The following is a 72089-nucleotide window of genomic DNA, read 5'->3' as shown; positions in this document are numbered from 1 at the left end:
TTATAAAAACAGGGAAAGAAAATAGTGGTTTCCAAGATTGGAAATTTTGTGTGGATATCTGTTTTGGGGTGGGGTTGTTGTTTTACACTGCAGAGACAAGATGAAAAATAAGGTTTAATTATGACAGTTGTGATTACTCCTCAATTGCCATGTAACAGTAGACCATGTGTATGCTGCACAGTCATCTTGGCAAAACTGCCGTGTAAGCAAGGCTATATTTATTCAGCTTGCACAAAATACCTTTTCAAGGTTAGAAAAAGAGTTAAGAGAAGTAGCAGAAAAAAATTGTTGTACTTTTATCTGTCTGTCTATCTCCCTCCTGAGCCCACTCCTGCACACTAGCTTAGAAATTTCACATTAATGAATTTCCAATAGATCTCTGATCCCATTTTCTTCCATAAGCATCAGCAATGACCCCTAGATCCCTTTCTTGATTCACGTTCCTGTCTCTGCTAGTCCCTTTACCCAAACAATTCCATAACCAGAAAGGCACATGCAATACCATTTAACTGTAAGTTTATACTAAAACAATGCACTAATAAAAACAACACAACTTTCATGTATTCAGTCTAAGATGAAGAAATTTTATAACTCTCATTTGGACCTGTATACTTTGGCAAATACACTAGCATAACTCATGTGAATTATCTAGCATGAATAAAATTTATTTTATTCTGGAGCAATTACTGTGTTCACAAAACAGAACAAATGTAGGTTTGGTAATAAGATTTCATTTATGGTGGAAAAGTCTGTCCACCTGGTGAAGAGATTTCAGAGCAGTCTGAAGAGAAAATTTCCCCCACAGTCCTCCCCAGTGACTTTATAGGATCCATATTGTTTACTTAGTCCAACAGCTCTGCAGCAAAGTCACAGCCCTACCTGATTTTCTCATCTGGCAGTCCTCCAATAAATTTCACCCTGTGCAGCAGGCTCCCAGCAGCATCTTGATTCTTACTCTCCTATCTTAGAGTCATGAGTTGTTGGAAGAAGGGTTCGCCAGAGTCAAGAAGACGCTCAATATGAGTTATGCATTTTGCTCTACTTTATTAGTTGCTAACACTACTTACATAGAACTGATACACATGCATATTCGTAAAGCAGAAATATAATTGGTTAGTAGTCTCTAAACGCGTGCCGTTCTCACACCCCTAATTATCATGACTAAAATAAGCATTCTATCCATGTAGCTAATCGTGTTGCTGTGCTTCAGCCTTGCAGTTTGTTACTCCCTATTTTCCAATACCGGTCCCTACCTTTCTTGGCCCTGCACCTGCTTTGCCAGCAGCTGTAGCATGTTACAGCCATGGCCTGTTGGCACAACATAATTTCTTGGTCTCAGGATTCAAGAATAGCTCAAGGCTACCTTTCTTGTTACCTTCAGCACAGCAACTTCAGTACAATTCTGATTACAGGCCTATTCTAATACCAGGCCTGGATTGTGCAGATCTTCGGAGATTCTAAGGCCATGCTTCTGCAGCCATTCTTCTGCAATTCCCCCTTTTTTCTTTTGCACAAGCCAGGCCTGATTGGTTATGTTAAAAACTACTCTCTTTAAACAAGAAAAAACAAGAAAAAACTAAAAGCATTACAATAATGATTATAACAAAGCGTATTCCTTCCATCAATAACGTCTTTAACCAACCTGTTATGCCCAATCCTCTCAACCATTCATCAAAGGGATTATCATCAACAAGAATATGTTTCATGTTTCCCTGCAGTTGTGACAACTTCTTGTGGATAGATATGGAATGATCGGAAAGGTTCATACAACACATCCCTTCAAAATCCTCACAACCGTGTCCATGTGCTAATAACAAAAAATCTACTGCAGCTCTATTTTGTAATGTAGCATGCCTAACACTATCTACGTCAAGCGATAACGAACTTAAAATCTGCGATGTAAGATTAAATTGCTTCTCTCCCCAACACCCTAACCTTCGTATATTCTTAGCGTTTAATGCAGTCATTGCTCCTGGCATAAATATGGAGGCTAAGACATTTGTTGTTACAGACTGCATATCGACTCGGTCATTACATGTCTCATCAAAGGTGCGCAGTGCCCTCCGTGATCTATGAAATTGTGGAGTCATTTTCAATAAGCCTTTCATACGTGGAGCAAACAGAGTTAAATGCCCTAAATAACATGGTCCACCGACAGGATTCAAAGGAATCCCTGGCCATGCTCTATCTCCACCTATCAAAAAGACTCCGGGTGGCAACTGATAGCCCCCTGATACATTTACATGTAAGCCTCCAGCTTTCAGTCCACCCCAATTAGGTGAACCAGTTAAATTTTGAAACTTTGTATCAAACTCCCATTCACCTTGTCCTGCTAGCCACAATCGCCACGGTTCACCAAACCAAATTACTCCAGTGCCATTTACTGGTTGAAGTGGTGGTACCGTGTCCTTGCATTCTGGCATTCCCGTTGCAGTCACGTTAGCGTACTTAATGGGCGTAATGCTACCTAATAGGTCTAACTCCTGCAATGGCAAATGATACGGTTGATTCAAATATTCAATAACCATTTTCTGCCACGCTGCATTACGCATAGAAGGCCAAACAAATTGCCCATTCAGACTCAGGCATGTTCCCTTTTCATCGGATGTCAGATTCACTGTATTGACATTCCAAAAACCATCAAAGTCCGCTTCATTCTCCTGCAGGGGAATACCAATTAAGCAAGTTCTAAAGGGGTTGTCTGCTTGCTGCAAACCTAAACAAAGTTTGTTACCCCCGTGATATTTGCCCATGTCACCCATATGTTTGTTCTAGGCAAGATGTCAAAAATACTTTGGTCAATGGGTAACATATTCATCAAGACCATAAACCAAATACACCATTTGAGCATGCTTAATCCTACAGAAACGTTACTTTCTGTGAGCTCTCCTGGCCCACTCATTCTGAGCCTTCCCCCACCTTTTGGCAGGGGCAGCATACTGTCGGGGTATAAAAATACCTTTACCACACTCCCTACTTACAATTATAGTCTAACGTAGCAGCCCGAGGCTGTCCAACTATCTGCAAACCTGCCGCTCCACTGTGCTCAATTCGCGCTTTCAGTAGCTTCAAACAGGGCAAACAGATCTTGAGCAAACTGGTGGTCTCCTCTAATGCCTTTTTGCAATTCCCAAAAAGGATTCCTCTCTCTAATTTTCCATTTACACTGTAAACACCCTAAATCCATTCGCAAGATATATACAGAGACCCACCATACAGGTTTACAGAAGCCACAAAGTAATAGAACCCAGCCACATTCCCTTTGTCCACAGTCACAGGCATGTAAGGAATAGTACAGAGTTCTGTTCTCTAGTTCTGCCTGTAGCTGGTCACATGCATTCCTTGGGGAGGCCTAGATTGTCTTCTTCTGTAACAGCAGTGATGCCTCCAACACCAGAGGCTGTGTGGCTAGATGCCACCGATGTAGCTCCCGCTGGCAAGCTTCCGGTACCAGTTTTATGATTACTGGTATCAGCACGTGTCCATTTACTGGGTACCCATACTGGACCTGTAGGGGTGGAAACACACATATAACCTCGACCATTAAACAAAACAGGGGCAGGACCTTCCCATTCCCCTGACCGCGGATTTCTATGATAAACAGATAATTCAGTTCTTGGGGCTGCAGTATTTACACAAGTAGCATGAATAATAGCTGGGGGGTCTGAATCATCCCCAAACACACACAAGTGATTGAGAACAAACAAGGTTCTGTGTAGATGCTCCTTTGGATCTGTAACGTCCGCAAATTTCTGCAGATAGTCCTTCAATGTCCTGTTTGTTCTCTCGACGATGGCTTGTCCCGTGGGAGAATGAGATATTCCAGTTTTATGCTGTACTGCCCATGTAATAAGAAATTTCCGCAGAACTTGACTGACATAGGCAGGAGCATTGTCCATCTTAATCTGTTCTGGAACTCCCATGACGGCAAAACAGGCTGTTAGATGTTTACACACATGCAAGGCTCTTTCCCCAGGTTGCACAGTTTTTTCAAATTTATTTGAATTTATTTCAAATTTATTTGAATATTGAAAAATTTATTTGAATAGGTGTCTACCGTGACGTGTACATATTTCAATCTGCCAAATTCAGTAACATAAGTGACATCCATCTGCCAGACCTCTAATGCCCTCAGGCCTCCAGGATTGACCCCCATCCCTAGGCCAGGGCCATGGTGGCTGCACTGCGGGCAACTCCTAACAATACCCTGTGCCTCAGCATATGTCAGCCGAAATTGTCTTTTTAATCCCTTAGCATTTTGATGGAACTGAGTGTGGGAGACCCGTGCGGCTTCAAATTGATTGACGGGTGCAGTTCGTGTCAGGCTAACCAATTGATCTGCTCTGTGATTACCTTCTCCTAAGCCTTCCTGCCATTTGTGGCTTCTGATATGAATGATACAGTATGGCGCAGATCTCTGCTTTGAAGCTCGTTGAAGTTGCTGGAATAATTCATTTAGTTGTGGGTTGGTTACTTCTCTCAAAAGTGAATCCTCTAACCTTTGAGCTACTCCTGCCACATATAGTGAATCGGTGACAATGTTCAACGCCACCGTGCGCCAGTTTGCCATAGCCCAACAAACTGCAAGCAGCTCCAATGTCTGTAAATTATCTGCAGGGTGGGCAACAATAATGTGTTGCTGCCAGAGTTCCTTTTCTTTCCAGACCACAGCAGCCCGTCGAGTAGCCTTGCCTGCATCAGTGAACGGTGTAAGACCATCCTGAAGCGGAACAGATGAATGCTTAGGTATTTCCATCCATGAATACGTTCTCAAAAAGTGGATATCTTTCCCCTTTAGCTGTTCTCGTGATATCTGTCCAGAATGTCCTAAGAGTGCCAATTGTAAAGCAACAGAGTTTCGCAAGGCCCATTCTAGGTCTGCTCCCTTCATTGGCAGGTGAATACTAAATGGTTCTTCCCCTGAAATAGTTATCATCCTATCACGACCTTTGCAAATGACTTCGGCTATTGCTTCCATGCGAGTTTGAACCGTTTTCTTAGGTTGAAGGGATAAGAATATCCATTCCAAGACATAGAAGAGGTCATCTCCCCCTTTTTTCTTTTGCCACTGCATGATAACTGCAAAAACAGAGACAGGGTGAGAAACCACCAGTAGTTGAAGGGGGAGGGTAGCGTCTCGTCGAGCTGCCCATCGCGCTGATACTAGGTGCCCAAGATGCTGTATACATTTCTGTTGGTCATTAGTGAGGCGAATGGACTTAGCTGCATCTGTGCCTTGTAAAAGAGGCCGTAGGGGAGCTAGATCTTCATTAGTAATGCCCAGAAGGGGACGTACCCATTGTAAATCCCCCATCAGCGTCCGCACATCAGTAAGGGTTTTAATCTCAGTGGCAATGGTGGTTTTCTGTGGTGTTATCATGCTGTCATTAATCTTCCATCCCAGGTATCGGAACGGAGATTGCTTTTGAATCTTTTCTGGTGCCACTTGTAATCCCACCCATCCAAGCGTTTGCATAAGGTGTTGTAGGTTTTGTTCTATAAAGGGCTGCGGTTGAGCTACTAAAATATCGTCCATATAATGATAAATGAGAGCATGCGGCCACTGTTGATGTAAGGGCTGTAATGCTGCAGCGACGAAAAGTTGACACATGGTAGGACTGCTGCGCATTCCCTGTGGAAGGACCACCCATTCATAACGGTGAGCTGGCTGATCCTTGTTAATCGCTGGCAAGGTGAAGGCGAAGCGCGGTGTACCTGAGGGATGTAGAAGTATGTAAAGAAACAGTCCTTTAGGTCTACAATTAATAAGGCCCAGTCTTTAGGTATCATAGTAGGAGTTGGTAATCTGGGCTGGAGCGCTCCCATGGCTCGCATTTGTTCATTCACCTTGTGTAAGTCATGAAGTAAGCAAAACTTTCCAGACTTATTCGGTATAACAAAGATGGGGGTATTCCAAGGGCTAGTGGATGGCTTAATATGGTGAGCATTCAGTTGTTCTTGTACTAGCTGATGCGCTGTCTGCAGCTTCTCTTGTTGCAGCAGCCACTGCTCCACCCAGACAGGCTCATCTGTAAGCCAGGTGAGTTTTAGAATGGGAGGCTGCCCTGCAGGGGACACTGCCAGAAAACCGGACCAGGGGTAGTTAACACAACTCCCAGCTGAGTCATTACTTCGCGGCCGATGAGGGCAGAGATGCCATCTGGTAAAGGCAAAATCAGTACATATGCTGATGCTATTTTGTCTTCCACTTGAATAATGATTGGCTCCGTGCTAGAATGTGGGAGAGAGATGCCTCCGATGCCGCTGACTCTTTCTGCAGCCAGTCTAGTAGGCCAATGTCTAGGCCATACATGGTGGGTGATGATAGTAACATCAGCTCCTGTGTCAAAAAGTGCAATAAAAGTACAAGCTTCGTTTCCCCTCCGTAACGTGACTCTGGCTTCTGGGCGGCTGTTCATCGGCATAGTGAAGCGTACAAGTCCGTTTGGAGAGCCAAAGTAGTTATTGCCACGATTCGCTAAAGAGTCACAAGGTGGCGCACATACGCTATCAGTGAAACCTCTCATGGGAACTAATTGAGCAATTTTACTGCCGCGCGGTATGTGGAGAGGCGGATACAATGTGTAAGCCACAATAATAATCTGTCTCGTATAATCAGCATCAATAAACCCCGGAATTACAAAGATACCCTTTAGTCCAGCCGAAGATCGGCCTAAGAGGAGAGCTCCAAATCGGTGACACGAGGAGTGTACGGGGCCAAAAGTCGTGGCCGGAATCTTTTGCGGCGTTGTGTCAAACAGAGTGACATCTACTGCTGTTGCCAAATCGAGTGCCAAGCTTCCCCGGGTTGCTGGGAGACCGGGGTCTGCGGTGGCAGGGTCTGCGGTGGCGGAACCACTTTTGTCTGCGCGCGGCCGCCGTTCGCGCTGCGCTTGTAGTTTCCCGGACGCCAGCAGAATTTAGTAGCATGAGAAGCAGTTCGGCAACGTTCACACCATACAGACGCCGAGCAGTTGCGGCGCTGATGACCTCTCCCCCCACAGCGAAAACAAGGTCCCATATAAAACTTTTGCTGAGTTCGCGGTCGCAGAGTAGGTTTAAGTACAGCAGCCAGCGCCTGGGTATGGTTTTGCGTGTCTGTGGATACAGCAGAACTTACAGCGTTAGAGGCGAAGGCAGCTTGCTGGGCAGATGTGCTGTGTACCATCTGCTCCAGCATGTCCTCCACCGTGGCCGTTCGGGGAAGGGAGGACAAAATCGTTTTGGCCCGTGGATTAGCATTTTCAAAAGCTAGCTTCCGGAGCATTTCTGCCTTAAGGTCCTCTGTCATATTGTAGGTTTGGTCTAAGGCTTGCACTAGCCGGTTTACAAAACTATCAAAGGGCTCCGTCACTCCCTGTTTCACCGCCGTAAAGGAAGGGGTCTTACTGTCCGAGGGAACAAGCATCAGGGCATGCCGTGCAGCCAGGGCAGAGGCACTATGCATGTCCATAGAAAACATTAATTGTACCTTAGGTTTGGCATAAATGTCCCGACCTAGCAGCATGTTCTCCTTAACATCGCACAGGGGATGCCCCTGAGCCCTGGGCTGCAGCAAAGTCTTACGCACTTGTTGTTCCCATTCCTTTTCAAAAAGTAAATACTGCTCCGGAGTAAGAAGCAACCTAGCCAGCAAAGCACAGTCACCAGGTGTCATCATTTCCGAGTCAAACAAATGATTCAACAAGTGTTTGACCGGTTCAGATTGCAATCCATATTGTGTAACAGCTTGTCTCAGCTCCTGCATAAATTTCCAATCAAAAGGTTTCCACACAGCGGCCGCTGAACCAGCAGGTAAAGCAGTAGTTCGCACCGGACAAGCAACAGCAGAAGCAGCTTCCCACTCTCCCTCCAATATAGCGTCCCTTACAACCCCAGACCAACGACTGTTGAGAGCGGCAGGGTGGAGGATAACACCTTCCTGGGTCAGGATCTGAGCATCACGACCAGCAGTAGGCAGATGCCATTCAGTCAATTGCTGCTGCAAGCGGTTTAGGCTCTGGTCGGAGGGTTTAGTTTGGGGACGGGGGATCAGGGCAGGGGCAGGTGGGATGGGTTCAGTGTCTTCAGCAGACTCCGCGTTCTCATTCAGAGGCGCACTCAGACCCACCGTAGTACCCTCGTCCTCATCTAACAGGGGGGGCGGCTCTCGGTAGCTGTCAGGGCGGCGCGGAGCACCCGATGCCGCGGCACCCTCCGGAGATGGTGTCGGGTTTAACAGCTCGGTCACAGATTTTTTAATGGGCACAATTGTGCCTTTTGCAGATGGAGCGCCAAGACTAAACAACCAGGAAGACTGCGACTCGGCTTCCTGACCGAGGAGGTCTGAGGCAGCCATAGCCATTTTTTTTTCCGCAACCAGGGATCGTAAATGGTTTATGACCTCCCGGCAGGCAATCCCCAAGTCCTTGGCCGATTTACTGCCGCTAAGGATCGCATCACAAAGGGAATCCCCGACCTCTCGCCACTCAGTCACACTAAACAGCAATTGCGGGTCTTTAAAGTGTCCGTTTTCAGCCGCCCACCTACAGAGCTCATGGAGCTTCTTAGTGCTCACGCTAGCCTCTCGTTTAGCAAGAATATCAGTTAATAGCGTGAGTGCTGCTTCTCTTTCCATCATCGAGATAAAAACGGTCTTACCGGTGCCAGTCTGCGCACGACGTCAATGCCGGATTCAGACGCCTTTACTCATTACGGACATCTTCCTGCTCGAACTCCTCACAGCGACTCCCAACTTTGCAAAGCCCACCTTCGCGATGCAAAGGCAAAGTTTTTCCAGCAATTACCAGCTTTCCCGTCGTTAGGGCGCCAATTGTTGGAAGAAGGGTTCGCCAGAGTCAAGAAGACGCTCAATAAGAGTTATGCATCTTGCTCTACTTTATTAGTTGCTAACACTACTTACGTAGAACTGATACACATGCATATTCGTAAAGCAGAAATATAATTGGTTAGTAGTCTCTAAACGTGTGCCATTCTCACACCCCTAATTATCATGACTAAAATAAGCATTCTATCCATGTAGCTAATCGTGTTGCTGCGCTTCGGCCTTGTAGTTTGTTACTCCCTATTTTCCAATACCGGTCCCTATCTTTCTTGGCCCTGCACCTGCTTTCCCAGCAGCTGCAGCTTGTTGCAGCCACGGCCTGTTGGCACAACATAATTTCTTGGTCTCAGGATTCAAGAATAGCTCAAGGCTACCTTTCTTGTTACCTTCAGCACAGCAACTTCAGTACAATTCTGATTACAGGCCTATTCTAATACCAGGCCTGGATTGTGCAGATCTTCGGAGATTCTAAGGCCATGCTTCTGCAGCCATTCTTCTGCAATAAGTCATCTTTGTTTTTTCTTCAGAACTTTCTTCATATGCCCTCTGTGTGCCTGTTCTGCCTCCCATGTTTTTCTCCACCACCTCTTTTTCAAAATTTTTCTCCCAAAATGTCCTCAACTTCTGCTCTCTCCTTGCCAAGAAACTCCCTTTTTCAGTTTGTACTCCCATCCCAAAGTTTTCTATCTTTTCTTTGAACCCATTACATTAATAGATTTTGTCAAAAACAAGGTTCTTGCCTGATTCCAAGGAAAGAAGCTAAGTGGCCCCTCATGCTGAAAAACTGTAACAATTGCCTCTCCAGCTAAACATGCTGTCTGAAGCAACTCATGTGTGCTCTGAGCCAGTGGGTTAGAGGATCTGCCTGAACACAAAGCTGTGAAGCCTAGGTGTCCATCAGATCACCTATAAGACAATGCTCCACTTGAACTGCCTCCCCAAAATTCTCACCTGCTAAATCATTACAAAGAACAGTAACACCTCTATGAAAACTCTGAGGGAGAAAAAAACCTACATTTTTTTTTAATACCGAAATCCAGAAAGTCTAGAGAGGAGAAAAGAGAGCAATTTTGTTAAGGCAATGTACGGTGTAATAATTAACTTGGGGACAACATAAAATCATATTCTATTTGCACTGGCCCTGTGCTGAAACTGTGTGCTAAACAAGTGTGTCTTTGGTCATCAGTTACTGAAACTCCCAAACCTTCGGCACAACGTTTAAAAGTAATAAAAAGACTACGTAAGTGAAAAGCCACTGGCAGCATGTCTTCTGGCAATGAAATCTCTTTACTGCTCTCCCTAACTTGAAACATCCCACGTTCAGCCTCCCCAGTGCTGTCCAGACACAGCTCTGCTTTTGCCATCCACCACAGGGTGGGTCTGCAGCCTGAAGCCACAGTGGCACATCCTCAGCGCTTGCAGGGGTCTTGGCATCATGGGGCAGAGTGCACACAGTTCTCATTCAAACTGGAAAGAAAAGGGAAGGAAAGGCAATTGCATGACTGAAACACAAGAAGCAGACACACACATACATGCTGTGCATCACAGGGCTTGTCGCAGGCTGCAGTTTCCTTAGCCCTTCTAATGAATCCAGGCTTGGTGCCATCTCCAGCCAACAGATACAATCCACAGGATCAGCCCGGGAGGAAGTATGTGTGTGCCTTCACTTTGAAAACTCAACTTATAACCCTTCTCACCTCAGTTGGTGATACTAGCCCTTTCAGATGGCGCAATCTTCCCAACATATTTGAAATGCTAAATTTCATTGCTAAAATATGATGAGAAAGGCCAGCAGGAATGACTAGGCATTTGAAATTCCACAGTGTGTTCTCATAAGAACAGGCATGATGGCCACAGTGCACATCAGCAAGTAGATGTTATATGTTGCTACAGTTAAACTTGGAGAGGAACAAGTTAACAGTTTAATTGCTAAATAGACCTCTAAAGAATGAAACAACCTGTTATTTTCACTCTTGTTGTCAATCAAGAGACTTTGCATTGCTTATATCCTTTTATATTTTGTTTCTTGGAACTCTAAATATTATCTAAAAACTTAAAAGTCTAGATACCAAGCAAACTTACTGACTTGGGAATATTGTTCATTCTTTTGGTGGACAGGAGAGAAATTTTCTTAAAAGGAAATATGACTAGGGAATCTCAGACTCTTGGCACTGAAATCAGCCTACACACTGAAGGAATCCAACCCTCCTCTCCTTTCAGCTTGTCATTTACTTAATAGGTAATGCTGCTAGGAGGAGGGCCAGGGGAAAGGGGAGGCTAGGGAACTCATCTGTTTCCACTACACACCTTGAATATTCACCCCACCAGTGGCCCCATTACCTGTTTTGCATCAGAAAATGCACAAAAATGGTATAAATAATTTCTTATTTCTGCAAACACTTTTAATACAATGCAGCTCTAAGAACCAGCAAGTTTCTTCTCATATTCAAATCCATTTGCTTCCTTCTTGCGTCTTTCTCTGTTGCTGCATCATCACTGTCCTGGTTTCGGCTGGGATAGAGTTAATTTTCTTCTTAGTAGTACAGTGCTGTGTTTTGGTTCTGATCTGAGAACAATGTTGACAGCACACGGATGTTTTTAGATGTTGCTGGGTGATGTTTATACTAAATCAAGGACTTTTTAGTTCCTTGGGCCCTGCCAGCGAGAGGGCTGGGGGGGCACGGGAAATGGGGAGGGGACACAGCCAGGGCAGGCGGCCCAAGCTAGCCAAAGGAATATTCCATACCATGGGATGTCATGCTGAGTATATAAACTGGGGAAGAAGAAGGAAGGGGGGGCGGGGGGGGGGCATTATGGCGTTATGGCGTTTGTCTTACCGAGTAACCATTATGTGTGATGGAGCCCGGCTTCCCTGGGGATGGCTGAGCACCTGCCCATGGGGAGTGGTGAATGGATTCCTTGCTCTGCTTTGCTTGTGTGCACGGCTTTTGCTTTACCTGTTAAATTGTTCTTACCTCAACCCTTGAATTTTACATTCCTTTCTGATTCTCCTCCCCATCCCTCTGGGTCGGGGGGAGTGAGCGAGTGGCTGCATGGTGCGTGGTTGCTGGCTGGGGTTAAACCACAACAATCACTCATGCCAACTTTACATGAAAAGTAAAATTAGACCAACCAGCAAATGTCAGAAAAAACACATATATTTTAGGAGCAGTTTAAACCTTTCTGCCTGTCTTTACCTGAAAAAGACCTGTTTTTGCAAAGGCTTGCCCATTTTCATATATATATATATATCAGTTAACCTAATTAATTATTTCACAACTCTGTCACACTTTTATCCCTAGGTTATAAAATAACCTGTTTAGCTCCTTCTGCTTTAACAGCAGCAGCGTTCCTTATCTTTGTTTTCCTTCTGGCTTTCCTTTCAGGCAGCATTCTTTTCAAGCTGCTCTGCAAACTACTGATTTCTTTTCACTCAAGCCTCCTGAATACTTCCCTCATGGGAAACCTAAATGAGATTTAGCAGGAAGCCCTTCATCATACATACTTATAAAATAATGAATTTAAAATAACAACTTCACGCCTGATGCAAAGTCCTGTTAATTTACTACCCTACGACCTTCTCTTCCCACATCCTACTGCCTGGCTTACTATTTTTTTGGTTTCGGCTGGGACAGCTAATTTTCTTCACAGTAGTTCATACAGTGCTGTTTCAGATTTGTGACCAAACCAGTGTTAACAGCACACCCATGTTTCAGCTGTTGCGGAGCAGTGCTTACACAGTGTTAGGTTTTTTTCTTATGCTGCCCCATCAGTGAACAGACTGGGAGTGCAGAAGAAGCTGGTAGGAGACACAGCCAGAACAGCTGTAATTTGTGTTGTGCTAACCCACAATGCTTGGATATGAGTATTTTAGTAAACTGCAATCTAACTTCAACTAAAAAGATAATGTAGTGGCATTTAACTACTTAAATGGGCTATAACAGATTCCTAGGAACTGAAATTCGCAGGGGCAAGAGGGCTCACATATTTAAGCTTTCGCAACCTGTTGCACTGACACTAGGAGGAAAAGGACAAGCACTATTTCTTACCCTGCTACAGATTTCCTGGGTGACTCCAAATCATAAAATGCTCTGGCTGTTCACACCTGCTCTTGTTTTTTTCCTGAAGATCATCTCAGCAATAATACCTCTCTCTGGAGAGCTGCACTTCAGGACTTTTTTGTAGCCTTATACCACCTAGGAGAACTGTAACACCTCATGAGGCTTCCTCAGACAACCAAGTCCTACACTAAAAACTCATGTTACCCTCTGGCAAAAGGCTCTCATATTAACTTTCTCTCTCCTTTGCCTGCACCATGACTCCAGCACGCAGGTCTATATATAAAGGCTTGTCCCTAACCAACATTTGTCTGTCCTTGGGTTTTAAGCAAGAGGGGGAAACCTAAGCCAGCATGCAGATGCCTGTATCAACATATTTCTCTGCAGCAACATATCCTATGTATTTCTAGAGCAATCACATCTTGAATGAGTGCACAACATCTTGCAGAGGGATGGCAGACAGGATATGCCCTGCTGGACTTTGCTGGAGGCATCTGCGATGATACCTATCCTGAAAAGACACAAAAGAATGACGGCCAGCCAGCCCTCCCTGGTGAAGCAGATTTTGTATAGAGAATGCAGGCAGGCTAGTCTATGATACACAAGATGCCAGGGTGTCTCAGGCAGGAACAAAGCCATGAGTTCTGCCCTCGGGTGACCCAAATAATTTCTGACATAAACCAGCACCTCACTTAGGAACAGGATGGTTGTTTGAATCATGAAAGATCTTTGCTGTCCTGACACACATCAGCACAAAAGATTGTAAAGACTATTCTGAATGCAGACTCCATTCCAGTTTTGCTTCTTTCTATCCACTTCTGCAGACTGCTTGGTCAAACTTGTGGGCCTTTGGTGGAGAAAAGTTGGGTGCCATTTGCCACGGCTACAGTAAAGGCAGAAGTTTCTTAGATGCACACATGGAGTACTGACCATGCAGGTATCCTACCATATGCATGGGTCATGCAGGTACCACATCTGAAGCTGTGAAATTCAACTTGTGTCCCACAGCAGCTCTGCTGGCTGAGTGCTGAAAATTGTACCAGAAAAGTGTCCACAGATTGGACTGTGAAAACCAAATCAAAACAGGGAGACCATACACTCATTCATCCAAGCAGCCCACAGCCATCATTATAGGCCTGCTTTTAACTCTGCTCTGGTGGTGTGTTTATAGACCTGTTCAGAGAATATCCTGAGGGTGATTTACTTCGCTCCTGGTACAGTCCTGTTGGCTGGCTGGACAGCAGGGCCAGTCCAGAAAGGGGCACCTGGAGCCTGTGTGTGCTGCTGAGTTTCAGAAGAGCCAAACTGGGCAGGAAAGCAGTGGAATATGACACATGTGCCTGTCACTCTGCCTCGTGGGATGGATGACCGATCACCTCAAATGCCTCCAGCCACAGGTATATTCAGTCTGCACAAAGAGGGGACGTCTCAGCCTCTGTTTCCTCCCTGGTCAGACCACACCATCACAGCACTCCTAATGCACCAGAAGGTCAAAACTTGCTCAGACAAGAAATCTGCATGTCATGCTAAGCTGACATTGCAGTGTTTCCACCCATGCAATGGAGGTGATAACATCACCTGAGCTCACTGAGTGTTTCAGGGTAAATTCTGAACACCAAAAATTGCAAGGACAGACCATTCCTTAAATGAAGACTTACAATTTATTATAATTAGAAAAGTAAATAACAAAAGATTTTTGTGTGTGTAAAATTAACAGTTCACTTCTAGTCAGTTTTGGCAGTACTCGGCTGCTCTCCTTGTTCCCAGTAAAATTAGTGCTCTGTGCAGAAGCTGAGAAATGTATCCTGTGCAAAACTTAGGCTTTGTTATTCTTTAACAGTTATAAACAGATTATTTGATTTGTGACATTTTAATTTTCCAGTGCCTTCAGTATTTTATGCCCTGCATATGCTATAATTCAGTACCAAGGAGCTTTATGAGGTAACCCTGAAAACATTAGCAAGTTCACATTTGGTTGTCAGCATAGGTCTATGTAAAATTCATGACTATTTTTAGCATTTATTGGAATGTGCTACTAGAAAGAAAAGGTCAAATGTGTTCACAGGAAGGCAGCATCAATGTGAATTTCTGGCTTGAACCTGTTTCTCCGTTGCAACAAGTGACACTTTCCACCACCTATTCCTGTCAAGTAGAAAAAAATCAGAGCAGCAACATCTGTTTAAGAGTAGTAATTCTGTATATACTTGTAAAGTAAAATATTCCCTTTTCCCAAAATATATTCAAAACTGTGCTTCGCTGTTGAGGGAGGAGAGGGGAGTGTGTTTACACAGTACCTGTACTGTCTGTGCTGTCAATGCTGCAGACAACATTCTCAGCTGATTCTAGCATGAGATACTTCCCTTTAGCAAGAAAATAAAAAAAAAAAGTTTTAAAGCAGTACTCATTGCCCCTGCCCCAGTGGGAAAACTAACTGCTCTGTTTCAAGCCTATTTTTTTTCTGCCCTTTCTCCATTTGTTTAGAAGAATCCATCTTGCAAGAAGGAAGAAAATCACCTATCTGCTCCACGTGGGCCTTCAGACAAAGTCTGGCTTCTGAAAGGAAAATGTTTCCAACACCTCTCCTGTCAATACTTGAGAGGGAGTCTGTGCCCCAGAAAAGTTTGTCTTGTCAGAGACAAAAAAATTACTTGCCAGAACTAGCTGTTGCTCTCAGATGTGATCTTCTCCCCATTACTAAATTTCACAATAAATGTCTCTGAATTTGAAAGGCATAATTCGTAAGAGAGACAGTCAGTCTGGAGAAAGCAATCTGAAGAACTACTGCACCCAAGCCTGAAGCTTGCTTTCTGAGGGCATTTCACCCCGCATCCCTGAATAAAAACAAATGTGGAAAATACTTATCTTGTGGAATAGAGAGACAAATAACCACCTGTGACACAGGGACTTACTTTCCGACAAGAGTAAGAGGATGTGTGGGGAAATGCAGGAAAAATAGATTAGTTAGGACATCCTGAAGGCTGAATTACTAACTTGTATTATTAATGTTACAGTCTCCTTAAAATTATCTCTGTGCATGATTTATCGACTATCAAAAAGTATTACAGATAACACTTGCTACAGTTAAATTGCTATCATCACATGAAAAGGTTTATCCCTAGAGAATTTCGCTAGCAGAGAAACTAAACTGAATAGGAAAGAAAGCCTAATGTAGGAAAAAAACACCAGGTGGTGTCTCAGATACTTAGGCTCAGCTATTGTTTAATAATGTTTCATTTGCAGTTCTAAGAAATGCCCAAAGTTAGGAAATGGCTTTCAGTGATTCATTTACACATGCTGGCACCCTAATAAACATCACTTAAAAAGCAGGCCCTATGAAAGTGGAGTACTGCAAGTGAGTTACCTGGCTTCTTGCAGCTGAAGGATGACTCCTTTTTAACAGCAGCTAGTGCAAAGGACCGATGTTATATATATACATCTATTTACACCCACCCACCCTATATATATGTGAAAGGTTGGGGGGTTTTTACTGTTACAAAAGCATTAAAAAAATCTACATTTATAATCAAGAGCTTAATCCTACAGCTTATTTCCATTTGAAATCCTAAGCAGTAGTTAAAAGGACACTGGTGAAATAGGAGAAAGAATTCAAAAGGCTCAGTATTCTCATGGGGGTGACGAACACAGCAGATCACCATTGTGGAAAACCCCTGAATATCTGCTACACAAGGCAAGCCCTAAAAAGTCAAGAGTGAGAATACCATTTCCATCATTTCTATCAATCAAGTATCCCATCTTCCTCTGGTTTTAGTTTAAGGTCTGGCAGTGTCAAATGACGTGCTAAAAGCATAGTATCTCCCCCGGCAAACTAAAGACATGCCTCTGGCAAAGGGGTGGCAAATAGGTTTAGCTACCCTGAGGAAGCCCACATTGTCACACCATCTGTTTTCTTTTAAGAAAAAGAACACTACCACTCAGCCTTTCTCCACAGTAGCTTTTCTGTGTGAGAGAGAGAATTTTTTTTTCAAAGAAGTGCAATTTTACTGTGAAAATCTGACTAAGCATTTCTTCCCATTCAAGGATTTTCTGAGTAATGAAGCTCTGGCTGTTAGCCACAGCCTTGCATTAAATATTTGCTGGCCAGTCACAGAGAAAGTTCTTGAAAAGTCTGGTATCTGTGGAAGAGCTGTCCAGAGAAGAGTAATTTCCAGCAGAAGCCATGTTGTCAGGTAGAAGAAAGGTAGTAGAAACAATAGTAAAGCAAAACGCAAAGCTAAAAAAAAAAGGAGCTTTAAGATAAATAATGTAATTGTTAAGAGTTAAGATCTAGTTCACTAAAATGAATGAAACCCTGGGTATTGGTGATACGAGGTGAGAAATTAATCTGAAATACATTTAATGTCAAAATGCATCTCAGACACATTTTCTCTAAGGATTTGGAGAAGAGTTTGATTCAAACTCTTCTGTGAGGAATGAAAAATATTTTAACTACATAAGCTTATTGACGTGCGGAATTAGACTCTATAACTCGAAAGTTATAAAGTAGGTATGTTTATTGCGCGCAGATGCACGGGGGATCGCTCCTCCACAAGCGTGCATGCCCGAAGTGACCAACCATCTCACATTTATACAATGAACAAATGAATATTCAATTAACGCCTATACATATTCGTTACCTAAACCCCGCTTCGTATGTTAATTTGGTCTTGCAGGTTTGTAGGTGATTCATGTTCTTGTGACCATCCGATCTTCTTCAGGTGATTGTGACCACCCAATCTTTTCCAGCAAGGAGACTTAGCACTCCCTCCCTCTAGATAGCATTTGAATGTCTCTCATCTTTTCTTATTCTCTTTTAAATAGCCCCTTTGTTAGAGGAAGAAGGGCAGCGTCTCCCCTTTGTTAGAGGAAGAGGGGCAGGCGTCTCCCCGTCTCCCCTTTGTTAGAGGAAGAGGGGCAGGCGTCTCCTCAAAACTGTGGTTGTCACCGCACCCATGACTAGTCACCATACCCACATTCCTTAAGCAGACACATACAATCACAATCCATGTCCATTATCCCCATTTCACATTATTTCTCCATATCATATGAATCTGAAAATGAACCAGAGAAGAAAAAGTGAGACAAAAATAGAAGACTTTGGAGAATTTCTGAAATTGTGAGCTCGTTCATAAATAGCCAGAAGAACTTTCTGGAGGTCAGAGTGATATGGAGAAATAGTGTGAAATAGGGACAATGGACATCGATTGTGATTGTATATGTCTGCCCAGGAATGTGGGTATGGTGACTGGTCATGGGTGCGGTGTCTGGTCACATAGCCACACAGCTTTGAGGAGACCCCTGCCCTTCTTCCTCTAACAAAGGGGCTATTTATAAAAAGGATGAGAACAGGATGAGAGACATTCCCATGTTCTCTAGAGGAAGAGAGTGCTAAGTCTCCTTGCTGGAGAAGATCGGATGGTCACAAGGACATGAATCACCTACAAACCTGCAAGACCACCACATTCCAGGCAAAGGACTGATAAGCTAATTAACATACGAAGCGAGAGTAAGCGGGTTTAGGTGACGAATATGTAGAATATGTATAGGCGTTCATTGAATAGTCATTTGTTTCATTGTCTAAATGTGAGATGGTTGGTCACTTCGGGCATGCACGCTTGTGGAGGAGCGATCCCCCGTGCATCTGCGCGCAATAAACATACCTACTTTATAACTTTCGAGTTATAGAGTCTAATTCCGCCGTCATTTCGGCGAGCCAGGCAGGAGGATTTCTGCTCGGCCGAGGGACCAGCTGCGGAGCGGACGCTCCTAGGCGCGCCCCGGGAGATTTCCTCGGAGGAGCCTCCTCTTCTCAGCTGTTCCCCCGGGAGCAGGAGAGAAACCCCTGGATCCACGGGTAAAACGGTATGTTTAGTAACGGGGCGGCTGGTGAGACGCACGGAGACGTCCGGCGCGCAGCGTAGTCCCCAGGAGGAAAGGTGCCTTGGGAGGGGGTTTGCTGACCGAGGGGTGGCAGCTAGCGATCTTGAGGGCAGATCGAGCAAACCCGAGGTGACTGCCATTCCTAAAAGCCCGGAGGCCTCGCGACGGAAAGCGGGGGGCGGGACGGAATAAGGCGGAATCTCACAGGAACAAGAGGGACCTCACAGCAAAAGTAAAAGGGAAACTTTTGCGTAGGAAAAAAAAAAAAAGAAAAAAAAAAGGGAAAACGTGGGAGTAACAAAATCTTATATAATTCATAAAGATTTGGGAAGCTAAAAACTTCCTTTAGGTTGTCTTAAGATTTGGGGAATTCCTAGCATGTAACAACTGAAATAGCGCTCTGTGTCTTGTTCTATGTGTTGTCTTGTTACATGTTCAAAACTTGGAGTTATGAAATGTATGTTGAAAAAAAAATATTCTGGTAATTCTAGGCAAATAGCCGAAAACTTAACACTCTGCTTAAGACCAGGAAAAATTTGGGGTTTTTGTTTATTGTTTGGTTTTTGGCAATTGTTCATTGAAATGCATACTTTGTGAACTGTCAGTGTTCCTATAGGTTGTACGTAAGTGCACGGTACCGTATAACATACTGCTTGTGTGACTGAGGGCTGCCCCGAGAGTGTGAATGGTGTGATTGAGATGCGCATTTTGATTTTCCGTGTATAGCTTAATTATTTTGCCTAAGTGTGAGTGCAAGAGTGCTTGAGACAGGCGTTTGAGTGCAAAACGAGTAAGGAGCTCCATCCGCGTTTCCGACCTTGGGTGGCTAAGGCGGCCGGAGAAAAACAAAGTAATTAAAACTGCGAAATAGGAAATGGAAGGAGTAAGCCCTGTGAAAAATCGCCCTTGGGCTGTATATTAAAAAATTGGAGGGACATCGTAGGACAGGGTGGCACCGAAAATAGAAGGAAATTGATTAAATATTGTAATCAGTGGTGGCCTTTGTATAAATTGGGGAGTGATGCGAAATGGCCTCAGGAGGGAGGAACGTTAGATTATAACACTCTCCTGCAATTAATGTTGTTTCTGAGAAGAGAAGGAAAATGGGACGAAGTATCATATGCAGACATGTTCTTCGTCCTCCAGGACAAACCTGAGTGGCAAAAGGACTGTGGATTAGTACCCCCTCGGGATCCTATGGTACTAGCACTAGAAAGAGTGCGGGATTAACATCACCTGATCTTTGATTATGGCTCTAGAAAAGGACAGGAAAAAACCTGAGACCTAAACTAGAAAGACGTTCTTGTTGAAATTTTTGTGTTAAAAGCTCAGGTTGCGGTTCCTTCTGTGGAGCAACCAGAATGAAACACGTTGTAAGATATAAAAACTTGTACTGATGTATGTAAAACCTGAGGCGGGGCGGGGGAGGGGGGGTTGGGCGGTGGAGAATCAAAGACCTTGTGGGTGAGTTTGTACAAACCCCCGTACCCCCTCGAAGGTGCGACTGAGTCATGCTGGGATGCATGGCAGGATGTTTGCTATTTGCCTGCGAATATGTAAGAACACAGACTTAAAGCAGCAAGGAGCATATTTACATTCAGGGTAAGAAAGAGTTAAAACAGAAGTGCTGCTGCAGAGGCAGGCTTGTGTAACCTGCAGAGCAGGAAGAGCATCTCCTGCCCCGAACCCTTCTGCTGGGGAGGAGGAGGGGGTTGCTCTTGCTGACAATTGAACAGAAGGACCCGACAATGTCACCCCAATTGCTGCAGCATTTGCAGTACAACAGGACCGGTAACGGCCCCTCTAGGGCAGGCAATGGGTATGAGGTGGAATTTTAGTGAATACAAAACCAACTTATTTGTTACACTTCAGTAAAAAAAAAAATAAAAAAATAATTTTACAGTTGTGGGAGCTGCTGGCCACCAGGAAAACATCCTGAAACCTTTAAAGTACAAACCAAGAAAACAAATAAGAATGCCAAATTCACCAAAATCTTTGTTGGGATGAGATTTATTAGAACATCTAGACGTTTAAAGAAGGAGAAATGAAAAAAGTTAAAAATGATCAAGGAATTGAAATATTGAGCTTATCTTTAATTCAGCAGAAAAGAGGAAAAGAGGACCTCCCTGAAGTAAAAGAAATTTGTAACCAGGTGTATCTGAAAATAAATTCCAGGAAAGGTGAAAAATGCTTTACCTGTTACAGTAAAAATGATAAGGGGGAGGCTTGCCCAGTTCACATAAAAACAATATCCCTGGGTCAGCAAGGCTGTGGGGGATATTGACAGAAAAACTGAAATAAAATGCACTCTGTAGTAGTTCTACTAATGTAAATCTGTGTGTTTTGCCATGACAGTGACTTGTTATGGGATGCGCAGATGAAACTCCGCATTGACAACGAAGTACAAGGAATAAGGTTGGTCAGGTGCCTCCTATTGATGTGGAGAAATATTGTGAAACGGGGACAATGGACATCGATTGTGATTGTGATTGAAGGGATTGTTAAATGAAAGCTTTGTGGTTCCAGCAACAATTTCTTCCAATAGAGACTCACACTTTTGTGCCAAAATAGTACAACAAGTGAGTACAGTATTGGGAATAGATTGGCAATTACATACTCCTTATTACTTCAGTGTTCTGTTTGATGCTGTCGAACAATGATCAGAGAGCACAATGATAGTTTTTAGAACAGGGGGGATTGAATAATGAGCTACGTACAATGAGTGATGAATGGTATGCTACTTTTTTAGAAAATGATGTGCTTATATGTAATTATCCAAAGTTGGGAGGTGTTCAAGGACCCTTATTGTCAACATGATGAATACACCAAGACCCTTAGCGTCAGCACCACAGATGTACTAGAAGCAAGGTCCTTGGATTCGTTATCTTTATAAGGGCCATCTGGTCCTAAGTTTCTGTTGTGTATATAACTACCTAAACAAGGGATTTGAATCACGCTCATTAGTATATTGAGGAACAGAGTCTGCGCAGAAACAAGAAGGTAAAAAAGGTTCACTGGAGGAAGACTCCTGATCTTCATCCTGAAGACCCCCAGACGACCACTCCTCAAGGACATTGCGCAGGAGCAAAACATGTAAATGAATTCCCAGAATTGTAATGAGTATGTAAATGATTTCCTGATGGAAACCATAATTGGTGGAATACTCTCTTTGGCTGGTCACCTTCTGCAACAGGAATTCTTAACGCTATGGTACACCCCATTGTGATCTTCTTGATCAGTTTAGGAATTTCCTTACTACTAACCATTATGTTACATTTGTGGGTTTGGACAATGTTTAAAAGGGTAACACTTACGTATGATGCTTTATATCATTAGGAAGACTGCTTAAGTAAAAGAATTTACTTGGTTTGATAGAAAAGGGGGGACTGATATGGAGAAATAGTGTGAAATGGGGACAATGGACATCGATTGTGACTGTATATGTCTGCCCAGGAATGTGGGTATGGTGACTGGTCATGGGTGCGGTGTCTGGTCACATAGCCACACAGCTTTGAGGAGACCCCTACCCTTCTTCCTCTAACAAAGGGGCTATTTATAAAAAGGATGAGAACAGGATGAGAGACATTCCCATGTTCTCTAGAGGAAGAGAGTGCTAAGTCTCCTTGCTGGAGAAGATCAGATGGTCACAAGGACATGAATCACCTACAAACCTGCAAGACCACCACATTCCAGGCAAAGGACTGATAAGCTAATTAACATACTAAGCGAGAGTAAGCGGGTTTAGGTGACGAATATGTATAGGCGTTCATTGAATAGTCATTTGTTTCATTGTCTAAATGTGAGATGGTTGGTCACTTCGGGCATGCACGCTTGTGGAGGAGCGATCCCCCGTGCATCTGCGCGCAATAAACATACCTACTTTATAACTTTCGAGTTATAGAGTCTAATTCCGCACGTCAGGAGTACCAAGTGTTTCAAAACTTCCTTTGGCAGAAGCACTAAATCTGCACAGGGGAACAATATGGAAAATCTTCAACATCTTTACTTTGAATGTCACGTGTTCTACACATTAAGCAGAAAAACAAAAGTTGGCAAAAGCACGTAAAATTATAACAGATCCAGAGTTGTACTAGCTAAGCTGTCTAACCTGGGAATACTAAATACTTCATGGGGGAAAAAAATGCTGCATGTTTCATTCTCTCAATTTCTTCAGTGGAAATGAAAAAGTGGTAATTTTCTACTTAAACCCCACCTGAAATTTCTTGAAGCTTCAAACTAAGAAAGTTAATTCAGAAGCATAAATAATCAAACTTTTCAAGAGGTATGAAGAGAGTTAATTCTGCTTGTAAAAGCATTTATAAAACAGTGTTACTTGATGATTACTAAATGTAACACAAACAATGTAAATGAACTTTCCTCCCTTCCCCTCCTCCCCCCGGCCCCCTTAAGAAATATATTAAAATTTCTTGGACTGTATCAGATTTTCTACTTCAAAAGTAATTTCTCTTTTTCTATCTCAAATGCTCTCAAAAGGCATCAATGATGTTATTGTGGATCAGAGAATGTGATGTGATTCCAAGTTTATCCTATGGGGTATGTCTCAACATTCAACTCAAAAGGAAAAGAATGTTCTATTTATATCAAATCCAAATTTCTGAAGTAACACAGGACTTCTCAGACTAGTCCTGAAATGTGTTGTCCTTGACATAATGTTATTGTATTTTCATACACAATATTAATGGCACACTTTTTTGGAGAAGAAAACTTTACAGGAATTCTTAAATATCCCAATGATACTTTTATTAATCATTTAAATAGACTTGTACATCACACAGAGTTTAAGAATTATAAAAATCAATCGCTACCCCCTTTATTTTTTTTAAAATCACAGAAGAGTTTAAGAGCTGAACATCTTACACAGAGGTGATAGCACTTGGATTTTCTGAGGTCTTGACAATACTAAGTATCTCATAAATGTAATTCTCAAAGCAGAGGATCACAAATGTCATGAGGCACAGAGGCCCTGCTAAAGTCTCCTCCTCATTTATTCTTCCAGAGTGCCTTTCTTTATCACATTACTTGATACACTCACATTTACAATTCTGAGCTGCGCAATCTACTCAACCCATTCTGTACTTCTCACAACACACAGAGCAATCTGTTTTCCCAAAACAAAGTCAGACCATTAAGGAAAGTCTATCAGATTGTGCGAGTATCTTCTCAATAGCTGTATGTAAACAGAAGTCATCAGATCTTCAGTAAATGCAGTTTCTCCTTCAGAATAATAATGAACAGCTTTTGTGAGAAATGTAGAGCCCGTATGTTCAACACAATACCTCTGTGTAATTCCTTCAGAGATTAAACTACAACATTAATGCTTGCTACAAGAGTATTTATATACATAGTCAATTTGTTCCATGAATAGGAAATAACATGATTTATTGGAAGAATAGGTTTCAGACAAACAGGTATTTAGAAGTCCAGTTGGTTATGATTTTATTTAAAGAAAACTAGAGTTCAATGATTTCATGCAACAATATCTTAGATAACCATGACAAGCAGCAGTAGTAGTTAAGGAATGCACTAATTATAGACCTTAGTGAATATACAAAAAACCTCAGCATTATAGGTTATACAAAGACATCTTAAATACTTTCCCAAAATACTGCAGCAGCCCAGACACAGTGATATGCCTTACAAGGGCATAGGAATGTAATTCAGAAATCACGTGGGGACCATCCATTTCCTTTAATTTCACAAATAAGACAAAAGCAACATTCAATTCCACACACTGATGTTTCAAATTATGTCTATACAGTACCTTGAGTTTTATTCAAATAGTAAAAGTTAGACATGTTGTTCATTCAGTAAACAATTATGCAGTAAATCTGTTATTACATTTCTTCCTTCGTTTTACCTGGAGTAGCCATGTTATTTAAAAGAGGGCAGGTTTGGCACTTTTATACTGATGTCACCAATATTAATATTTCTTGGGATCTCTGGCAGATTCATATTCTTTACAGCTGAAACAGCCCGGGCTGGAGCTCCTGCTAAACCAGCCTGTGTATAAAGTGAGGGAAAATTCAAGTCAGACAAAGCTGGTCACAAGAAGACTCACTAGGAATATACACACACAGTAACTTTTCAAGTATTTCCATGGTTACACAATTAGAAAGACCAGATGGTAATTGTGTTTGGAATGAAATGGGTTATTTGGAAATATAAACCAGATAGAGAAAACAGTTCACACATTCCTTTTTATATGGTAAAACATGTAATGTTGTTACAGATCTGCTAATAAGTTGGAATGAATTAACTTTATTTTATTTTAATAAATAATTTTAATAGAAATATAGTGGAATAAGAAATATATTTTAATGAAACTAGTAGCTGCACAACAAAAGCTGCTATGAAATCCTCTATACAGCCCTGTACCAAGGCCAAAAGAATAGGTCAGAATCACCTAGTAGGAATGATGAGAACTTAGAAAATAGACTTAAGACTCAAGATGACCGAAGATAGCTGGATACAGTATTTACAGGTAGCCTGGGAGAATGCATTGAAATGTCAGAATGTAGAATTAAAGGGAACTGGGGAGAGTCGACAGGAACAACTTAAGAGTTACCTGCCAAGAAATCGTGAACTTTAGTAAAAGGTAATTCTGGCAGGGGGAGATCGCGACCACCGGCTCATATACCACCTACCCAAATTGTACCCCAGACACATCTCTAGACTTTTCTAACCTTTACTGTGCAGAATCAGATTTGGGAGAAGGGTATGTTAATGATTTTTGGGAAATATTATGATTATGCATGAATATTTAATGAATATGTATGAATAAGTTCTATATATGGTGTCTGATTTTGAAGCTTGGTGTGCGTTGATCGTGAGAGGACTCACTCACGCACCTGGCCATCAATAAAGAAGTGTCTGCTTATCTACATCACATTGGTCTCGATAAGTTCTTCATTCTGAGATGTTGGTAACAATGTCAACTTGATGGACAAGTATGCAGGGAGGAACAGCAGGCTTATCCAAGCGTGCATAATGTGTACATCACAGAACAGACAATCTTGAGGTATTTAAAGTCCAATGTGCTGTGTTTGTCTCTTACCTATTCTAAAAATACATACAGTTCACAGTTGACCAACACTGGTTGCAGGTTCAGAATACGTAACCTCGAAGTAACAAGCTACTAAATGTCAGTTGAACTATATTGCTTATCTAAATGAATACATATATATTTTTATTTATATATAAGTCATTTCAAGGTGGCTTAGCCTAAAATAAAAGGATAAACACCTTGCATTTGCTGGTGATAAAAGACCACGCAGAGAGATCATTTCTATAGACCAAGAGGAGTAATCTGATGTCCCGCATATCTGCATCCCCCAGGGCACACTGGAACGTTACATAATAATGTGGTTATGCCAAATCAAACATTGACGTACTTATTCTGTATTAAAGTCCTCTACCGTGTGTAGTTTCCCTTCATTTAAAGCCAGAGCCTTTCTGTATGAACACATTAAGTTTTACCATACAGAGGTAAGTTCATTACTGACTTCCATTCAGTTCTTCCTTTTAGGTAAATCAACTGCCAAGTTTACACACTAGGGTGTATTACTGAAATGCTAATAAAGGTGATAGACAGCTCAGAGGTCTGAAGACATACAGAACACCATCCTTCCCTATTGCTTCTGAAGAACACCTCTTCAAAACGTTATTTTAAGGACTATCAAAAAAATACTAATAATTAAGTTGTTACTGTATTTGATGCTGCATAGAAAAGGTACAATTCATTTTAAGTATGGAGATGTTTCTCCTAAAAGCTGAGATTCTCTATGTGTATTTAGAATTAGCTGTGTGGTTTTACTTCAGGCTTGCCACAAAACCGCACAAATAATTTGTGTTCTTGCTGGGGAAAAAAATAAAAGGCTTGGAAGATTTTAAAAAAGCTCTTATTTGCAGAAAAAGACATTAATATTCCAAATTCTATTGAATTTGTACAAAAATCAACTTTTATTTTGATGTTTTAAAAGCAGGATTAAAAATACTCAAAAAGAATAAAAACCATGAAGTGATTTTCAGAACTACTGTGGTTTTCGAGTGTGGCATCTTGCAGGCCCAGTAAAAAGGAAGAATCCACAAGAAACAAAGTACCATGCTAAGAACTGGTTAAACAAAAGTCTAAACCTGTAGAAATGGAAGGACATTATGAGTGTCAAAGACTGAAGAAACCAGTGCATTTCCAGATAAAAGAATTCTGAGCAAGAAATACAGCAAAACAAAATAAGAACTTCTGGAAAAGTTTGTGTCATATTTGATTATTAAACAATGCTGATAGGTGACTACTGCCCAAACTATAGTCTTTTCAGATCCTTGCTCTCCACTGAAACTCTTTGCAACTACAAGGTGTAATCACTGAGTAGTACACCTGACTTCCATGGTGTCCACCTTGCACTACCGCAGAAAAGGATCCAGACACCTCATATACGTCTCAAACAACAACTCTTACTTTCTGAAGGCTGTCCAAAAAATGCTTTCTCCCTTTTACTACTCTCTTATAAATGTAAGGTCAAGTCAATGTAGGATTTCCCCTTAAAATCCTACCTACTGTTCTCCTCCCTTCAAAACCATAACCATTAGTCAAAAATAAAACTAAATAAAGTTTCTGATTTTGAACTAAGCTTTTTATATCATGTATGAAGATGTTAGCCACAGGAGGATTCCCAGTACCAGGAACTAGAACCAGAAAGCCATGAAGTCATTTGTTGTAACAACGCCCCTGCCAAACACTCATATATGAGACATGCCAAAGTTGGGAAAGGCATGTGGGGGTAGAGGAGAAAGCTTGGAAAAATCTCAAATCTCTAATGCAATCAATTAATTTGCTCTCACTTTGGCCTGACATAATCCAAATTACCAGTTCTCAGAAGTACAGATTAAGTAAAACTAAAAAGGTACAAAAAAGCATTTTCAAAGCCTCTTTTTCCTTGGTTTCCCTTAACATCACCGAATCTATCAGGTCATTCACTTCAGAGGCTGTTTCAATTGCAATACCTTCATGAAGGGGAAAACCTGGACCTAACACTAAAAGTATTCAGAAATGCAAGTATCCAAAATCTGCATCCCTGGATCTGCAGTATCTTAAAGGAGCAGCGTTAGACACTGCCACTTCTTGCTATTTATTAAAAAAACGGTATAGAAAATAGGAAGGTGCTCAACACTGTCCTTTTTATATTTGAGAATTTGAAATCAAGAGGTAAGTACCAGTGAAGTTTTATCACATAAAACAAAAAATGCATTTCCTTTTTATTTTGTTCTTTTAAATTCTATATTCAGTAACTGGAGAAAAATTCTTTACGCAAAACCAAAAGTGGGGCAATGTAAACTGTTTTCCATAGAGAAGATGAAAATACTAATAAAGTAGTAACAAAAGCAATGAATTATACAATTTGTAACTGAAACAATGAGAAACCAGAAAAATATTGGAAGTGACGGACATGGTCCACACAAACAGGCATGGCTGGTAATTCAAAAGAGAGATGCCTTCTAGGTGACTAGGATGGAGATTCCTTACCCTAAATTAATGAAAGTTAATTATTCTTAATGGACAAATAAAAGTTTTAGTATAACTGGTCATTATTTTTACCTACCTGCAGCTATCCTCTTTACACAGACTTACAGTCCCTGCCTCCCGCCCCAATGGCATAGGATTCAATGGAGACACAATTGAGAATTATTTCAAATACCACAATTGACATGACCATTGCCCTTCCACCCCCCCTATACAGTCATGACTTCCAACAGTCTCATTTCACGAGGACCATTCTGGATCAGGATCAGCAAAGATCCCTGACAAAAGCACTACAAATTTCAGATTACCTCTTTTTTTTGCCAGCAAGATTGTCTTCCACTATCATATGCTGGAGTAGAGATTTTCAAACTATTACATTATCTTCTCCTGTAATTCTCTATATTAAGTGGGCTTATAATTCAATGTATACATATTATGCATAATAGAATGCCATTTATCACAATTAATGTCAACCCTATCAAGCACAATACAGACAATACAGTATTTCTAAGGGAGAGCAAACAGTTCACAAAAGATGTCTGATGGATAAAATGACTAAAAAATATTTAAACTCCCAAACTGGGTAACTAATACATTATTTCAAATGCTATTCTATCTGAATGCTTTAGCATTCCTTTTTAGCAGGTGAAACAGTGAACTAGTATGTAGTCCTTCCATTTATTTATCTTTTCTTCTACAGAAAGTGAAAACTGTATTTAGAAACATAAAGGTACTACAAGAAGTACTTCCAGACCACGGTGCTTTTAAGGAGTTTTATAGAGGTACCTGATTAAAAGAGCCATCATTGTAACATTAAACTGGACAAGTTTCAACTGCCTTTTCTATCAAGTAATTCAGCAGGTAAGTTGGTGAGGTGCAAAGAAAAAACTGTTTCACTTGGAAAAAAACCCAAAACACGTAGCAAGCTTTAAACATGCAGTGAATGATGGAACTGTCTCGTCACAGCAAGCAAATGACTTAAACAAGTGAAAATGAAACTTCTGAAGACATACTAATGAAATTTCAGAAATACAGTACGAATTGCATACAGCTGGTATTACAACAAGCCAATACACCACATTTTTGCCACAGCTGCTTTGTATTCTCAATTTCATTCATTACTGAAAGTTGTGCTTTAATATTGAAATGCTGTAGCAGTTACTACAAAAAATGCTTGTAAACATGTTCATATACTTTTAGAGTGAAAGAGCAATGCCACATATGCAAAACAATAATGCTATTTAAAAGACTGAAATAGACATATTTAATAACAGAACTTCTATTCTACTGGTCCTAATCTATCAAGTGAGAAATATGACCTATTGTTCATTTACTTAGGTCATTATTTATCACTATAGGAATCAATTTTCTTATCATCATGCTTTCTCAGAATGCCCCACTGGTAACTTCACATGAAAGTGATCCCAGCAATGTTTTACTCTTTAGAAAGAAATCCAAATCATCTGGAGAAGTATTGTGCACGTATTTAATATGCAGATACAAATAGGAAAGAAAAAAAAAAAAAAAAGATTCAATCCACCACACCAAACAACTTTACACCGAGCTAGCGATCACTAAAATAAGCATATAAAAATATACAGCCTACTGGAAAACAAAATAATGAAGGCTAACACTTTGCAAAATAAGCCACCCTTTTGCAGATATTTTGGAGGTACTAGGACCTCTCTGCTGCTGGTGTTTCATACCAATGCTTCTTTCCAGAACAAGTATGACTTCAAAGCAGCAGGGTTATGAAATCATGAAAGGATGCAATACATAATATAAAGGAATGATCATGTCCCCTGCTTATGAAGTTAAAGAAATGAACATAATTAGAGAAAAAACAAAATGAAGTCTGCAAGTATATCAAAATGAGGCCAAACAGATAAGACTTAAGACATACTCTTAGAGATTTTAAGCACTTGAATCACAAAGAGAGTAATGGATGGGAATGATTCATTATTTGTTTGTTTATTTTTCATTGCCAGACCCAAAAATAAAAACAGAGTATGTGTAAGCAGAACAGAGAAAAAGAAAAGTAGCTTTGCACAAATAAAAAAAACCCAACAAACCAAAAAACCAAACCAAATCAGAAATTAAGTTTCCTACTGTTCAAATGAAATACAGATTATGTTACAAGTGTTGAGATATTAGGCAGAGGAAGGTCATCTGCTTAATTTTCTTCATGTGCTATAGCATAATTCAAATTTAGGTAAAATGTTTCATACTACCCAAAAATATTCTTAGCGAATACTTTATAGCTTTGTGCTACTAAATCCAATTACAGAATTATATTTGTTAAATATTACAGGTATTACATTATCCTAGAAAGATAATGCAAAAAGAGCAAGCTATTAATAAATTAAATAAACTTCATCTGCTTAAGGTTCCAGCTACTTAAAATACCTATGGTTTGAATACACAGATACTTAAAATGAGTGGAAATGAATTTTGAGTACTGCAATTAACACTGATGGACATTCAAACTGTTGAGCTGAACTAAATGTATCAAACAGCAAATGACAGGGGACAATGACCATAAACTGAACTTCAAATATACATTTTCCTCATCCTTTTCCAGTTCCTTGTTAATACTCATGTTCAGTGATTGCAGTTACCAAGATATCTTAAAGCAAAATCCAGGGATTCAGATTGCAAGGGCAGCAAATGTACATCTGAAGTTAAGTACATACTGAAAGCCCTTCTCATTTCATTTTATGCTTGATATACTTATGGTTGAAAGATCAACTTTGGTATTTCTACATAACCTTTACAAATTGCACTGGTAATTTTATTCTGTATGTATAAAACTATTTGAGTTTGTTGGTTTGCATGTTGGGGTGTTTTTTTTCCCCTATGTTTTGTTCACCTGATGCTTACTCTGAAGCTTCTCTTTGCAAGCAAGTAAAGGTTTTTTGTCTTCATTTGGAAATACTAAATACTGAAGCAAAGGAGTTCATATTACCTATTTTAGATTACCAGGTATAAAATTTTCCCAATAAGGAAGCTATTTCTATTATGTCATCACATCGTATTTTGTTATCTGTGTGTTCAGTTTTTATTCAGATTAGTTTTGCAGGGTTTTTTGTAATATTCATAGAAGTTCATATTCCTTTGTTTCTTAAACAATGATACAAAGAAAAGTTAAGTTATAAAATGCTGGAAGAGAAATAAAATAAAAAATATGACGTCAATGGAAAGCTAGTAAAATACACTATAGCCAATAAAAAGATGAGGGAACTACAAGAAGAAACTAGCACAAAAAGTAGGCTACAAGGACTAGTATGGGTATTTTTACACATAATTTTTGAGTCTGGCCTACATAATTTATTGCCTTTGACATCATTTTGCTTTCCCTTTTTGTTAAAAGTACATTTTTTCTAAAAGTCAGCAATACCTTTGTCTACCTGTCCTGTCTGGGAGACTGAAAGATAAAGGTCTGTAAGAGAGAAGAATGGAAAGAGCTAGAAAAGATCAGGAGGTTCGGAAAAATGAGGTCCAACTTAAAAGTCTAAATCACACGCAGTTGAACACTCCAAATAGAGCAGAGGTAGCCCAGGTTTACCTACAATACTTCCACAGGCTTCAGATAAAATCCCAATGACCCCTCTCCCAAAAATTCCCTCCCTTAATCACAATGATCTTTTTCTTTAGAAGGATTGACCAGAAATCCATTTGCAGATAAACACTAAACTAAAAGGTAGGGAAATGCATTTATGACAACATTTCTCAGGGTAGAAATAGAATTTCCTGTGTAGCCCATCCAAGCAATGTAAAAGCTGAATCAGAAATCAAAGCTAGGGACTCCCTCATAGTGGTTTAAATAATTAATGCTTTAAACAGAGATTAACAGATTCTTTGAGTTGTTAAGTTTGCTCAAATATTTGTGTATTTAATAAATGCATTCAATGTTCTTCACTAAACTCTAACTGAAAGCCTGTTTAGAAACCTAACACATCACTAAACAAATACCTGATGTCAAAAGGCTAAATTTTTATATTAAGGGAAGCCAGGTGGACACAATACAAAATTTAAAACACTTCTGAAAACGTAGCTCAGTTACAACTTTATTAGCTTCATCATTTCAACTATAAAAAAGGCAATTTAAACTTAAAGCAGCTACTTTATGAACGCAAGAATTGTGAGAGGTCTAACAAGCCAAACAGACTAAAGCTAGATTGCTGTGGCATAGGCGGCAGTCCTATGAACTACAGACTATATCAATAGTAATTTCTAAATTTTAAATATAATTTTCTTTTAAATTAAAGAAAACTAATAAGATCCACTAGTTTTGATTTCTTACTGACCAGCATTCAAAAATATCAAGTTGTTACTGATTTGATTTACATGTACTGGATTTGCTTGTATCTTGAAAATACATGTTTAGGAAAGACATGTTGAAAAATTTACGAACTTGATCAAAAAGACAAAAGGATAAAAGAAATAGCAATCAGGAAATTTCTGTGACTATAAATGAAACAAATGATTAATGAACTGAGGAGGTAGTTACCAGGTATTCTGAAGTATCTCAGCATTACAGTAACTGTTAAATTTGAAAAGAAACAGTCACTGAGCTAACAAAAACAAAAAAAATTCATTTGTGGTGAGCAGACTGAAATGTTCTACTCCATCCCAGTCACCAAGTGTTTTACCACTGCTACTTCTTTACCTTCTATAATTCATTGCTGAACGTAAAGGAACAGGTTCCTATTTGCCTTGCATATGGTCTGCGCTCTACTTGTTTTTTTATATCTTCTACCACCTATTTTTATACCAAGAGCATGTTAAAAGAATGACTTACTGATGAATAATGGAACACAGCAAGTATTGCAACAGGCTGCACTGAATCGATGAGTTTCAGTTGACTAGTCAGAGACTGGTCTACAGTTGATTTGGTAACAGAATTCACACAACTAAGAATAAATACCTTAAGTAAAAGCTTTCAGGTAAAACTGATATGCACATAATACAGGGTAGAAAATAGTTGTTCAGTAGGTTCAGCTTTTGGGAGACTATGTTATTTTCCATCAAATAAAGAAGAACATATATATACAGAAGTTGTTCAAATATAGTAAAAAATTATGAGAATAATTCCAAATATTAATCTTTGTGATCAATGGCTCATTCTGGGTTTGAGAAAAATGTTAAAATTAACATTTTGGACACCTACATTATCTACAATACTGTCCTTCTGGATGTACATTGCTAGGCACTGTATCTTATCATATCTAGCTTCTTCCTGTTTTTCATACAGTGTTGTCCTGTTCTTGGATACAGTTTGGAAGTTGTGCAAAACAGACAATTAAATGCATTAAAAGACTTGAGGTGGTGCAGAATTAGGAGAACAGTATACATTGTACCACAAAAAACCTGAAGCATTCATTTCTCTCTGTTGCACTTAAGTGAAGACTAGGAAGTTCTCTTGGTCTTCTCCTAAAAATGTCAATTTACTTCATCTTTATGCCACCTGCAATATTTCAATCCACTCAGCCAACTTCAACTTTAGAGAAAGTCTCCAATTCAAGCAAAGGTTTGTTTCGAAATTTGAGTATTATGCTTCAAAAATCAGATGATGCATTCTTCTATGGAAATACTCTCATCAGTAAGAATCAATCACAGACTTAGCTAAGATGTGCTAGTAGTATTCTGGCTTACAAGACATGTGGTTATGTTAAAGGAACCGTAATATTCTGTGTGATAGCTAAAGCAGTTCTAAAATCCTTTTTAGTCTAAGTTTCTTTCCTAAACACAGATTCAACGATTGTTGAATTCAAAAAGGACTCCCACAACTTAGGTGAGTATCCCTCACCCAGATTGTTACGGGCATATACAGAATATCACTTTCTCACTTGAATCTACTCAACTGAAGACCAAATGTTCAGATTATCAAAATGGCAGAATTCTTTTTTACTTGAAATTACTAAAACTAGGCTTTAAATTTTAGCTAGTCCATTCCAGATCAGTTTATTACTTTGTGTTGCAGTATTAGACACTAAATATGCTGCTGTTTTATTTTAGCTGCCAGAAACATGCTTGCAGACAGATATATGTCGTCTTTGTATACACCCTTTGGTTTAGATCTGATTTCATTTAAGTGTTATAGTCAGTAGTCCAGCATAATAAATACACTACAAATAACATGCCTTCTGCAAGAGAAGCTTAAACTGCGGAAGTATCTCAATAGCAACAGTGCACAGTGCTATTAGATACAAATTGCAAAAACTAATCAGCAGCAACTCTAAGCGATTATTACTTATGATGAAAGGTACGACATCCTAAGCTGACAATAATTGTCAATTTTTCGCATTATAAACAAGCAGTTGTATATAGTATGCTACTGAAGGACAAACAATATCATGTAGCATGCATGTACTACAACTATGTTTTAGTTTAGAAACTACACAGCATGTCACTCTTACCTCAGATTTCTCCAGTTTATTTTGAGCATCTATCTGAGTGACAATTTCATTCATGTTGGTCTCCAAAACCATTCCACCCATGACCATTTCAGCCAATATATTATGGACCTAAAAGAGACCAAAAGAAATTTTTTAAATGTAAAGTGTCCTACATGCACCTTGACAGATGATATATAGATTCCTCCATACAGGAACGCCTGCTTTCTGTAAGTGACTTAATTAATGTCAGCAATTTATTTAAACCCATTTGGGAACAAAGCTTGTAACTTGACGTTCATTTCTCCAGTATCTTCTTCACTTATCAATGCTAGAAGAAACTTTCACATTCATCTTTATTTAAGTACCTGCTTTCTATCCAAGGACTGGAACAAGAATTCTAGTTAGTATCAATAGCGGTAATACCTCTCAGGAGCAGGTTCTACAAGATAAAACAAACTGCTCACAAATATATGTGTAAAAACTACTTTGGGCTACACCTATGAAGGAAGAGAGAAGCAGTGATGCTCACCCGCCATGGGTACAAAGACTAGGCTCAGAAGTAGAATTAACATGCCTGAGCTGACCCATACTTGAGTATGTACTTTTTACGATAAACAGGGAGTCTTCAGCATCCGAGACTAGACTGACAGCTAGGACTAACTGAAAGACTACATAAGCCAGCTGCAGACATGAATGAAATGGGTGTGTCTAAATATCCCTCTTCCCTGCCACCTTGATCTGGGGATGCAAAGCTCACATTCATGGATCTCTGCTTCGGAGTCTGTATTTGCACTAAAGACTTTTTAAAAAAAGCATGCTTCCACATACTTTCTAGGAAAAATCCAGAGTTTATATGTAATGTATAATATTTTAATCCCATTATAATTCTGAAAGAACATTTTATTACTTTTCTGATATAAACACATTGCACAATCTGAGACTTCAAAGCAAAATTGTGCTACTATTTTGGATATTACTACAATTTCTCTGTCGATCAAGGATAGAAATAAATGCCTGAATCAAACAATGCCAAAGGCAAGTTGCAGGTAATATATCAAAACCCACTACACTTCTCAATTCTGTGCCATCTCAAAAATGAGATTGAAGACTTGTTCCCCTGAGAAATCATTAGTATATTTCTGTAGAAACTTACAATGAATGTGTTTAGAGGCTGAAAATAGCTCTTCCTCTCTGCCTACTGCTGCTCAATATAGCTTTAAGAATCAAATACTTATGAGAAAGACCAACAATCCTTAGTGAGCCATTCTTATTCCTGGCATATATATGTCCCTCATAACATACCAAGATAAAAAGCATAATTTCAAAGTGGTGCCAATAATTCTCCTGATTTGTTACTAAGTGGATTGAAAAGCTTTTAACATCACAATCAGCTAAAAGCTAAAGACATGGTAATCTAACATTAATTTACTCCACACTGACAATCCAAATACACTGAAAGACATCACCACTATTTACTGCTACTTGTTCATAGCATAAGGAAACAGCTTATAGCTGTACACAAATAGGAGTTAGCAAATACAGTGTATAGGCTACCTGAAATACTAAAATAAAATAAAATAAAAATTTACATTTGCATTTGGTCACAAATTGGTGAAGAATCACATGAAAAATATTGATTTTCCAGGCAGTTCTCAATTTTACTCATACAGAAGACTTGATAATATAAGCTGATGATGTAAGAAGTTAACTTAAAGTGTTGTTAGTATCAAAAAGAAAATATCAAATATTTTAATATGGAAGCTACTATAAAAAAAATTAAGAGACACAAAAATGGTTTTTTATTTTTCCTTAACTAGAAGGTTAACAACAACCACTAACAGCACTTAGAGGACAACAAATCTCTGCCACTGGCGATGGTTATAAAGTATGCAACTTTAAAGAGGCCTGTCTAAAGATGTTATAGAATCACAGTTTATTAATCAACACAGTATTAGATTTGATAATTCCTTAGGGAGTAGAAGTAGACAGATTTGCAGCTTCAGTCACAATCACACTCCATTCCAAGATCAGTGATGTTTTTAAGCTTCCGCACACGTTTAGCAAGCTTTCTTGACTACTCCACAACTTGTAAGCCATGTGGCATTCTCCTCAGAATATAGGAAGACTAGCTAATACAATATGCATGGCCACCAAAAACAAAACATAAAACCTACAGAGATCTTCATAATACATTTATTTATAACAATACATAAATTTATCTGATGATTTTGGTTATATTTTATCAATAATTTACTAAAGAAGTATTTTTCACATGCTATGAAATTTTGGGATTTTTCTGGTTTCTGAATGGGCATTATACAGACTTACAGGACTAACAAACAGTTCATTTCTCCCTACAGAAGTGGAAAATTTTCTGGCTAGTCTTATCTAATCTGAGAATTTACTATGACATGGTTCTTTTCCATCTTTCAATAAAAATGCAGTGTAACAATGCAAACACCATCACTTGCTGCTGCAGATTAATAGATTTGAATTTTATGCAATGCATAAATGCACCTGGCTCCAAAACAGCAACCACAGTCATCACGTCCAGATTTTAGAGGAGTATTTCTCATTTTGCTCTTTTTGGCAGAGCTGGTGATGTCAAGGAAGAAATTCCAGCTTAACTTTAGCCTGAACTGGTAGCCCCAAAATTCAGAAACTATTCACTTCAAAGTCAAAAAAATATTTCCATTGTTGAAGAATATGTTTTAATTTGTGGAGGATACCTGAAACTGCACTGAGAAGTCGTAAGAGTCTAAATTCCAGCCTACATCCTGGAGAAGCAAAGGAATTTAATTCAATTTCCACTTAACATTCTTGAAAACTTTAGTATAGAACTTGGCCCTTTCATTTAAAGCACAGGAATAATTCACATGTATTTCTGACTGAAGTGGCAAGAAGTGACACCTCCATACGTTCCTGATTAGTCCGACTTGCTGAGCAGAGAACTTCATGGAACAGGCTGTGGAAGTCTAGTAGGACAGAACAAAAGAATGAAGAAGAGCAATCTTGATCTTTACAGGTTATTAATTTGTTTTAAAATAAAACAAAAAATAATGAGTTATGTTTTTACGAACAACAAAAAAAAAGAGACTTCTTGTCCTGGTTTCAGCTGGGATGGACTTAATTATCTTCTCAGGAGCTAGTGCAGTGCTGTGTTTTGGCTTTGATGTGAGACTTTTCAGCTCGTTGGGCCTTGCCAACAAAAAGGCTGGAGGAGCACAAGGGACTGGGAGGGGACACCGTCAGGTCAGCCAACCCGAACTAGCCAAAGAGGTATTCCATATCATGGGACGGCATGCCTGGTATGGATACCATACCTGGCGGGTTGGCTGGGATGGGACGGGCAGGTCGCTGCTCAGGGACTGGTTGGCCAGTTGTGAGCAGGTGCATTGAGCACCGCATGTTCCTTTCCTCTTTTCCCTCTGTTTTTTATTCTCTCCCTTCCACTTTTCATTGCAACTGTTATCATCGTTATTATTGTTCTTTCATTTTTATTCTATTCCAATTATTAAATTGTTCTTATCTCAACCCTTAAGTTTTACATTCCTTTCAACTCTCCTCCCCATCCCTCAGGGTGAAAGAGTGAGCAAGCAGCTGCGTGGTACTTAATTACCGGCCAGGGTTAAACCAAGACACCGCTTTTCTCAGGTAATCTCTTTCTAAAACAGCTTACTGATAAACTGAGGCATCACTCATGATGTGATGATACACATGATACTCTGAAACACTGAGAGCTGAAGCTCTAAAATAACAGGCTGAACTCTATACGAAACCTATAACAAAATAAGAGATTGAGCATTTGATTAAGTTTTCACAAGTGCTCTGGCTTCTCTGAAATAGATTGCAAGGTGCCCTTAAAAAGAAATGTAATGAAATTATGCCAGTTTTAGTGACTATTTCCCTCCACAATAGGTAAAGGTAAGCATTTACAGTCCTGTCAACACTACTCATAACAGATGTAATTTTTTCCTCTAGAGGGCTACTGACATGGTAAATATATAATGTATTATTAGACTACATCTAGAACAACACTGTGTCCAGTCTAGGGCCTACAAGTGGACGGAAGACATCAATAAATGGAGTGAGTCCAGCAGAGAGCCACTAAAATTGTTGGGACTAGTGAGTTTGTCCTGCGCAGAGAGGTTGGAGCAGCAGGGTTGGATCAGCTTGGACAAGGTGGCGCCTGGGGTACCTAACAGCAGCCACCAGTGCCTACAAGGGACTGTCAGTGAGTGGGACCTTCTCAGCAGGGCATGGGAGAAAGGCAAGGGACAGGAGAGACTAAGACTCACTTCTCCAGGAGGACAGGCAGGCAAGGCGGTAGCACAGGCTGCCCAGGGGCTGTGCAGGCTCCCTCCCTCCCTGAGCAGCCCGGTCTGACCCCCATGGCTGACCCTGCTGGGAGCAACGCCTTGTACCAGGCACCTCCCTAGGTCTATAATAGAATTCTCTTAGAATTTTATGGTAAAAACGTGGTACTTCATGATGTGGAGAAAGTTTCACTGGTAAAAACAAATGCTTCAGAGCAGAACCTTGCTCTATCCATTATAGGCAGGAAATCCAAATTTTCAGGAAAAGCTATACAGAAAGAATTAGAGACTATGTAAGTGTAATGCATATGTCAGCAATATTAATTGTACTAAAAATGTCTGTGTATATATATATGAATAGGAAATTAAAAAAAAAACACGTGTGTGTATATATATTTGAAATTAGGAAAGACCAATTCATTGCATTTCTAGATACAATGGTCTTGCATCAGCCAACCTCATAAAAAAACAGATTATGAGATTATAAAACTGCTCAGGAGCATACTAACACTTACTACTTCTCAAGTGTAGCATAGTTACACTCACGCATGCTTAAAAGGCTTTATTAAATCAGAAAGCAAAATCCACCTAGTTCATTATCTGGTTTCAAAAATTCACCAGTTGACACTCAAAAAAATTATGCAAGAAATCTTTAGAGTATGATCTATCCTGACATAAACTGTCTGTTTCCAAATATCCCCATTTTAAGGACTCCTGAAACACAGTTTATTTGCTGTCTCTTGCTATATTATTGTATTTTATAACCCCTGCCAGATTTTCCTTTGGTTAACACATCTTATTACTTTTTAACCTATTTATAATATTCTTGGTATCTATGATAAAATTGGACATTCTGTAATTTAATTATCAATCACAAAAAACGCATTTTATTTATTTCAAATGTACTTCCTGAAATGTCATCTAATATCCTGCTGCTCTCTATTCCTGAGAAACAAGAGTTGTTATTTTCTTCGGACCCTTTAACACTTTTTCAATACACTTCTTACTTCCCTGCCTCTAGTATCTTGAATATTTAACAACTTCTTCCATGCAAACTGTTCCAACCTTGGATCGTGTTTAACTATTTTTTTTCCCTGCTTTTAGTATGTAATATGGAAGTCTAACAAGCAGTATTTAGAAATCTTTATAAAGCATGAACTGACACAGTAGCTAACCATTTTTTTGTCTTGCCTCATTTTTCTTCTAAAGGGACGATTTTCCAAATAACAATACAATTAATTTTACTCACTAATCTGTAATGAAAGGAAATCACAACTATGACTAATAATATTATGTAAACATTGTAATCGATTTACTCCCTTCTCTTAAATACACTATAAGAATAAAACAGTACTAGCAAGTTTGCCCAGACATAAGCAGTAGCAAGACACACATTTTTAATACTATTTTTTATTTTTCATTACAAATACATATTAACTTATCAAAACCATTTTATTTTCTCTACTTTTTCTAACTAAAAAAATCACTAATTATTTTCCTAAATAAACAAAAAAATTTCTGAATTAAAAAGCATTAAGTGGCAATGAAGTGCAAAATACACTTCAACAGTGTATTCAAAATAGTGTCTAAGAAAAACTGAAGACACATGGAGTACACCTCTTACATTTATATTCTAAAAGAGATCAGACTGTTGAGACCATCACCTTTTCAAAATCTGAAATTTCCATTGTAGTAAGAATTCTGAGGTGCTTTTACAAAAATCAAGAGTTCTACTTCTGTTCCATGAGCTGTCTAAAAGCAAGAATGTGTGCTTTCATAAATGTGAAGAAGGAATGCATCAAGAAAAAACTCTCCCAGGAAAATCTGGCAAATATGTTTTCTTGTCTTTAAGCTGCAATCTGATTCTGGAGGGTTCACTGTTCTGGTCAGACAAACTCTTGGAAGAGATCATGATACTCCCAGAGATATTTCACTACGTGCCAAAATCTTGTGGAAAAATAGAAGTATTTCCTTACATCCCTAACTGAACATATTCTAATATTTTAGTTGTAAAAGATGTTTACAGTAGCTTTCCGTGACATCTTTTCCATCAGAAAGTGTTACACCCCTGGACTCAGTGTAGGAATCAGTACAGGACTGAAATAAAGCTCCTTCTCTTCAAACGTTTTGCTCCAGCTATAGCAAGTTTGTTTTTAATACAGCTCATCTGTAAAAATGCTCAGTTCTCTCCTGTACAAATTACACTTCCCAGCACCCTGCTACAGCACACAAAAAACACTATTTAATTCCCACCTATATACCTCTCTCCAAATCAATTTCTAGTACTATACCAATAGTCTTCTTGAATAAGCATCTCTCTTGGCTCCAGGTTACTATAAGCCATCACTGGGTCCTGTATAATGATGGCTGCCTGATGAAGGTAAATGTTTCCTTATAGAAATGCCACATAAAATGCTACTGAAGAGGCAACAGCTGTTGAGATTACACAGTTTTAACTCTCTTAAATGCTACATAATTTTTTTACAAGAAAGGTCTTTCTTGTTTTTTAGGCCATTCTAGCAAGAGGGTTGAAATAAAGTTACCTTCCACAACTACATCAAGAACTGAAGACACAGATCAACTCTCATCCAAATAGATTAGTCACATCCTCACTCTTCTCAACACCAGGCCGCTCAAAATGCAAATATTTGAAATGTTTTGCTCCAGACACATCCCACATGTAAGTATCCACTATAACTAAGACTCTGTTTAGACAAAACATCCAGCAGCAGTTGCTGGTTTTCCCTGTTGCACACTTGAAATTTATTAACAAGCCAGGCCACGAATATCTGACAAGAGAAAGTCATTGTGTTATAACTCAGAAGACTCAGTTAATTTTGCTGCTTGACAAAGTGAACTTCCCAGCAGTTTAGAGAGAATTTAATGCTGCAGTTTCATTCTCACAGATACATCTTCCTGGGTTTTTTTCTTACAGATCTACAAGAATACTAATGAACTTAAACTGTACTGAATCAAATGTTTTCATCCTATGTTGTGGTATAAAGTAAGCCTTACAAACCAATTACACTGGAAGAAAAAAAAAAGCAGAATGGAGATGGCATGAGATTAGTCATAACTGCACAACTAATGCTACAGTACTGCTGGTAGTAACCTTGCGCTACTGTGTAAGTTCAGGTTTCTGTTTTGTATTCTTTTGCTGACTTACACTCAAGTTAAAAATTACTGCAGTGGTTAGCACCATGCTAAAATTTTTTTTCACTCAAGGTTTTGCTGACCTTATATTTTGGAAATGGGTTACATTTTCTGAAATATTTAATTAGTATTTAGGGTTCACATTTTCCTCAGAGTTTGAAAATCATAGCTTCAAGATTTAATGGGATTCTCATGCAGTTTCTTGGTAAATCAAATAAAACACTTAAATCTTAGCTTCCACTTGACAAATAGTTTTCAAGAAGAAAATATCATCTATATCTGATACAAAATAAAATATTCTTCAAAAAATTCAACATTCTGAAGCATGTAAGTTCTCTACAATTTATTGGAAAGATGTTTCTCCTATAAAGTGTAAAAGACTACTTATGTTAAGGAATGCTACTGAATGAAACATGCTACAGAGCAACAGCTTGGACTGCGTAGCAGCTGAAGTATTCCACAGCTAAAGGTAAAGATCAAACTTCTTACCACAAAATGATGGCAGTATTTGGGTTCTTTAAGCTCAGAAGCCAATATCTAAACAACTCATAAATTCTTTTGTATTTTAACCTGCCATTTTAGAAAAAGCTAACATGTTCCAGCCAGGCTAGAAATCGTAATGGCTTTTCATGAGCACAGTATCAGTTCAAAATACCTACTCAAGGTAATTTGCATTTCACTGCCTGGTCAAGGTACAGGTGTTTTTTCCAAAATAACTTCCCAATTTTGAAACAAACTCAGCCAGTTTCAAATGGTTATTTATCCAATTATCCAAATGGATATTTGTTGCTATTTTTACTTCACTTTAGTGTTTTTTGTCTTATTTTGTTTTTGTGTCTTTTGCTGTTGATGCGAAAAGATGTTCACAGATGGGGAAAGGTGACTGCACAGAAAGCAAGAGTAGGCACAAAATGCAACTGAAGAAATAAATTCTGTATAGTCAATTCTTAGCATTTTAGGTATATCCTTTTAAATGAAACGTTACTACAGTAATAGCATTTCTGAAAACTGGGTTAATAAACAAAATACTTGTTCCTGATAGCTGGGAATATTCAAACAAGATTGTTTCTAAATGTTTGAAAAAAGATGTGATGTCTGTTTCTGATTTAGAAGAAAAAGATCCACACAGTATTTAAATTACACAATCATAGCATTTGAAAGGCAACTGCCAGCCATAATTGGAAAAACCCCATAACTTCAGTTGAGTAATATAACACCTAACCATAAACAAAACAGAACAAATTATTTCTTGAAACTAAGTCCTACTCTGGGAATATTCAGATGTCTCCAATCTGACAATTATATATGCAGTAACACTACAAAGAGCTCTTGCATTATTTTATTTTTCCTCAGAAATACATGTTCCACCATAGCAGCTTTTAAGTCTTAAAAACAGTATGTTGGTAGAAATTGTCTAGATTTCACTGACAATAAAAGAATCACTGCAGAGTTTAATATCAAGTGCCATTTGAACCTAACATTTTACTTGACAAGAAGTATTATGACAGCTCACCACAGTACCTTGTCTACATGGAAAATTAAATCCAGTTCACAGACATTTTCAAAGCATTTGTCTAATGTTTCCACAAATACCTGAAAAGAGAAAAAAAAAGCCTGAGGTCAAGCTTTAACAGAAACTCAATAGCTCCATCAGGTGTGAGGTTTAACAAAAGCAAATGCAGAAAGTAAACACTGGGCAGATTTTAAGGCATTAAAAGCATCTATAGAAATTATGTAGTTAACATTGTTATGTCAACAGTATGTTATCTGTAGAGGGCAAAACCATTAAGCACAAGTCAGTTTATGTTATAACTCTGCTAAAAGTCACAGTTTTAAATAATAGTTACATCTTGAAAAAACAGCAATATCATATATGCTTCAATTTTCTCAGCTGTGATTCAGTGTTCCTTTCCATTTCATTAGAGCCCAATTATTAAGCAACAATCAGCTAGGGTTTTTTTTCAGTATTATTATTATTTTTAACCATTACTATACTGCAGGCATCTCCTGGTCATCCAGACTACTGTTAACTTTGCCACACATAGGCACATGTGTAATGCAAACAAACTGTCAGCATCATGCAAGTGTCAGCATTACAACTTCCAGCAACAGTACAGCAGCTTTCACCTGATTTAGACCTCCTGAATCCAGGATGGACCAAGGAAAAAGGTAGCTGTCTTAATGTCACACCTGCTGATCCTATCAGGCATAACACCACATAAATTTAGAGAAGTCCAGCAGTTTGTACCCAGTCAAATAACCTCTCCCTGAATCTAGAATGTGAGTGCACAAAGCAGAAAAAAACCATAGCACCTGCTGAAGTCCAGCCACTGATCTCTGCCAGATATGGACTGCACATTACCCCGCTCTGGGTGCTTCTGTAACAGATTCCTTGGTACTCATGTTAGCCACTTTTGGCACATCAAGAGCATCCCAGGCCCCAATTAGGCCAGACAATGAAAAGATGACTGTACTTACACTCCTAATGCTCCCAAATGCAAATCACCATGTGCTTGTGGTGAGTGCTGACAAAAGATTCCAGTCCTAGGGAAGTATAAGCACAAGTTCCTTTATGCAACAGAGAACACCTACTGACTTAGATGAGGTGTGTCATGACCTCCAAGTTAAACATATACTTGAGTTTGAGAGCTTCGGATCCTCAAAATTAAGAAGATTTTCTGTAAGAATTTACAGATCATTTATTAATGACCAGTAAATAGGCTGCAATTTATGTGATATTTTAATCTTAGTTTTAGATGGTTTAAGGCCATTTTGTCACAATATGCATTGATACTATTTATTAATCACTAAATGTATTTTGGGGGGGTTTGCAACTCTAAACTGAAACCCTGAAGCAGCAATATGGAAGGAGTTAAACATCTGATTTTTATTCTCTCTCCTTTCAACATGGTTTGTTAATCATGAAATACTTTAGGTTAGAAAGGCCTTTAAGATCACTGAATCCAACCATTAACCTAAAACTGCCAAGTCCATCTCTAAACCACACATCTACACATCTTTTAAACACGTCCAGGGGTGGTGACTCAACCACCTCCCTGGGCAGCCTGTTCCAGTGCTTCACCACACTTTCAGTGAAGGAAGCTTTCCTAATCTCTAATCTAAACCTCCCCTGGCGCAACTTGAAAGCTGTTTGCTCTTCTCCTGTTGCTTGTTATCTGGGAGAAGAGACCAACCCCCACCCGCCCACAGCCTCCTGTCAGGCAGCTGTAGAGAGCAGCAAGGTCCCCCCTGAGCCTCCAGACTAAACACCCCCAGCCCCCTCAGCGGCTCCCCACAAGACCTGTGCCCCAGCCCCTTCCCAGCCCCGCTGCCCGTCTCTGGACACGCTGCAGCCCCTCTACGTCCCTCTTGCAGAGAGGGGCCCAGACCTGAACACAGGGTTCGAGGGGCGGCCTCAGCAGTGCCCAGTGCAGGGGGACGGTCACTGCCCTGGTCCTGCTGGCCACACTGCTGGGGACACCAGCCAGGGTGCTGCTGGCCGCCTGGGCCCCCTGGGCACACTGCTGGCTCCTGCCCAGCCGGCCGTCACCCAGCACCCCCAGGCCCTTTCCCACCAGGCCCTTTCCAGCCGCTCTGCCCCAGCCTGTAGCGCTGCGTGGGGCTGGTGTGACCCAAGGGCAGGACCCGGCACTGAGCCCTGCTGAACCTCACACAACTGGCCTGGGCCCATCGCTCCAGCCTGCCCAGGTCCCCCTGCAGAGCCTCCTGCCCTCAGGCAGGTCAACACTCCCCCCAGCTTGGTGTCATCTGCAAACTGACTGAGGGTGCACTCGATCCCCTCGTCCAGTTCATCATAAACAGAACTGGCTCCAGTACTGAGCCCTGGGAAACACCACTTGTGACCAGCCACCGAGTTTAACTCCATTCACCACAACTCTTTGTGGGTAAAAAGCCTGCTTCTATAGTTAGGTATTTGTCTACAGACCCAGTAAAACATGTCTACTTGATGTGAGCCATTTCCAGTTGTCTACCTTGCATATCAAGAAAGATTACTTTCACATCTCAATCCCTGGTCTCAGATCCTGCTTACATTATAAAAGAGAAGATGATCATACTCTGCTGTTGCTATTACTACTATTATCAATCTCCATTTTAACGTCAAACTACATCTAACTTATGTTCCATGCATTTAGAACAAGGATTCTTCTTTAATATCAAAATACCAATTCATAACTTAAAGAAGGAATGTAGAGCATTTTCACAGGCAGACTCAAGACAGTAAGGTTCACTGACAACAGTTAACTGGATATGCTTCTGTTAAATTATACTGAAGCTAAGTGAAGCAGATCTTTTTTTTTTTGTCTTAAAGGTTGTTGTTAATTTGTTGTGATAGTAAGTCTTCTACGAAGAAGGTATGCAAGCAAGCAAAAAAAGTCTATGTTAAGCAGAAGAAACTACACAGGTCACAAATATAATGCAGCAAGACAAATGACCAGAGATGTTCTCTTACTTTCCTTGTACCTTAGGAGAATGAGGTTACAAAGACAGTGCTGCTTGGTATTAGCTGCAGGAAGAAGATTGGAAATAAAAGTGTAAATGTAATTTTTATCCAAATATATTAATTAAAAGAGATAACAGTTTGACACTGTTTTTGAAAGAAAATAAAATATTCCTCATATACATCACCAAGTTTGCACATGAACTTGCATACTCTGGTTTTGACATCTATTTAGTTCCTTGAAAAAACAAAGGAACATGCTGAAAACAAATGCAACACGAAAACCCTCCAAAAATCCCCCACAGGTGTGTGTGTTTAGTAGTAGTACGTATGCCCACACATCAACACCACGTAGTCTTACTTTTGTGACCTTTGTCCACTAACTAGGGCTTCTCCTATAAGGTTTGATTCATAGTTACAACGGTTACTTTGAAACCTTTACATGTTACATTGCAACAACACCACACATTGAATGAACTCACAGACTTCTGCTTGCAATGCATGACCAGTAATCCACATCAAACATTTTCTAATCTAAGAGAAATCACATGGCACAAAGTACTCTTCAAAGAAATTTCTAACTGGCTAAGGACTTCTGGTGGAAACTTTGGAAACTTCCTCAATCTTCCATTCACAATGGAGAGTTCACTCACAGTAATGCCAGCACTTATAAGGTATACATCTATTACAAATAACTGGTCTTTAAAAGCATTAGTCTACAAGGTAAACTAGGTTTTTACAGTAATGTTCCTTGACCTATTTTAAGACACTTTCAAACAATTGTTATAGTAAATAAAATTAAAGCCACTTTCATCATCATTGTAGCTGAGAGTCAAATGAATTCCACACCATGGCAACATTGCTAGAATTTAAGTACTTCAGTAATGACTTCAGATGCACCTAGTGATATTACTGGAAAAGAAACATAAATAAGTGACTTAAGTAACAGTAAAATAACTATGCATGCACAACGAATTACTAGCTCCCCCTTGTGCTTCACTTTTGAAATCATAATCTTTTACAGTTCGAAGAAAAACCCATGTACATCTATCTCTATGCAAGGCAACCAGAAAAGAAAACAAACAAACAAAAAACCAACCCAAAAGGAAAACCCACACCTTTCTTTTGTAGTAAATATACTTTAATATTAAAGCCAGATACACACCTGGAGACTAAAGTATATGAATCAAAATAACAAATTGTTATTGGTTATATATAAGCCAGGTGCTTCCTATACTCAGCAATATGACAAAAAGTAAAGCACTACATCTACCATGAAGGATTCATTTTTTCATTAGGTAAACAACAAAACACAGGAATCAAATATACATTAATATTGGGAAGACAACAAGGCTAGCAGAAAAATCAGAACACCAAATCAATTAAATGCATCTGATACTAGATAATGTCAAATACTAACAAAAGCAGGTACCAAAATTAAGTAAAATCAATAGGTGTAACTCATATAAAGAATATCCCATCCTTCTTCCTAGGCTAAATAGCAATGGTAAATCTTAAGATAGAATTCATTCAATCAGCCCGTGGAAAGCCCTGTCCTTCACTGCTTTTGACTGTTCAAATGCTACTTCAGACTCATTTAAAACATAACAGTCTGAATGTGCAACCAGTTTTCCATACGCAAGACTAGTTTCTGTTCTGCTCTAAGAGTGGCCTTTAGTAAGTCATCATTCACATATCGTTGCAAGCACATGAAATCAACTACCAAGCTTTCACAGCATTTCTAATTGGGAAATCCTTGGAGCAGCTGCTGCATTTGTCCACACTTACACTGACATCCCAGTTTTCTTTCAAAAACTTTTTTTTTAAAAAAAACTATTCATAGATTATTCAGAGAATGCCAAGCTTACAGTGTAAGCAAAAGACTGTACAAGTCCTGCTGATTAGTCAAAACAGAAGTGTGGTCTTTGAAGCAGACCTATCAATAGACAAACACATTACTAACAAGACTTTTAAGGTCAACATGGTTTTTTTTACTTTTAATTAATTCCTGCCCTTTACTTTCCACCAAACTCTAAAATAAACTCATAGTGTTAACTGAGAACTAGTTAATGGATTTGTCTGCCAAAACATGTATCCTAGTTGTACGTCTCTCCTTTTTTTATTTAATTCCATAAAAGCATCTCTGGTCAGGATGATTTATCTTTAAGAACTGAGAAAAATATCATTTGTGAACTGCACTGCGTTTCCCCCATGCATCTTACTGAACATTATCTTGCATGGCTATATACAACTTTTCATGGAAGACTGATCTCACTGATTTAACTGCTTACTGCATCAACATGTCTTGGAAGTACAGCAATGGGCTAAAATTCTCAAAAATGCTTAAAGGTGACATAGGCTTTTACGTCCATAACATAGGTACCATCATAACTGTCACTCAACTTTTTCCTCATGGCAGTCTACAGCTAGTTATATCTTGTTATGTACTTTATTTCCATGCGCTATAACCTTACACTTCACAGGCTAAAGCGTCTGAAATAGCTACAACTCATGACATAATTTACACTGAATCCAAAAGACTGGAAAACCTACCTAGCACAGATACTGATCTATCTCCCATCCAATTAATCAAAACCAATAAACAGAACCTTGCTTTTGTATTTAAAAAAAAAGAAACGGAACAAAAATTTACAGTATGAATTTGCCTGAGGTGTTCAAACACATATAGTTTGAACACAGTATAAAATCTGAGGCAGAGTCTATGAATACATACATACAATGTATTCACTAAGGCTGAGCCAAAAACCCCCCTGTGAAACAGCTCTGACCCAATGGTGATACAAGTAACCTTCACAGAAGTATCTTAACTATTACAACAAAAACTTCATGCTGAAAAGAACTGCAGACTGCCATATGTAATCTAATCCACTATAGATTCATTCAGTTTATAAGACAGATTAAAGTGCTAGACTGAGTTCTAGGTTCATTTCACCAGCTCATTTTCATGAAATCATAAACTGGCCCTCTACCTAACTACTTATTCAAACAATTCAGCCTATGTATGATTCATAACAAACCACAGATGGCTTACTCTTACCTGTGCTGTCCCTGAACTACAGTACACAAAGATGTATGAAAATGGTTCAACACTTCTCTACAAAAAACAAAGCTCTTTTTGGTGTATATACTGCCAGTCTGCATTGCACATAGCATTCAGATGCAATAACAAACTTTGAGGGTACTTTTCCAGTGTAAGATACATTTAATTCTGATTGTTATTGCTAAGAGGATTAAACAGATCCTTCTTGTGAGCCAGACTAGAAAAAAAAAATGTTTCATTAATCTTTGTATGCCTTAAAATCAAATGGTTGAAGTAATGATCATGAGAAATGTGAAAACTGAACATCTGCAGGGACTGTGGTGAGACTGTATTTATGAACAAAATTGTATGGGTCAGGAAAAATAGAAACAGGAGTTCTATTTTTTATGCTTCCTTCAAGTAATTATACTGGCAAGTAATCAAACACTGCAGCATAATGCAGAAGATGTGAAATGTAAAGACAGAGAGACTGAAGTCCATCTGAGCACTTCTGGCACAAGAAGCAACACAGTTTAGAGTAAAGTTTAAGATCTCCCTACTTCAGAAAGCTTGAAGGCTATACAAATATAGGTAGTAATAAGCTCGAGTGATTTGCTTCAACACTTTAAAGTACAATTCAGGTTACACTGTGCAACTGGAAATGATGGGGAGGTACTGATACAACATTTTTAATAAACCATAATAAATAAAAAGTTAGTTGAACTTGCATAGTGGCCCTGCAAAACATAACAGGGCAGACTGATTGACCTAGGTAGTCTTTCTTATCCTTATTAAACATAAGATATTTTTAATATCCAGTTTATTTGAAAAACACCCCTGAGTCATATGAAATATTGTTTCTTTTCTCAGTTCATAACTATTTTAGCACTTCCAAGCAAGAAGACACATTATGCAACAAGCAACTAAACAACTCTGTACAACAAACTGTTAATGACATGTAAGGCCACTGTGTATCTCACTCAGTAAGTTGTACTGTTCAGGTATTGCAGAATGTTTCTATAACCAAAGATGATATAAGGATCTCAAAAAACAGCTTCATTCCCTGCTACCCTCAGAAAGACAATTTGGATCTACTGTTCAGAAAAGCCCTCTGTTCTGAATGCTAATAGGTGACTATGAGAAGCTATACAGCTCCAATAAAGGTCTGCATGGAACTGTGAGACCTTCAAGGCTCACCGTGCTTTCTGCAGTGAATAATCAATAGATACAGGCCCACATCTCAGCGTATTGCAGATTTTACTTATGGAATAAATCAATTCTCTTGATGTGCAAGCTTCCAAGACCCATTTTATGTAATGACATGCATCACTTCATGGTGTGAATGTATTTTTTGCCACATCTGACTACACTAACATGCATCACTATAATTGTTTATGTGCAAATTTTAAGTTGAAAAATCACTGGTGTAGTCAACAGTTCTCTTGACATAAGAGTGATCATATCACCAGACATGGGTTTTGTTGCTGAGATGATACAGATCATTTAACAGTGTAAATCATACATACTGTATTGGGAGCCTTGCAGAAGACAAGTATTCAAGGAGTTAGTAATCTTGAACAGGCCATGTCTGCTCTACTGCGCTTGAGAAGCCTGTCCCTTACTAATGTAATCTGTAATTTATAATGTCTTTGGGAAAGGTGAACTGTAGGTGGATCAAGGAGTGGAATATATTGATCCTGACCAAGAAACTGTTGCATGTTTAATACCACTCAACCCGAGCAGGCACAGGCCTGTGCTGTGTGGCACAAATTCTCTGGCTGCACGGTAAACTCAGCCAGCACACTGTAACACAGGAGCCTGCTGGCAGCTCCAACTTAGTACTGGTGCTTACGTCACCTACACGGCCTTGCCCGGTACCCCTAACTGCAGCAACAAGTTCTCATGAGAACATCCTCTAGGAATAGAGTTGCTTTCTTCTGATGAAATCATGTACCAGCTCAAAGGTCCAAAAAAGGGACAGCTTCTCGCCAGGGACAGGATCTGCTCTGCACAGCACACCATGGGAAAATTACCTGGGCTCCACTGTATGCTGCATGAACATGGGATGCCCAGCACCTGAAGGGGTATAAGATTTACTGTCTGCATTCATCTTACTCTGTTTTATTAAACAGTTACGTCATAAAGCCATTTTGTTGCCAAGCCTTTCTTGAGATCCAGGAAGAACCTATACCAGCTTTCTTTCTCACCTCTCCCCACACCCCCAAGGCAGAACACGTGTCTAAAGCAGCATTTGCACTCATTTTCTAAGGTATATCTGACCAAAAGCTCATATGCCACAAGGGAAGTTTCATGCAAAGAGGTTCTGGATGTGTTAACCTATTATATACTTACAATGAGTGAGTGAGACATAAACACCTTTATGTATCAAGGGTCTCACAATCTAAACTTGTCTAGCAAATGTTTGAACAGTACGATTTTCACCTGCAAGCAAAACAAGGCCTTGAAAGTCGCAGCAAAAAATAGCTGCTGATTGTTCAGTAGGTTTTAAATTGCTTCCTTACACCTTTTTCAAAGACATCCAGAAAACTGCAAAAAATTCGGGTCTGTTCACAGTATGAAAGCCCTCTTCACTTCCAAACAGTATAGAAAAAGACAAAGCTAAATATTGAAGTTCTAAAGTATTAAAAGTAAAATTCCACTTGTTAAAAAACAAAGCAGCAAAAAAACCTTACTTGTATGAGGTCTAAAATGCCAAGCTCACTTTCTGAAGAATCCACACAGAAGACAAAATACAAGGTGGCATAGTGTCGGTAAATTAGTTTGTTATCAGATCCACCTATTAATCTAAACAGGAAGAAAACAGGAAAGCTTAGTTAGCATCTCAGGATAAGCTGGGCAAATCCTCACAGTTATTTCAGTTAAAGGAAACCTATTGTTAATGGCTGGCTGCAGATCCCAAATCCAACTATATCACAACTTTCAGTTTGTGATGTAATTACAATGGAAGAATACTAAGTACGAAGACAGCCCAAGCTACATTTACCACAAAAGCACAGTTACTGTTATTAATATGGATAATAATAAAACAACATATGCACTTTTTTATTCAAATCAATTCAAACAGATTACGCAGTTCTATCAAAAAATGGGTATTAAATGTGTTTCCATTACACACTAGTGGACACTGTAGAGAGATTAGTCTGCTTTACAGATCAACAGAGCATATGCCTCTGAACCCTTTCCTGCCCTTCTCAGGGAAGCATCAACAGAAAAAGAAAACTATTCAGACTGGCATTTGAATTACAGAAAAAGCCTTAAATTGGGTTTACAATCTGCTTAATAACCAAGAACATGTTAACACTCTTGTGCTACAAAATGGTTGGCACCTTGAGAAATAAGACTGTACTACAACCAGTGGATTGTGATGCAGTGTTAAAGTCACAGAAGCAATTAAATTTTTATGGACTCATTAATCATCAAACTACTAAACAAAAATAGGTCTGAACGGGCATTTCCTTCCACTATTCTACTGTACCCTTCCCAAAGAAAGTATATAAATCATAAGATGTTTTTGAGATCACCAACATTTGCTTTGAGCAGTAGGAGGCCTGCTCAAATAGAAACAAAAATATTTGTAGCCTCAATCTATATAGCTATGAACATATAATTCTCCCTCAATTCTGTACCAGAACTGAATTTGTTTGGTATATCACCTGTTTGGTATATCATAATTAATCCCTTTAGTTTCTGCCTTTATCATAGGGAGAGAATATGTACCTAAATAGGAAGAACAAGAAATCTTTTAAGTCACTTTTGCTTAAGCACACTGCTTTGCATTAATGCTTGGGGAGAGGGAACCCCTTCTTCCTGAAGAGCAGGAACTATGTTTAAGAAGTTCAAAATATTGCAAAATATTGCATATTAAGAAGAAAAAAATATTATAAACAAATGTGAAAGTGGAAAGAAGTAGCAATTAACATTTCCTATTTTGTGCTTTATTTACCCACATTTTTCAAATACTTCAGTACACAGAGTTAGTATATATAAATTTAGTTACTATATATAAACTGTTGAGGCTTTTGGGTAAACTGCAAAGTATAAAGTGATCCCTGTCCTGAAAAAAACCCAAACGTTGAAATAGTAACTCCAGAATTGAGCAGTAGGAGGAAAGCTAGAATTGTCCCCTTTGTCTTAGTTTCTTTTTGTTGCACAGCTGTGACTTTTTTTAAAAGGCTCCAAATAGCTTCTGTCTTTCACTTACAGAATTCAAGCCAGCATGTTTCCAGCTTGAAATAATCTCCAAGAACCTAATGATAGAATCACCAGTTGGGTAGTTGGAAGAGAATAATTTTAATTAAAAAAAAAATTAAAGAAAATCAGGAATCATCTTTATCAGGAAAAAGACATCACAGCTGACATGGTACAGCTAAGCATTTTAACTGACTCTGCACACAGAAAATTTAGCCATTAGCATAGTAACTTTCAGTAATCAGAAATTTCCACAATTACAGTATTTAACAGGCTATGACAACCTCTATGTTTAGAATGGAGATCATGAGCTTACTCCATCAGTTGTGACACTTTTTCCTAGAAGGTGGCTTTGTAACTATTCTTGACGACTAATACCTCTAAACCACTTTTCCATTTCAGAATTCCTTCTCTTCAACTAAAGCAAGACCACATCAGAATCCCTAGAGGTATTTAAAAGTTGTGTAGATGTGGTGCTTAGGGGCACAGTATAGTGGCGGTCTTGGCATTGTTAAGCTAACGGTTGGACTCAATGTTCTTAAAGGTCTTTTCCAACCTAAAAAATTCCATGATTCTATGAAAAAAACAACCAAGATGATTCAAGAAAGGGTATTTTGTGTGTGTCTTCTAGAGACAGAAGATCTAACTCTAGCTTTTCTCATAGGTTGTTCCACCCACATTAATAAAAAATCTTGGTTGGCACTGCATTAATTAGCACATTCAAAACCTATTTTTTTGTTCCTTTTTAGTTTATATAGAAAGCCTGAACCCTGATAAAAAGGCTGAGGAATCCTACTATGAGAGGCTATTCGCTCAAATTTTAGGAGCTCAAGCCAAAGCACCAGCTACAAAATATTTTAATTTTCGCAATTAGTATGGCAAATGCCAATGCCTCTTCAATTGAGATCAGAAATCTTTAGCTTGAGTATAGGGAAACTGGTTAGGTATCATCTCCTTGTTCCTTCCCCATCTTAAGCCTGAAACAATTATAGCACTAGATATGCCACTGTGTCAGTTACAGCGCTAGAAACACACTAGTTTTATTGCCTAACTCATTTGGATACATATATACATGTATACTTCAGCTAGTAAAGAATATGTATACCTGGTGCACCACAATACCATTCTTTGTGTATTAAAATATCTCAGGTGACATAGCATTTACATTAAAAGTTATATTATAATCAGCAGTAATATTTGCTAGCCAATAAGTATTGGTCATTTATTTCAAACTTGATACTTACAACCCTCCTTCCAGGAAATTACAGACGTTTTCATCACGTTTCGATACTAAATGGAAAGTTTCTCTGATAATTTGTTGCTGCGTATCTTCACTCTATGAAAGAAAACATATTTAGCTATCAAGCTAAAAGGGATTAAAAAATAATAAACAACACACACTTTATGTTCTATTTCATTAGCTGTATCAGCACCCTCAAACTATCTACTTCTGAAGCCTCAACTCTGCCAATTAACAAGCTGCATATCGGTTTTGTCATTTTAACAAAAAAAATTTTTACAACATTAACTGCAGAAGAATACATTATGGAGAAACAACGGTGAAAAAGTGTTTTTAATAAACTTCTGAAAAGCCCTGAAGAATCTAAAAACAGTTTCTTCAAGGAAGGCTTCCCAAGCACTCTGAATTTTTTGTATCTCCATCATAGCCTGAACAACTATGAACTTGCTTTGAAACTACTTTCACCCATGAACAAGGGGGATAACAGTTTCAAAACCTTGAAGGTCATGGGGAAGCTAAAAATCCCAGAATACATAACTCTTTCAGAAATAGCTTACAACACAATGACATCATGAGCAACAGACTCTCCTAAGCCATTAACTCCTTGGCTAGCAGACCAGAAACATCACTTCCAAGTCTGAATTTGCTTGACTCTTCAGCAGTCCCTATTGTGACTCCATCATTCCTGCAAACTTGCTTTTGCTACACTTCTGTAAAAGTGGACTCATTTTTAACAAGTCTGTATTTCCATAGTAAAAAAAAAATTTAGACAGTTCCTGAAATCCTGCATTTGTTTTACAGAACCCTAAAGTTATCAAGCACAGATAGCCCCCATCCCTGCCCAAGCATGTAAGTCATCATTTAAAACCATTATATGAACAAAATCTTCTAAGCAAAACTGGTGCATGTATCATAAAAATTATTTCAGCTAGAACAGTGCAGTACCCTGCACGACTGCTAAGCATACAAAGCCTGGCAATGGTGTGGTTTGCATTCACCACCTTAAATTCATATGTGTTATTTTGCAAACAAGCTCTAGAATCTAAAAAGACATCAGCAAAAAGCTCCAGCAGAATTAAATTGCTCCAGAAAACACAGAACAAGAAAGTGCAGACTCCTCTACTTCTATAGTGTGTGCATTCTTTAAACTATGCCTGCTTTACTCCATTGCAGTTTTCTCAGTTACTTCCCCCACGTTCTCTAGCGTGGCAGGAAAAAGACAATGTGTCTTCTTCCCTCAAGAAACCAAGATATTGACTGTTTTAAACAACTTCTGTTTTCAGAATCTGTCCTTATTCACCAAGTTGTTCAGAAACTTATTTTTGACTTGGAAATTACAGCCACAGGCTTCCATTCTGAAACATAAAACCATGGCACATCTGTCTTCCTATTGAATTGCCATGAAGTATTTATTTTGCAAATTACAATTTGCAAATGTGATTGTAAAATATTATTAACTTCATTTTATGCAGCAGAAACTCTTTTCATTCTCATATATATCAGGGAAAAAAGTTACACACATTTTATAAGTTTTGGTATCATGAAGCAAACAAGTTATCTCTTTCAAAGACCTGGCAAAATTCATCTCTGTAGAAAGCAGGAGATGCTTCTACTTGAGAAAAAAACCCTGAGATTCACCTCCAGTACTGGTTCAATTGATACTCAAGTACGTACAAGTCTCACAAAATCTATAAATAAACCTGTCTTACTGAAGTCACACACGCAAAGATATCCAAGACAATTGCACCTGTTTCTGTGCACCACAAAGCTTTAGGGAAATCACCTAATCACACAATTCCTTAGTTTCTTTTGCTATTCATGTTTTCTAAATTCCAAGGTGTATTGTTTATACAGACATATTACCCTACTTTAAGCACGGAGGATTTGTTCTATTCCAGTTATGAAAGTAGCAGAGCAGAATCAAGTTGACAGGAAAAATCTGGCTTTCTCCTGCCATTCACTCCTCTCCTTCCCCTGCTTCTTCTCCTTCCCAGGACTTCGATTACACAACAGTAAGGGAAGACACAAGAATTTAATTACATTTGAATGGAAAATCAAAATGGAAGTTAATCATTTCACATTAATGCAAGTTTTGTATACATTTCCAAAGTCTTTCATTTACCTACTTAATTGTTACCTCCACAATGACAGGAAAAAAAGAAAATAAAATGGAAACTTCTTTAGTAAGTTACTGTAGCTCTGCAATAGAAGTTACCAAGACCAAGTGGGGATTCCCACAAGGGGAATACTTATCAATATGTGCAGGTGAGAAGATTCCATTTCAATTTTTAAATTAGAAATAGTAAACAAAAGACATCTGCATGATAGCCCAAAACTGAGAAGAAAATCCATTCACAAACACGTTAGAATTTTCAAATACTGCCTTTCTAAGGAGAAGGGATCAAATTCAGTCACCTGTAGGAGTGACCCATATCAGTTACACTCTTGATTAAAAGCCTGACAGTGCAAACTGGAGTGTCACAGTTACCACTTCTGCTCTGAGAGGTAGAATTATAATACATCCCTTCCAACAACAAAGTTAAATATGACTTCGGTAACAGTCAGAATTGCAAGTAAGTGATGACAAATCCAAGTAAGTAATAGCACTACTGAAATAAAGAGTATTTTCTTTATGTAATTCCAGAAAGCATCACTAGTTTTCTTGTTTAATGCCCACAGTAAGCCCAAGCAGAGCTTAGCCTCTTTGCTAGGAAATACAGTGCATGATCAAAACATTACTTTAAAATCTCCTATCCTTGAATTAAATCAATTGTTTCCACATTGGTTCTTAATTCCCTGTGGCCACACTTTCTTTTCATTCAGATCAAGTGCATGTGCTGCACTTTCAGAGCTGCTCTGCCACTTGTCTTCTCCTATGCACTTTTCCATTTAATTAAATTTATTTTTCATGTCAACTGTGTTTTGACAGTGCTCTGAAAGTTTCCAAAGAAAAGGATCTGCTCATTCAACCTCTTCTTCCCCAACTTCAGCACCTCTGCCACAGCATGGAGACACGCAGACGCCGAAAGTCAGGCTAAAAATCGTGGCGGAGTTTGGAGTAGCGCTTGCACAAACAAGCTCAGAGTCGAGTTTGCCGCTGCCCTTCCTTCGCCTTCTGTACTGCTAAAAGGCAATTTCCAATGAAAATAACACTGGCTGGGGAAACAGCCTTCCTGGAAATCCCATTTTCCTTACGGACGGTTCTCCCAAGGTCTCAGCACCTCCCATCTCCCTCCCCGCGCCCTGGGCCCACGCCGCTGCCCTAAGCGCAGAGCCGCGGGCGGCCGGGCCTGCCGCGGGCGCGGGGGCCGGATCGGGCCGGCGGGGCCCCGCGTACCACCCCCGCGGCCGCCCCCCGGCACGGCCGCTCCTAAGGAAACCCGCGGGCTGTACAGCGGAAGCGTCCGTCACCTCAGGATGGCGGCCGGCCGCCCCCCCCTTCCCCGCCCTCCGCCCCGGCAGCCAGCCCCGCGCGGCCCCCGCCTGCCCGTACATAGCGCTGGTAGAACTTGGACAGCCGCGGCTTGCCGTGGTTGTTGAAGATGAGGATGGCTTTGATCATGGTGGGGCGGCGGTGGGGGGCGGCGGCAGCGGGGGGCGGCGGCGGCCGCCGTGCTCACTGCGCTGCGCTGCGCCCGCGCCCCTCCCGCGCCTGCTTCTCCTTCCCGCCCTTCCCCGCCGCTCTCCGGGCGGCGGCAGCGGGTCGCGCGCAACACGGCGCCGGCGATCCTCAGCCGTTAGCGGTGCAACTGCTCTGGCCGCACGCCCTTCCCTGTCAACTGACCGGAAGGCGGTGGCCCGCAAGGGACAAAGCACCTTTAGGAGCGGGCGCGTGTGGCGTCAGTTCCGCCGCCCGCGGAGCAGCATGGCGGAAGCGGAGAAGAAGTCACTTGCCTCGCCTCAGAGCGAGGGCCGAAGCGAGCGCGGGGAGGAGACCCCGGAAGGCGGATCCGCAGCGGCGGCTGCTAACCCGGCCCCGCCTCCGGCCGGCTCGCCGGGCACCGAGGAGCCCGCCGGCGACACGAAGAAGAAAAGTAATGGGGTGCCAGGTTACCGTCGAAGCGGGCGGGCGGGCGGGCGGGCGGGCGGGCTTGTGCGGTGACGGGCGGGTGCTCTGGCCAATCGATGGTGGGAGCAGTTGGTTTCGGCCAATGAGGAGGCGGCGGGCGGTTCCACCGCCCGTGTCTTTAACGCACGCCCCTCCCCCGCAGTTGACATCTTGCTGAAGGCCGTGGGCGACACGCCTATCATGAAGACCAAGAAGTGGGCCGTGGAGCGGACCCGCACCATCCAGGGCCTCGTTGACTTCATCAAGAAGTTCCTCAAGCTGATGACCTCCGAGCAGCTGGTAGGGGCAGGCGCCTGGCCGCTCGGCGCTCACTGCACGTCGCGGGGAGGCCAGGAGCCAGCCGCGGCAGAGGGCTCCGCACCGCCGGGGTCTGGGCGGGCACACCCCGCAGGGGCACCGCTGGAACCCACACCGTGTGGCTTTGGGCAGGAAACCTGCGGTAGGGGCTGCAGTAAAACTGTTCAAAGTAAACTTCACGGTGTGAGGTTGAGATGAGCTGGACCGTAGGGTTTGGATGTGCTCCAGTGGGCTTCTTGCACTGTCTCCATTTCTTCTTCCCTGATGTGAGCATGCGGAGCTGTGCGCATGTTGTGCGGCAATGCATTTCAGTGGAAGGTTCATACGCACAGTGTAGCTAGAAGTCAAGTACACAGGAGGAGTATTTGGGGGAAAAGTGTAAAGTGTTTGGGGTTGGCTTTCAGAATATTGGTGTCTGTTTCCTTTAGAACTTCTCAAACAATTTTAATTACTGTTAATAGGACTGATTTCTCTTTTAAAATTAGTAGCTTGGAAATGTGCACAGTTTGGTAGTGTGTTACTAGTATTGGTTATGTGTTTCTCCCTGTGAAGCCCAAGTGGCCTTCGGATAACACTGGAAGAGCTGAAACAGATTCAGAAATACGATTGTACTGATTTTGCGATTAGCAGTGAGCTATTAACATCCATTGGAAATCATGAAGTGTTTCTTTTTCCAAAAGCTTAACACATCAAAGAACAGTAATAGTTCAGTTATTTACTAGTTGTGGGTGTTCTCAACAATTTAATTCATTAACTGCCATCTCATTGTCTTAAAAAAAAACCACCAAAAACCAGGAGCATGGAATCTTCCAGTGTGGTGAAGCTATAGGCTATACTTCAGTGTCCTGGTTTAGAGTTAATTTTATTAGTAGCTGGTGCAGTGTTGTATTTTGGATGTGGTGTGAGAATAACGCTGATAACATACTGATGGTTTTAGTTGTTGCTGGGTAATGTCTATAGTAAGTCAAGGACTTTTCAGTTCCTCAGGCCCTGCCAGTGAGAGGGCTGGAAGGGGACGCAGTCAGGACAGCTGACCAGACCTAGCCAAAGGGATATTCCATGCCATAGGACATCATGGTCGGTATATAAACTAGGCGGGGTTGGCCAGTGCTTGCGGATCACTGCTGGGGGACTGGCTGGGAGTCAGTCAGCGGGTGGTGAGCAATTGTATTGTGCATCACTTAGGGTTTCTTTCCTCTCCTTCCCTTTGGATTTCATTCCTCTTTTCTTCTTTCTCCTTTTCATTACAATTGTTCTTAATATTGTTTTTATTCTGTTGCAATTATTAAACTGTTCTTATCTCAACCCTTAAGTTTTACATTTTTTCCAGTTCTCCTCCCCATCTTTCCGGGGTAGGGGAGGGTTCAGTGGGCAGCTGCATAGTACTTATAGTTGTCGGCTGGGGTTAGTGTTCAGGAACAAAGCCCCAAGAATTTTTTAACTCTTCTTTGGAAATAGCACGATACCCTGCTATAATTGCCATCTCGTACTGCAGATCCGAAGGCCCTCTTTAACATTATGGACTAAGTACTGTATATATATATACACAATTGGAGGAGGAGGTGAGAAGGCTGACTTTAAAAAGAACAAAATAATTCTGATTTCTATGACTTCTGTTCTAATTGAGCAAATTTGGAGTAGTGGGAATGGTTTGGGTACTAAAAATAAGAGCAAGAACTGAACCAGTGAGTTCACTTCGTGCTTCTGTATGGAAGACTAGTGGGTGAACTTGCAGGAGAAGGAAGTCGGCATGCTTGCTTTGGCTTGGTCTGGTTAGCCGGTCTGAGGTGTCTCCTGGAAGTCATGTTGTCCCTCCACACTGAAGTGAAAATACTAATCTGTGGTATTTTTGTGTGGACCGTAAAGATAATAAAATAAATGGTGAACAGAGGACAGATTTACTCACCTGAGCCTGCAGAATGTTTATTCTTTGCAGTCTACAAGATTTATGGGAGATGTCCTTCTGTTTTCTTTTGTTGCAGTTCATCTATGTAAACCAGTCTTTTGCTCCATCTCCAGACCAAGAAGTTGGGACCCTCTATGAGGTGACTTTCATTTTACATATCCTTTCCAAATGTGCTTAGCAGAATTTGTTAGTACACTTCTGAAAACACTTGAAATCTGTTACTGCCCCTAGCTATGCTGGTAATATCTTGGATTGAATGTAATGTAGTTGATATTCACAGATCTGTATGAGTATGATCTGAAGGGACATGACTGCATGCAGTCTCTGGAAATGCATTCCTTCACAGGCAGCATGTTGTCGTGTCTCCCATTATGATTAAGAGCTTTGTTATCACTTGCAGTATTCCATGACAATTACCTGGTGGGGGGCTTGTTTGTTTCGCTTCATGTATGTGCAAGCTGATGAATAATCTAATGGCTCTGTTTTTGGCTTCTTTTTTTCTTGCAGTGTTTTGGAAGTGATGGCAAGCTTGTACTGCATTACTGCAAAACTCAGGCATGGGGATGAATGACAAGCCGTACAGTTGTTTAGGTGTTGTCTTCAAAAATGGAGAAGGGAATAACTTAAACTCAATCTGTAAACACACAGAAAGAAGGAATTTTGTATTTCTGCTTATGTACATTTATAAAAATTACGCAGATGAATACCATAAAAGAAGAGTTACCTATGCTATCCGATCATGTAGCTTTTTTCTGATGTACATCTGAGATGCAGAAAAAATCTTCATCTGCCATCTACAGAGTGAGCCAGCTGTCTTGCTGCTGAGTTCTCAGTTGCTGTATCTGAAGGGAAACTCTTTCACAGTTGTCTGGAGGACTGACTGGACGGTCCTGTCACTCTGCATGCTGTACTGAAGATAACAGTTACCTTTTAAAGGGGACATTTATTGTACATGTAGCCTGGGATTCATTTAACTTCTGACATGCTGTACATCTGTTATGTGCGTTCTATTATTTGTGAAGTCTTCATCTTGAATATGCACCATCTCATGTCATTGCAAGGCAGTATTTTCATTTTTTTCCTCATAGTTAATATGTAGGTATTGAAGTAATTAGATTATATACCACCCTGTGCCTTCATCATGTCAGTAGTTTAGGTACCTCATTTAAACGGTTCACCATAATGGTAGGCCTCAGAAATACTTTCCTCCCGCCCAAGCTGTGTAGTGATTCGTTGAAGGTTGAGCTAGCAGCTGACAAAGTGTTTCTCTTGTAATAACTAGCATCATTAGTTGAATGATGCAACTACTCATTGCATCTTCAGCTAATGAAGAAGTGGACATGAGGTGCTAAAAAGCTACTGGTATCTGTTCTCCTTGTGGCCCTTGTTATTTTCCAGGTTCACCAGCTGCATGTTCCATCAACAAAATAGAACGCATTTATATCCTTTTGATAAATCATAAATAACATAATGAGAATTTTTCTTTTCTCATCCTGGGAGGACTTGGTATCTGGACTATGGTGCTGACCTTTGCTTTTGTTGGAGGGCTTGGGGGGGTGGGGGTGGTTTTTTGTGAGTTTATTTTAAATGCCTGCTGTACAATCTGTTATGTTTGTTTAAGCTGACTAAATCAAACATTAGTCATTTGCTTGCAGAATGTTCTTATGCTGGATGACAGTTTTGGTCCCTGATGTAATTCTAGAAGCATGCTTGTGTGATAGTCTTGAGCAGTTGGTTGCTCTTCCATGTGTGAGTAGCTCTTGCGTGGTCTCTGCAACTTGTGTCCACCCTTAGAGGATTTCTGGAGAACTAATACTCAGCTTAATCTGCTGTTGTTGCTGCAGTTTGCATGCAGCCTGCCTGTATGGCACAGTAACACAGGCACATGCACTGAATGCCCCCTACCTGAACAGCTTGATACATTTTGTCACTTCTTAACTGGAAAACCTGGATTCATTGGTTTAAGCTAAGAAGTCAGAATTGGCTGTAAACTTAAACTCGTCAAATAAGCCGTACTTTTGCCTGCTCAGAGCCCTGATCCCATGAACCATTATCTGTTGAAGGGAACTGTTGCAGAGGTAAGCGCTCAGATCCGGCCTGCTCGAGGAGGTCGCCGGCCCGGTTACCGTGGGGCCCGCGTAACCTGGCACAGCCGCTAGGGGGCACACGAGGACAAAGGCGTTTGTCTTGTTTTTCCTGGATGTTTTTTTTAATCTTTTTCGTAATATGTCCACTTGTCCGCCTCACAAACATAAGTAGTTTGTTCTCCTGCGTGGCAGTGTGTTTACCTAAGATAAGCTACCAGTCTGGCTCTCTTTAAAGAATGTTCTGTTGGTGCCTTTTACCTCATTTGATCTCAACAAATGAAACTACTGATACACTGCAAATGTGCTCTTCAGAAGTGATGCAAGAAGGTTGGTTTGCGTGTGTGGGGGTGTTTTGGTGTTTTTTTTGGGGGGGTTATGTTGTTCTTTAAAAAAAAAAAAACCAACAACAAATAAAACCCCACTAGGATCTTGAGGTGAAGGAGAACTGTAGGTCATTGTATCTTGCCAGCTAATGGTAGAAGGTTGTCTTTCATGTTGAATCTGTAGGTAATTTTTATCAAGTTGAACAAAAAAAATGTTTGCTTGATCCCTTCAGAGGTAATAGTCCAATAACGTAAAGCCCCCAGTAATGGTCTGTCTGAATTTCTATTATTGATCTTTTTTTGAACTTGGGTAACTTACTCATGCAGATCTTAATTATTCATTTATTTAAGATTCAGCTTGTTCCTTGAACAATACTTGTTTATTTCTGTTTGCTCCAGCATTTTTCTGCTCTTAACTCTTCTCTCCAGCCCCAATTATTCCTCAGCCCCTAGTGTATATATAGTGATGACTCACCTGATCTAACTCTTGCTTTCCCTTTCCCGAATGCTATAAGTGGCTGCCTTTATTTGTTCCTTTCCTTTTAATGACTGCCGGTTCCAGTTCTACTAAATTGCCAGTGTAGCTTCTGTGCCTTCTTTGCAGAGTCCTCCTTTTTGCCACCTTTACCTGTAGTTTTCTACCTTCTCACATCAGGGAGTAGTCAATGCTTGTTTATCTCTTAACTCCTTAACGACCATGGACTCTCTCTGCCAGGAGTCAGGGTATGACTGTTTTAAGTGGCAGAAACTTTGCCTTGTGCGTATTTGTAAATAACAGGCTAGACTGCAAACATGTCAAGTAGATAATATACTGGGTGAACAAATAAATGATTAGCAGCTTGTAGTTGCTTGTAGAATTTCCAAAAGACAAAGGTTGCAAAAGACATTGAAACTCATATTTTAAAAAGTGACAGTTATAGCATCTAAAATCATAATGATCCTGGAATACTTTAAAATATATGCACTTATCTTTTACAAAGAATAATTTGAGTAAATTGGAAATATCAGAAGCTGAAGTAGAACGTGAAGTATGTTCCCTGTTCAGTACCTTGAGAAAAAGTATTGGCTGTATAGTTTAAGTGACTTCAGGTGCTACAGTAGGAGGAAAAAGGATATGAAAGTGAGGGCTGACCTTTTTGTCCATGAGAGCTGTAAAAGACCAGAACAAAACAAAAAAAAGTGCAGATTTGCTTGGAGCATTGTATTCCACCCAAAGATGCTACAGTACTGAGCTACCAATATTTGTAATATAATTTAATTCACTTGCTTTTATGTAACTGAATTAACAGACTAGGCAAACTGGAAAAATTCAGTAAATAAACCAAATTTTAAAGACTTAGAAATAATTGGAAAGGAAAATTATTGTACTGGTTTTGTGCAAGACTTGGTACTTCACAATGTCCTGATACTAAAAAATAGTGCTATGCAAAATTAAGTTACCCTGTCTCCAAGGTAACAATCATGAAGCTCAAACCCTCTAAGCTGGAAAGCATTATTTATATTAATTATTATTCAGATAATAGTTCAGAGACTCGCATTAATTATAATTTTTTAATTTGTAGCTTGAACTAGTCTTAAAAGCATATGGAAAACATGAAGGAACTAAGTGAAACTAACATTAACTTGAGAGTGAAAGGATAAAATACATAGTCATGTAACTTATGTGCGTATTGAGCAAATGTTGTCTTTACTTTTAAGTCTTGAAGAACTACTGCTAAGGTATTAACAGACCATGTGTCTGTGTTAATTACCCCCACAACATAATCTGGAGTGTACTATCTACAGTAAATTCAGGGTGAGCTGGTGGAAATTCACACATCCATTCTGCAAACTCCATCTCAGCTATAAAGCAGCTTCTGTTTATCCAGTGCTGTTGTTCATGCTCATCTTGCAGATAAAATTCTGCGTTTAGTTGCACAAGATTTTGACTTATGCTATTGACTATCCTGAAGTCTTAATTTCTCTTCAGGGATGTTGTACAAAGGTTGCTTAAGGCATTATCATACTACATCTTCATTCTTGGAGAAGGGCCAAAAAAGGGGGGGAAATATGTTTAACTCTGGGCTTGTCATGATGATTGAATCTATCGCAAGCATGTATAGAATTCCACATGCATTTAAAAAACAGAAAGTGTTTTCAGCCTTGTTTTGTATTGGATCATCAAGAGAAGAAAAGCATTTGACAAGCAGGCATGTTAAAGGCGTTTACTCTTATTTGCAGACCGCACTTCAGCAGCATCATACTTAATATACTCCCAAGTATATCCAATATATCCCTAAACATGATAAAATTCTACATATTTTTCTTGCCCCTGCTTTGCACTTGCTTCAGTACCCATAATGCTATGACACAGGTGCATCTCACTGTCTTTTAGTCAAAACTTTTGACTTGATGCCAAAATGTCTAGAGAGACACAAAGTCATTTAGAAGTTGTTTCATCCTATAATAGATGGTTAAGAAAGGTTGATAGAATCACATTATTGACTAAAGAGAGACCAAAATAAGTATGTTAAAAGCTTAATATTAAGCCAGTCACACTACATGTGTCACTAGACTCAGTAGTAGCAGGAAATTTTCTCAGGCACTGTAATTCAGTCATCTGTACAGTTGGTTGGTGCAGCAGTTTCTGGCCCAGATTTTGGCCTGTGCACAATTGAGGAGTTGGCAAGGTACCATTTCTGGTGGGCACTCTGGATGTGACCAGCCTGTTCTGGAGGTTAAAAGGTAGATAATGTGGATGCAAACTGTTCTTTGCAAGCTGGCCTCTGTGCCAGGGGCAGTCCTTGGGATATTTGTTAGTAGATACACTGCTCCAGTTTCAGGTGAGATTTGATCCCTTGTATGTACATTGAGAAGAATTGGGTAAAAAAAAAACATTGTCCCTCTTTGAACTTCAGGAGCAATCTCAGAACTTTTTCTAAATGGTTCTCTGGCTTTCTCTCCATGTAATCATCACGTATATGCTTGCTCTAAATGCCTGCAAGCAGCTAGATTCTGCAGGGTTTTTTTACAGATGCAGATTCTAGATGGTGAGAAAGTACTTCTTGTATGTCTTGATTCACTCTTACCTTTCCTTGTTAGAAGTAGATTATGAACTTTAGTAAGATTTAGGGAAAAGTATAGGAGTCTCAGTGTCATTGCTCTCTATCTTCTCATGAAACAATTCCACATGACAATTATTGAGAAAGAGAGAAAAATACATACCAACTGGACTGAGTGAATATAATGTTAAAAAATAATTGCATGGAGGGCTTAAGCATAAAGAGAAAGAAGACGTTTGAGTTACATTGTCCAATTGCAAAAATAAGTATATGATATTAAAGCAGGCAAAAATGTCTTTCCCTCAACCCCAGTTTGGTACCAGAACTAATAACCTGAGCAATCTTGGGAACTAAAAAAACATGAGTTCTTCAGTTCTGAAACAGTAAACCTCAAAGAAGAGAAGGGTTCCAAACAGAAAACTACACAGTAAATACTGTCCGTGCAGAGAAGACTAGCCAGCATTTTAGCTTTCTTATATAAATACCACAAACTGAAAGAAATGGAAACTTACTTTAATGTGTTTTTCTCAGAGAGAAATGCCAATATTTTACTTATAACACTTGCATTGTTTAGTAACCTTCCACCAAAAGCGGATGGAACCGATTTCTTCCAAGAGTCCTTTTTGTGCTATGTGGTTTAATGCCTCACAGGTCTTCAGTGTGGTTTACTTTTTCATTCAACAGTACACGTGCTGTTTAGTAGTTGTTAGTGTTTTCAGTGTATGGCAGGACTTAATATGTGGTACCCTTGTTTCACTCACTGCATTTTGTCTAATGAAGTTTCACTGTGTGATCTATTTGATATGATTTGTTCTCAGGCAATTTTTTGTGAATTGCTGCAAGCAGCAGGTTCTCATGCAAAATCTGTTGTGTACTGAGGGATCAGGCTTGCTTTCCATGTTATCTGGCTGAGGAACAGCTGCCATGCCATTCCACAGCCCCAGGAGTCATCCAACTTGGAGGTAGGACTCCATAATCATTTAGCATGGTATTCCAGATCAGAGTTTGGGAACTGCTGCTTTAGATGGTGCATTGCTTCTAAATGGCAAACTGAGTGTAACAAACACGTACATTTCCTCCTGATTACAACCTGAAAAGCCTCTTCTATGGAATTGGTATCCGTTCAAGATTTCAAAGACCTGCATGTGAAATAAAAGGGATGCAAATCTAGGCATCGTAGACTGAGGCACCAGGTTTTCAGATGCAGGATGCAGTCCCTAAATCATACAAAGGTTAAAGGAAAAGGCAGCAACCCTTTTGAAATGCTTTGGGACTATGCAACACAATGTTGTGTTTCAGTAAGGTGGATTACCTTGCCACAGGTTATTAATTTTTTACCTGTATTATGATCTGTGACAATTGGGTTTTTTAAGCCTCCTCAGAGGGGTATTGCCATTGAGTCATGTAGCCCCAAAACTTGCACTACAGCTGCAGATCCAGATTTTCTCTTGAAAAAAACCTCTCTACAAATGTAAAGAAACTTGGATAAGCAGAGACTTAATACCATTGGTAAAGGTGTGAAAGTTACAGTCTTTGGAGAACGAGATGGTAGTGCTTATTATTGGGTTGAAGTGCTGTTATCTGTCCAGGCTAACAGACCCCAGAGACACAGAATGGTGTTGTTTGCCACAACACTGAGGATTCAGACACCTTGGATCCAACTTTTGACTTGCTCACAATTTTTGTTTGGAATGACAAGATGCATCATAAAGTCTTCAGTCCCAAGCTACATATGCAGGCCAAATACACTGAATGCACCAAATGGTGCAAAGTGTCTTAACACTGGAATTCATTAATTCCATCAATCTTAATTGAAGGTTTTGCTCAGTAAGTCAGGAGGAAGACCCTGTGAGCTGCACCCCAGCAGGAGATGAGGAGCCTGTATGTGCTTGGGCACTTCAGCTGGCAAATCTCTAGGAGTTATATATCATCCAATGATTGTTTGAAGTGCTTACGCCTGTCTTTTGGATAATAGTTCAGTGGTTGGGCATTTGTAAAGCAAAGCTTCTGCAGTTAAAGGCCAAACTCCCATTTTCCAAGACAAGGTTTTAACTCTCAGGGTATGAGCAAGAATGGTTTGTTCGTCTATTCTCTGCCTGTCAATGAAGTCATGTCATGAAGAATGCAGGAGTGATTCAGTTTCTGTGTGAACCCCCTGAGGTTCTCTGCTTTTCACAAGGGTTACATAATGTGAAATATAGGAAGAGTCTTTAGACATTTATGCTTCTTTCCTGAAGCTAAATGCTTGCTCTCCCTGTAGACCAAAGAATATATATCCACTTCAGGGACTGCAGTATTTGAACATACGAGTATGAAGTACTCATGTGTCATCCAATGGATACCATAGCATCACACATTCAGGAGAACTGAATGTCATTACATACCTCCTCCAAGAAACACCATGGTATGCCATCATTAAGCAAAGCTCAACAGCTCATTTGTCAGAAAAACAGGTTACGAGACCCTGATTACAGGAATTAGAAAATTAATCCTTGCGGAATTATTTGATGAGGAATATATTACTAAGTACCTGCTGATCATGAAAAGCCAAGGACTGAGAGAACTGGTAGTACCCAAAGACCCAAAGGGTGAGAGATCCAGTATGTGATGCATGTTGGTACAGCAGGGTTCTGATCAAAAATTGTTTCTGTGGGTTTCAACCTCATTGATGTGTGACTCTCCATGATACCATTACCAGTGTGCAGTCCAGCTCCTGAGGAGCTGAACACCAGCTGCTGTGTTGCACCCTGCATTGTAAGACACCTGGATGTGAATCCATGTGTCATTTGCCTCAACTTCACTTACTTTTTGCTACAAAATTGAAAGTTACAACATCCCTTATACTTACTGGAAAAAAGCTTCCTACAGACTGAATATTGTTCTGTAATAGCAGGAAAGTTGAGAAATATGTGCAAGAGATAATTTCTACAATGGCATAAATACATGATTTTCAGAAATAAAAAATAAATGTGTGAAATGTTGTACGCTCCTTTGTAAGAAACACAACTGAGAATGTGACAATTCCTAGGTATTCCACAACTAATTTGGATTACAATGCTGTCTTTTACTTTTTTAAAATTTTCAGTGATGGATACCCTCAGTGTCTGAGGCTAGAGTGTGTTAACGACTATATGTGCTCAGACCTTTGTGCCATTTCTGTCAATAGAGTATTAGCAAAAACACAAGCTCAAGAGTCGTAAGTACCCTTCCTAGCGATTTTCATGTAATCAGATAATCAACTCCTCCATAAGTTTTCAGGATCAGCAAGTAATGTTGAACGATTCAAAATTAAAAACTGTGTAAATGCTTTTGAATAGGAGCAAACGGAAGTGTAAGATTTTCTATTTCTACTAGAGAAATTAAAATCTTTGGTAATCAAGGAAAAAACTTTGACAATTTGGTACAGCAATATAGGTGATCTGTAATGAACAACATCAGTTTAAAACTGCAATAGGTAGATCCAGCCTGATTCCTTAGTTGTAAGAGAAGAAAGTATAAAATGTCCTTTTGCTTTTGCTAGCAGTATTTAAAGACATCACTTATGATCCCATCAAATTGTGGCAAAGAGTCCATGTTCTGAAGTTTCTGGATTAACAGCAGAAGCATAATTCAGATTTTTCTGGATTTAAATACCAGAACCTTACCAAGCACATAGGTGTACAGATAAGCAGAGAGATACTGTAACTCCTGGGGAAGAATTTAAATCAGATTCTGGGACTACTGGAATAAAACAAAAAAATGTTTGAAAGCTTCTCTCGTGGTTTGTTTCAGAACCCATTTTGGTGATGGTTACAACAACTTGCTCTTGCAGGATATTTTATTCCTTTGGCCAGTGTTTCTGACAACCTCTAAAGTAATGTGAATTCTGCCTTTGAAATAAATGGCATAAGGTGTTTCACACTAATTCTAACTCTAGTGCAACCTGCAGCAGTTTTAATCATGCCCATATGGGATACGCAAGCAAGTTCTGAAGAAAAGCATTACTTGCCTATACAATCTATTGACACCAACCAATATCTAAAATGGACTTGAGGAAAATTTCATTAAGGAATAAGGTGCTCATTGTTACCCATGAGTTTGATCAAGTTACCAAGGGAGGTGATGTGTTTGCTCATTACCTGCGGTTCTCCCAGGAAGACTGATGTTTTCTTCTTTAACCACACAATGGCTGTTGATATCAGTGCTGGGGTATCCTGGTTGTGTTTCAGAGATTTGGGATTGTTTTGGGTCCTTTCACATCTTAAAAAGCCTGCTTGAAATCATCACAGTTCTTTCACACAAACACAACTTGTAAAAAAAGGAGTGATAAGACCGAGTCTGCTTTCTGAGTGCCAGCAGAGGTTCTGGACTGATGCCTGACAGTGTATGTATTCAGTAACTTTGTTTGTATTTCATTCCAATGCACTAGATCCCAGCCCCACTTAAATTTATGGGAACGTATTCCTGACTGCAGTGGAGCCAGACATTTATCCAGCCTCTTGAGCTGCAGCTACCATATCAATAGTGTGGTTTTTTCCTCACACCCACTTGATGCACAGGTCAGGAGGAGGGAAAAGAAGGCACAGTAGAAAACCCTCAGTGTCACCATCTCCAAGGGAAACCACAAGCTGCTGGTACTGTGAGCACCATCAAGCTCCAGAGCTACAGCAGACCACACCTCTGATCTGGTTTCTTCCAGCCCCACAATCATCAGGCAGGCCTAAATAGCTGGACTTCTTTTTCAGAAAGAAAAGTATGGTTTTTTTGAAAGCACAGTTCTATGACATATAGTGAATTGGCCAGAATTCATGACTAATAGCCATCCTGTTAACAGATGAACTGGAAGTGAAGATGGCTGGCATGGCATCTGCTTGCTCTGCAGCCAGTATATAGGTTTGATAAACAGGAGTGCAAGGATGGTCTGTCGTCTTAGCCTGGCCTGTTTTGTTCTTTGTTCCATTTGTTCCATTTCCAGGTGTCATGCAGAGCAGTAATGGTCACAGCAGCCCTAAGTGCCACTCCGGAGAGCACGGTTTTCAAGGAACATCACTTTCAACAGGCAGCCTGTCCTAATGCAGCTTCCAGCAGCAATTTTCTGTGACCTTAGACACCATGTGTTCTGTGTCGCTTTTAAATAGAGCTTCTAGATGTGTTTTCGTAAGGCCAGGCTCAAAGTAACACCTGCGAGCACACGACAGGGAGACAGCCGCAGACCTCGTCCGAAGGGGATGGAGATGCGCACACAGGCCTGGCAGGGAGGGGGAGAGCTGCGCGG

At 39.9% G+C, this 72089-nt stretch overlaps 2 protein-coding genes across 2 annotated transcripts; one reads left to right on the top strand and one right to left on the bottom strand.

The window, feature by feature from the left end:
• Positions 1 to 23503: 23503 nt before the first annotated feature.
• AP3S1 (adaptor related protein complex 3 subunit sigma 1) lies at positions 23504 to 58745 on the bottom strand. The gene is made up of 6 exons (XM_056324875.1): positions 58606 to 58745; positions 55117 to 55208; positions 52357 to 52468; positions 43686 to 43757; positions 34717 to 34824; positions 23504 to 24780 (listed from the first exon to the last, which is right to left on the bottom strand). Exons 1-6 carry the CDS (start codon positions 58672 to 58674, stop codon positions 24652 to 24654), a joined length of 582 nt encoding a protein of 193 aa, XP_056180850.1. The 5' UTR covers positions 58675 to 58745; the 3' UTR covers positions 23504 to 24651.
• A 225-nt stretch (positions 58746 to 58970) lies between these two features.
• ATG12 (autophagy related 12) lies at positions 58971 to 63028 on the top strand. Its single transcript, XM_056324877.1, has 4 exons — positions 58971 to 59146; positions 59324 to 59460; positions 61461 to 61523; positions 61892 to 63028. The coding sequence occupies exons 1-4, from the start codon at positions 58978 to 58980 to the stop codon at positions 61949 to 61951; spliced, it is 429 nt and encodes a 142-aa protein (XP_056180852.1). The 5' UTR covers positions 58971 to 58977; the 3' UTR covers positions 61952 to 63028.
• Positions 63029 to 72089: the final 9061 nt, after the last annotated feature.

Source organism: Falco biarmicus, chromosome Z (genome assembly GCF_023638135.1).
Source record: "Falco biarmicus isolate bFalBia1 chromosome Z, bFalBia1.pri, whole genome shotgun sequence".
In the NCBI taxonomy this organism is placed as follows: Eukaryota; Metazoa; Chordata; class Aves; order Falconiformes; family Falconidae; genus Falco; species Falco biarmicus.
The sequence above is the reverse complement of the archived record's forward strand: the minus strand, read 5'-3'. Positions and strand labels throughout refer to the sequence as shown.

Excerpts from the sequence above, each read along its gene's own strand:
- AP3S1 (XM_056324875.1), bottom strand. The coding sequence starts at position 58,674 with ATGATCAAAGCCATCCTCATCTTCAACAACCACGGCAAGCCGCGGCTG. Across the intron at positions 55,209-58,605 it reads CCAAGTTCTACCAGCGCTAT|AGTGAAGATACGCAGCAACA; the intron begins GTACGGGCAGGC and ends TTTCTTTCATAG. Across the intron at positions 52,469-55,116 it reads AATTTCCTGGAAGGAGGGTT|ATTAATAGGTGGATCTGATA; the intron begins GTAAGTATCAAG and ends CTTCCTGTTTAG.
- ATG12 (XM_056324877.1), top strand. The coding sequence starts at position 58,978 with ATGGCGGAAGCGGAGAAGAAGTCACTTGCCTCGCCTCAGAGCGAGGGC. Across the intron at positions 59,461-61,460 it reads TGATGACCTCCGAGCAGCTG|TTCATCTATGTAAACCAGTC; the intron begins GTAGGGGCAGGC and ends CTTTTGTTGCAG. Across the intron at positions 61,524-61,891 it reads AAGTTGGGACCCTCTATGAG|TGTTTTGGAAGTGATGGCAA; the intron begins GTGACTTTCATT and ends TTTTTCTTGCAG.